The 71,046-nt window shown below is 44.7% G+C and overlaps 4 protein-coding genes across 4 annotated transcripts in view; 1 reads left to right on the forward strand and 3 right to left on the reverse strand.

Annotated features, from left to right (window-relative positions):
* Positions 1-2,917, reverse strand: part of SVOPL (SVOP-like) — a 17,576-nt gene extending 14,659 nt beyond the window's left edge. The window contains exons 1-4 of the mRNA XM_009887433.1: positions 2,839-2,917; positions 1,631-1,722; positions 513-611; positions 1-57 (exon numbers count right to left, since the gene is read on the reverse strand). The exon at positions 1-57 is cut by the window's left edge and continues 15 nt beyond it. Coding sequence (XP_009885735.1) covers positions 1-57; positions 513-611; positions 1,631-1,722; positions 2,839-2,917 — 327 coding nt within the window. The remainder of the gene's footprint in view (positions 58-512; positions 612-1,630; positions 1,723-2,838) is intronic.
* Positions 2,918-9,874: 6,957 nt separating this feature from the next.
* ATP6V0A4 (ATPase, H+ transporting, lysosomal V0 subunit a4) lies at positions 9,875-35,322 on the reverse strand. The gene is made up of 20 exons (XM_009887403.1): positions 35,118-35,322; positions 34,541-34,619; positions 33,603-33,697; positions 32,455-32,580; positions 31,965-32,059; positions 30,811-30,937; positions 30,191-30,273; positions 25,190-25,283; positions 23,516-23,728; positions 22,937-23,087; positions 22,038-22,177; positions 21,571-21,728; positions 20,994-21,087; positions 19,133-19,251; positions 17,995-18,211; positions 16,255-16,362; positions 14,275-14,409; positions 13,195-13,312; positions 11,061-11,232; positions 9,875-9,968 (listed from the first exon to the last, which is right to left on the reverse strand). Exons 1-20 carry the CDS (start codon positions 35,232-35,234, stop codon positions 9,875-9,877), a joined length of 2,535 nt encoding a protein of 844 aa, XP_009885705.1. The 5' UTR covers positions 35,235-35,322.
* An 8,088-nt stretch (positions 35,323-43,410) lies between these two features.
* On the forward strand, positions 43,411-47,127 carry TMEM213 (transmembrane protein 213). The gene is made up of 3 exons (XM_009887404.1): positions 43,411-43,492; positions 45,672-45,740; positions 46,958-47,127. The coding sequence occupies exons 1-3, from the start codon at positions 43,411-43,413 to the stop codon at positions 47,125-47,127; spliced, it is 321 nt and encodes a 106-aa protein (XP_009885706.1).
* Positions 47,128-61,098: 13,971 nt separating this feature from the next.
* KIAA1549 (KIAA1549 ortholog) overlaps positions 61,099-71,046 on the reverse strand; it is a 76,929-nt gene continuing 66,981 nt past the window's right edge. The window contains exons 17-19 of the mRNA XM_009887406.1: positions 68,798-68,943; positions 66,790-66,944; positions 61,099-61,671 (exon numbers count right to left, since the gene is read on the reverse strand). Coding sequence (XP_009885708.1) covers positions 61,417-61,671; positions 66,790-66,944; positions 68,798-68,943 — 556 coding nt within the window. The 3' untranslated portion in view covers positions 61,099-61,416. The remainder of the gene's footprint in view (positions 61,672-66,789; positions 66,945-68,797; positions 68,944-71,046) is intronic.

A 71,046-nucleotide genomic window follows, 5' to 3' on the forward strand; every position in this document is an offset into this window, starting at 1 on the left:
CCTGTCAGCCAGAAGCCCAAGCACTATGCTGAAGACCATGTAGCCAAAAAACACCATCTAAGGAGAATTGAAACACAGCTGTGGAGGTCCCGCTCCCAGCAGCGCCAGGCAGCTCCATTCTTTGAATTGTGGAAGAGTTGAGGGCCTTCCAAACAGCAGGATGAACAGCAGTGCCCAGAACCATGAGCAGGAAGTGGCTTTCAGGGGTTGATTTCCTCCATGTAGGAACTCATTGATTCAACTCTCAAAGCTGAGAGTTGAATGGCAAGGACTTCAAAATAAGAATACAGAAGTGGGGACTAGTTTTGGCATTACAGCTTTTGGCACAGATGTGTGCTCATGTCTGCTTGCTTTCTAGTTTTGTACAGTTGTGGTACTGCTCTTGTCCCTGGGAGGAGGCCCTAGGAATTTATTTGGTCCACTGGGAAACGTACTTTACAAAGCTTGTGGTGGTGCCTTGGGTAATGCCCACATAGTGGATGACCTGGACGTGGGGAACACAAGTCACTCACCGTTGTCACTAAAGCCACCTGCCAGTCTTGAAGCTGCCACTCACATCGGATGAGAGGGGACACAACAGCTATTAGCATGATCTCCATGGCTTCAGCCACCTTCAGGAATGAGCGTACACATTAGCAAGAAGGGAAGCCACAAGTAGCCCACAGAGGAAAGTCCCTCAGTCCTACCAGCCCCAGAGCCATTCACCATATCAAAACAGCCCTGCGAAGCCATGGTGCCTCCCTAGTGGTCTGAACCCTGTGCCTGATCTGGAAGACACGAGCACTTGGAAACAAGGAGAGGAGGGGAGAAAGGTGCAGATAGAAAGCAGGTCTCTATGTACACTATACATCTAGGAAGGCTGGAAAAACTTATCCTTTGCAGAGGAGACTCTTACCCAGCTGTGCTAGTGGAAGGTCCTCAACCACCTCTGGAAACCAAGCTGCTTGGGTAAGTACCTGGCTGTGAATTTGGGTATCTAACACAAAGATGACCTCTTAAACCTGTTTTTGATTAAAAACTTCACTGTTCCATTGGCTGTTTTCCCCAGCAGCTGGCTTCAGTTAAGAAACAAGCCTATCGTTTACACATAGCTAGAGGCTTTTGCATCTCAGCTGCAGTGATCCTCATGGATACGTCCCCATTGCATCTTTACCCTGGCCTGGCCTCAGGCTTTTGCCCCAGTTCCCAGACCAGATACACTGTTAACCCAAGAGCCTGGCAGTTAGGAAATTTTTCAGGTAGCCAAGGGTAAGAGGAGGCCAGCCCTCCCACGCTAGCTGGAATAGGGTTTGGGTGCCCTGGGGATGGAGTGAAAAATGCAGTCGGGAGGCTGAACTTAACCTTCAGGCACTATTGAAGACATGCTCCATCAGTGCACCAGGGTAGAGGCCAGGCCAGGATGGTCTGGGCCAACCTGCTCAGCTTTGCTCTGAAATAAAACTGATATCAATTTTAGACAATATTGATTTTGGCCAAAGATGATGACAGCAGAAATCCTGTTTGAGAAGGTACACGTGAAAAAAACAGCCTTCAGTATGTGCCCGTGATGCTTATGGTTGTTATTGCACAGTAATAGGGAAAATGAGAAGAGTGGGTTTTTTGGCCAGCGCGGACAGCTGCAGTCACCTACCCCAGTGCTGCCCATGATCAGGAAAAGCATGATGTGGAACCTCCCAAACCCAATGGTTTCCACAGCTTCTTCCACTGTGAACGTTTTCTGCCCTGAACACCAACGGGAAAGAAACACAGAGACAAAAAACTACGTCAGCAGTCAAATTGTACCTCCTTTAAATGAAATTTGAATGTTTTTCATGCTACTGCAGGACTGCACCAGGAAAAAGGCTGGAAACATCTACCAGTTGTGTATCCACTGAGCAGCCCCTGGGCACTCTGGTGGCCATGCACATTAGGGGTTGCTGAAACAGCAGACAGTGGGGGACAGGGCAAGTTGGACATGGAGGAAGGACAGCCTTGTATTGAGTTACCCCAGGTCCTTCAGCAACACACGGCTGGTGCTGTGTCTGGGCAATGGTTTATTCCCTTCCCCTGCCCAAACTGCTGTGACAGCGAGCCCCTCTGAGCCCCTGGGGTACGGGCCCGCTCCCAGCATGGGCAGTGTAAGCTGGGGGCTGCTCCAGGTGTGAGCCCTGCAAGACAAGCACAACCAGGGACTCTGGGCTCAGTATCATCTCCTAAGCCTTTATTCCTGACTTTTCCACCCCATTTCAGGAGCAAATGAAGCATCTCTAGACCAGGACTGGGACAACTTTATAAACAGACCTGGCAGAAAGCTTTTAGTATATATATATACTTTTAAGCTCTTACTTAGGTAAAGTCATAGCTGCATAAATTTTTCTGTCAGGCCATTTATCTCCCAACTAAGTAATCTCAAACCCATTGACGTTACCTCTGAAATGGAATAGAACTTACCGCAGAATTTCAGGAGAAAATTCTTTTTTTTTTTTTTTTCAGATGCAGAACTTTCTTGTTATGCTTTTCTACATTTTCTTTCACTTTACAATGCTTTTGAAATAGAATACATTTTTCTTTTCAAAAATAAATTATCAAAAAAAAAAAAAAGAATCCTTGAATTACAGGTATAAGAAAATGTTTAAACAAAACAGAGGCCTGAGAAAAAACAAGCCAGCCAGGTCTTTCCGCCACTGTAGGAGTAACCACTAGACTGGTAGCAGTGGTGGGAGAGGAGCAGTGTGAAGCTGATGCTTGTGGCTCCATGTACAGAGGTTTTAGGTAGGTGGAGTGCCAGGACTGGGGACCCTCCCTCTGCCGTAGCTAAATGAGGACCTGAAATTTCTAGTCCTGCCAATACAAACCCACCTTTTGGGGGTTCTTGTCTCTCCATGTCGATTTCCTCCAAGCCAATAGTATTTTCTGCCTCTTTTGGTGCAGTGGCCATCTCAGCTCCTGCTGGGGTCTACCGTCACTGTCAGGCAAGGCTGGGATTTAACTGTGAAACCTGTGGACAGTCACAAAGCCATCTGAGCAATAAGCCAGCAAAGCAGCATCCCACGTTGGAGTGAAAACATTCAGATATGCTCAAACATAGGTTTGTTCCAGGCAGCTATCAGGACATGTCCCTTCCCATACTGTTTTTTTGTGAAAAATACATAGAAACATCAGAAGGCAAGTTAGTTGAGCTGGCAGAGATCAGACATTGCATTGCACTGGCTGTTTTCATGGAAAGTCCAGGGACTGCCTTTGGGAAGACTGGAGACACGCTAACACAAGAGCATGTGTGACAACTTTCCCAGCCCAGAGGTGAGTGACATGCAGAGGCAGCCAAAAGATGCTGCATCTCCAAGAGCCGAGACACGACACGACCAGCAGCAGGTTACCCTGTTGGAGACAGAAACAGTTACCCCTGGGGAGCTGGGGTTGAGCGGGCAGTAGAGTTGCTTCTCTCTGTAATTGCTCAGCCTTTTGGGAGCACCCACTGAGGCAGAGCCGGTAAGTAGGAACAGCCGTGCCGAGGGTGGCCCAGTCTGCTCCCGACCCTGGCTGCCCTGGGATGGCATGGCTAGTGAGAGGCAAGCACCGAACTCACCTTCACCCAGCCTGCACCTTGCCAGCATAGTATATATCACCTTTGCCACTGCAAACTTGATCCTCTGCCTCACTTCCCCCGCTGCGCTAATCCCCATCCTCTCAGCTCAGCCGCGAGTTCTGGATTGCAACAGGGCAGAGTTGGCTTCCTCCACCAGTGTTTCTGGTTTCCAGCGCTAGATCCTTTGGCCTGATCGCAGCTGCTTTTCCTGGTCAGAAAAACTCATCTTAATCCCACGGCAGGGATTAAGCACACCCCTTGCTTTAACCCACAAGCTTTCCTTCTGAGTGCGTCCTCAGACACTGGGGTGGGAGGGCTCAACCTGTCTTCAGTTTGACGACACCCTCTCCTTTGATTACCTCCCTTCAGGGGTGCCAGACTTGGCCCAGGCAGCATTCACGGCCACCCAGCAGTGATCGGGGAGGCTGCAGTAGGGCGAGAGCTTGAGGGAATTAATGACCGAGAGCATCTAATGAAAGATACGAAATCCCAGCTGAGATAGAGGGCAGCACGAACACGGAAAGCACAGAGTTACAGTACTCCCAGCCTGGATACCTTAGAAGCATTATACTAAGCTATAGTTATAAGGAGGTCATTAAGGGCTAATGGCAGATTAGTCGGTTGGGTCACATACCATTACAGTCCAGCATCCAAGAGGACGTGTAGAGTCTTGCTTACAACTGTCTCTCAGCAAAAGCTGACAGCAGCACAAGGTGCCACCAGCTGACCATGCTGGCCACCAGCTAGAGACCATTTCCAAGTGGAACTGGCTCAAGAGCAACCAAACAAGGGGCTTGGAAGAGCCCGCAAGAGGTGGTAAAGCTTTACTGCATGGCTGAATCGTGAAGGGCTTTGCAATAACAAAATCTGGGGACCTGTTTTTCTCCTTTTCTGTTCCTTCATGATTAGGGACCTGCAAACGCTTTCTGCCCTAAGCTGCCACATCACACTTGCATCTGGTTAAACAGACACTCTCCGCAGAAGCCTGCGGCAGGCACAGTCCAAGGCACTGACAGGTCAGGCCGGGGCAGGCCTAGGACAAGGATGAAGCCCTGGGCCCTTGCCCACCCATCCTGATGCTGGGATACTCTGCTAATTTTTGCTGAGAGGCGCTGGAGCACTTCACTGGTGCTCACCTGCTCTGGGCCACGTACCACTGTTCTGGGAAATGCTGCAGCTCTTCCAGAAAAAGGGACGAAACCCTAAGCCCTGGTGTTGCCGTGCAGGACATCTGGTGAGGTTCAGGTGCTCGAGCAGAAGGGTGCAGTGCCACCTCCAACACCTCACAGGAGCCAAGAAAGCCCCAGAAGCATCAGGACAGAGGATAAGACCTATAGGAGACCCACACTGCTCTCAAATAGCAGCGGGTGAGCAGATGGAATACCTGCTCTAACACTTCAAATAACACCAGAAATCTGTGCAGGCACCTGCATTCCCCTCTCTGCAGAGTACTGGGGCAGCTGGAGCAAGATTTACTCATCCATAAGCAGAATAGAAGCCACTGTTCACCTAAGTCCCTGGCGCAGTACACTCTGCTCTAGCATTTATGTCCAAAAGACAGAGATTTAGATGCAGCACTTCAGTAAATTTAATAGTTCCTACCTAACCCACAGTTTGCTCATCCCAAACATTTGCAGCTCTGTTTGCCCTGCTGGAGCAGCTACTGTCCATCGCGTCTCTTTAGGGAGTCACAGGTTTCCCGCTATTTGTAAACCTCACTGAAAACACTAAATACCAATTACATGAGCCAAAAGAACCACAGTGACAGAGCTGCTGTTGGCAGGAAAAATAGTGATTCAAAGGGAGCAACCAAGAGCGCAGTGAAACTCCTGCTGGGACCTGACAGAGGGCTGCTGTGACCCCACACCGGAGGGCTGCGACGCAGCAAAGGGTACACAATGTGCAACACTACTTGTGAGACCAGCCGAATTTTGTCAGTAAAATCAGAGAGCTTCTGTATGTGACATATGAATGATCAGATACCCCCACTCCTAAGACATGGTTTGATTAGATATTTTTTCTCTTTTTTTTTTTTGAAAGAGAGTGAAGCTTTCTTACCTCTGTAGTGCCTCAGGCACGGAGGAGCAGACCTTTCCTCTTTTCTGACTGTTTCTTTCACTTCTGTTATTTTCTTTTTACAGTGTTGGCGGTGCTGTGGGTTTGGGATCCAGCTCCCAGGAGTCAGGTTTCCTCCTTGCTGGGGACAGGCAGGTCTCTCTCCACCTGCCTCCACCCCCGAGAAGTAGATGCTGCAGGCGGGGTGCCCCAGTGCCGGACCTGTGCCAGTCCCGTGGCACCTACAGGTCCTCCACCAGGGTTGCCCACCACAGGTGATGGTGCTTGCATTTTTTTGGCGACAACCCCAGGGAGATGGAGGAAGAGTGCTTGGGAGACATCCTCACTGCAACAACAGCAAGATTTTAGCAGACAGGTTGCGGGGGCAGGTCCTGCACCACCAGTGCCCATGGAAGTCTTCTTTGCCATCCCTTGCAAAGCCATGAGCAGTGCTTGAGCGCTGCAACTACCAGCTCACCTTAGGCAAGGTGAAGCCAACTCAGGTGCCATCACCATGACAAAAATGAGGCCTGTTCATCTGCTTCATCCTTCTAAATTTCCTGACCAAGTACCAAACTGCAGGGAGCATTTGTAACTTAAACCACTGCAGTGATCCTGACCTTACAGTGCAGCAAATCTCTGTGCCATAGGTTTTGTTGGCCAGTGAATCTGAGCTATGATAGGTATGTGCTCTTGACTATAAGTGTATACATCAACTTTTACTACTCAAGTGTGTTGGTGTTGGTGAAGGTCAGTGAAGATGCTGGGATGTTTTTGTCCCCCTCTCCTAAGAGTTTCCAAACTCCTATTTTGAAATACTTACATTGATCTGGCAGCAATGCTGCAATAGCGTGTAACTCCCATGCCGAATCTCATGCTTCCAAGCATCAGGAAGACATTTGCTATCAGCCAACATATGCTATTTCACAGCCTTATTTTATATCTTCTTCTTAATAATATGTAATATTCAACTACAGCCGTTACTGGCATCTGCTGAACAAGAAGCACGATCCAGGCTGCCAGATCCATATCATCATGTTTTCATTGTAAAAACTCAGACAGCGTGTGTGCAATCACAGGAGGGTGCAGATGTTTCAGCATTCCAGCTTTCTAACACAGAAAGGAAAAAAAAAAGATCAAAATACCAGTGAAATTCTCAGCTGCAGAGATGTGCTTTCAGACCCAGGTGTTTGGGATTGAACAAAGGGATACTATGTCTATTTTTTTAACCGTCTCACGATATTTTAGTTATTTGCCACAAAATTGCAAAGACTGGTCGGAGTGAAGCATGAATGGAAATATCTACCTGTGTGAAAGCTCCAAAAGAAACAAAAGATTGAAGGTGAGAAGAAAGTTCTCCATGCTGGTCAAGGGCATGATGTCGACCCATCATATGGATGGGTAAACACTGAAGAAAGTGCTGTTTGTTGCAGGAGCCAGAGGACGGGCTCCAACCAGCTGTTGACTTCTGAAGTTTATGAAAGCTCAATCCAAAAACCAGTTCATCATCACCAGTCCAGAGGACCTAAAAGACTGGGCAAGAACTTGATACCCAGCTTTCCTCATCCTCTGCATCACCAAAGTCATCCTGGTGGGAGGGCCTGGCCACACACAGCAATGGGTCTCATGAAAAGGAATAAAAAAATCCAGAAGAGAATGAGTATGAATGACTGAAACCAGTTTGATTGACTTTGTTATCCCTTTCCCTTCCTACATGGTCACTCACTGAGTTTTTTTATAATAATTTCCTACAAAATTATATAACTCATGTCACCAGCTCTCAGAAACAAACACCTTTCTAGCAATGGGATGAGCTTTAGATCCAGAAGCACCCATTCCTCCTTAGGCACCGATCCTGAGTCTGCCCTGGAGGTACATGGTGAGGTCCTGACTTAGGAAGAGTTCCCAGTCAGGTAATTACAAGTCATACCTCCTCCAGCAATGGCTAAAGTCCAGATAAATACACTGGCTTGTTGTACCAAGGTCTACTGGTCTGTAACAGTAGTCTCTGCTGGATCTGACCATATCTGGTGGCCACATTCACAGCACCAGCTAGAAAACACAGTCCCATTCAGCTCAGCAGCTGTGCAGGGGAATGGATGGTCACTGCTCTACTCAAAAATCCCACTCATCTTCTGCAGGCAAACCTTCTAAAAACAAGGCACTCTGGAATATTTCTGGGTTTTTTAAAAAGTCTTAAAAACAACCCAGATGAAAGCCAGGGCTCTCCTCAAAGTGTATAAGAACAACTCTGCCTCTCAGCAGTATTTCCTCTGAACGCCCCCTGATTATAAGTGGGATTGGTCCTCATGTGGAGTGGGGAAGTGCCGTCCCCATATCCCAAATGCACAAGTGAGCCACAGGCTCTGCTGCGTTATTCAGTCATGCACAGCAAGGGAGAGCTGAATACAGAATTAAGCCAAATGTTTGAATCGCTGTTTGGTACAGTAAACAACAGCCCATCTTGTCACCTGCAGTATTCACAGGATAACTTGTTTTTCTTGCTTAAAATGTAAACCTCGGACATAAAAGCAAAACACCAAGAAGCTCCAAAAGGAACAGATATTCCATTTCAGGTAATCACCTTCTCAGTTACATTGCAATCACGTGGAAAGGCACAATAAAGATAAAATACATGTTTGTGTAGAAAATCCGCCTGCTGTTTCATAAAGCAAATTGTTTTCTCTGCATTTGGTAATGCATAAAACTAGTTGGTGCTTTCTTGCTTCAAGACAGGGTTTCTCCTGAATGGGAATAAATGAAATAGGCCTGAAGGAGGAAACAAATGTGATGTGCCTACACTGAGCAACTGTGACGCCAGCTGCATTCATGTCCATGTGGTTTTTGGCTGTACCATAGGTTACCCATGCCCGAAAGACTGGTGGCACGAGGCCATGACTGGGTGATGGACACACTCCTGTGCCCACCTCTTCTCAGCTCCAGCTGCTGCTTCAAACTCAAGCTGTTGTTAAAAGGAAAAAAAGATTCCTGACTCTGATGGCAATCGGTGCCCAACGCCGGTATGGCTTCTTGACACCACAAGGGAAAAAGCGGAACAATTGCTTTGCCTGGGGCTGTATTTTCTCCCAGGGCACTGTAGCAGGAAGGTGGCTTTCAAGCCTGACCACTGCAGACTTGCAGCCCATGATGACAATTCCACTGTGTGTCCTGCTAGGAACACTCCCATGTGGGTTTCTTTGGTGAACTGGATATCAGGGGTGCGAGGTTTGAAAATGGGACTTGTTTGGTCACACCCCATGGAAGGGAGCACTGTCATCCCCAAATCCATTGGTGTGCTGTGTTGGATTTTACATCCTCTCTAGTTAACAATAATAGTCTGTTATGGTTAACCCTGTTCCATTTGAAAGATTAGTAATTCATGAATATTTAGGAAAGATCACAGTACATCAATACTTCAAATTCAACTCAACTGTTTCAATTCCTCTCTTCTTTCTGTTCATTATGTATCAGCATTTCTACTCAGTCTGCTTTAACAACCCATCTTGAAAAATACAGCACAGGGGAAGTCATCTTAAGTCTCCAGTGAGAAACGAGTCAATAGAGAGAAATAAATTGGCTGCCAATGTGGAAACTGGTGCACTCCTTTGTTTACACAGCTCAAAACTAACACTTTTGTTAAGTGATGACGTGTGCAAACATCTACAATCCAGTGCTGTCAAGCCCTGGAGCAAATCAGATAAAAAGAGGGTTCTTGTAGTAAAGCATGTAGAAAATTGCAAGCCTGCAATATGACCTGTCTTTGAGCTGGTTTGCATTGTGTGCTAAATGAAGGGCTGCAATCTTATAAGGGACTTAATAGTTGTCATATGATCAACCACAGCTTGAAACAACAGCCGGAACATATTTTCCTCAGAAAGAAATATGCCACAAAGACAAGGCAGTAAATGGAGCAAAACACATGCCAGTTGATTATTAATAACCAATTTAATTCAAAAGCTGCGTCTCCTCTTTTCAACCAAGCAGTAGGCAGCGCTGACCCAATCAAACACTGAGGACCAGTACTTGGCGAAGACAAGATACTCAGCCAAGGGTCCAGCCAGCCCGGCCGATGTAGTTCAGCTCACAGCTGATACAGCAGTATATGTGAATGCAGCTAGGACATTTTCATCTACAGCTGCTTTTCTTTCAATGGCCACATCCCGTTCAGTTTCATCCCACATACTCTACTTTGTGGGTGAGCGACCACAAGGACATAGAGCCTGGTCTGAGGAGCAAAGCAGCAATGCACTGGCTTCACTCTTCTGCGGTGCCGTCGAAGATGTGCTTGAAGGAGAAAGGAGAAAATTTGTAGCCGGCTCCCACGTAGAACTTGTTCTGGAACTCCACCCTGAGGAGGAGCAGAGAGGGGCATCAGTGCTGCCTGCGGGCAGGACCTATGGCAAGCCAAGAGGCCGAAAAGTGGCACCCGTGGGAAAAGGGAGGCCATGAGAGTTGGTGGCCTCTGAGCTGAGAGCATAGGTTTCTTCTGGAGCCCACAGTGAGACACATGCAGCCCAGAGAGTGACCTGGCACACGTCAGCTTTGACTTTCCATCAATCAACCTGGAAATGCTCCTCATGAGTCCAGTCAGCAGGACCTTGCCTGTCTGCTAAACTGCTTCCAGCAGCTCTGAGAGCTGGGATAACCGCCTGATGGCTGCACACTCAGGTGGGAGACAGACATCTTCCCCTCCCTGCACAATGACAAGCAACTGTACCACGGTTTGCCTTGGCAGTGTTTGTGGTGGGATGTTACGTGGTGAAAAAGGCCACAGCTTGGGTGCTCAGGCAGGACGCCAAATTATGGTGGCGGTGAGGGGTGATTTGTTACCTTGGTCTTGCCTTACCTATTAGCCTGATGGTGTGTCCGCACTGCTGTCCTTGCCTGAACTGACCTCTAGTTAAGGCAGGCACGAGCTAACTTGAAACTGGTTATGCACAAAGAGCCTGGAGCTCAACCTGGGCTAATGGCACAAGCGCTGACCCAGGTTTTCATCAGGTTTTGCAGCCCCAGCTGAACTCCTGCTGCTGTAGGTACCCCCCATCTGTCTTGTTTGATGGTAACCCTGGGTGGGATACACAACCAGTGGTGTGGCTGTGGTGCCTTCGGGCCTTATCATGCAGGTCAAGGTGGCCTTGGTGGCTCTGTGTGTTTACCAGGGCAGAACTGCAGGTTGCCATCTGCCACACGTGCCCGCAGTCACCACAGGTTCAAGAGGACAGGCAGGTTGCTGCAGCAAGCAGCTCAGAGATGGAGCTGGGAGCTCTGACCTCCCTTTGGAGGAGTCTCCCTCACTTCCCTTGCCAAGGGGGACTCATGTCCTAATGCACAGGTACTAGTGCAGCATGTCTAATGTCAGCTTTTGTGGCCACCTGTTTCCACAGCCTGATGCCTCCCAAAGACTGCTCTGGGCAAAGCTCCAAAAGACCGCACTACCTACCAGTGCAGGCGTAAAGCGTGCAGAAAGGCTGAGAGCCCCTCCATGACAAGCAAGATGGCTACCGTCAGCACTGCAAATGCTGCGAAGATGATGAAGATGATGATGAGGCCTGCCCAGCCACTGCTGTTGAACCCGTTGTGCATCACCATGGTCCAAAGGACCTCTGACAGTTCTGCAAAAAGGAAATAAAGGAAAAGAGTGCTGAGCAACAGCTGTGGACAGACACAGTGGGCATTCTGGCAGCTCACCCATTTTTCCCAGTCAGATGAGTTGGCCTAAAATAAAATGTACATGACAGTAATCATGTACATGTCAGTAAAATGTACGTGACAGTAATCATGTGTGGCCACCCTGCCTCTCCACGATCAATAGGGAAGGAAAGTGGATGCAGATTGTTTTCCATTGCTCCTCTTCACTTTGTTAGAAGTGGGTGGTGCTGTTTTGGCTTGGCTTTGCACCACAACTCCCTACAAGCACACTACCAAGACTGCTGTTACCCTGGCATGATACAGTCAGCAGTTTAATTTGCATCTCTTTAACATGGCACATAGGCAGTATCTGGAGCCTTCTAGGACTGCCTGCTGCTAAATCCCAGTGAACATGATCGATTGACAGAGTCGATACATGTGTAGATTAGGTTACAAGCTGTAGTGATTGATGCTAGCTAAGACCCACAGGAGACATGTAATTCCCATTTGTTCTTCCAAATCACTTCTCTTAGGGTGTCATGGAGAAGTTGTGGTGGGAAAAAAAAAGACAACTGGTCGGTCCCACCCAAGGCAGGCTGTATTGGTGTTTATGTTGCTTGCATGCTCTTAAAGATCTCTTTTCCTGCACAGATTTATATCAACATTCACAGCACTGGTATATCTGACGTGTCCTGTCAGGTCAATAACATATTCCTAATTTAACTACCCCAGTCACACAGGATAGATTCAGGACTGAGCAATTTTCCTCTTGTGATATGGGAAAAGCAAAGACTAAGCCCAGCTCTTCTCCATCCAGATGCTCTAGCCACCAGTTCAGACTTCCATTTTGCCCATCACTGGTCCTTGAGCCATATCGAGATTCAATGATCTGTTACTTTAGGTGACAACAGATGCAAGGGATCCCTTGAAACTGCTGCTCTTGGGGAAAAATGCTCCTGTCAATGCCAGTTTGTAAGGCTGCAAAGGAATATGGTGGTTTTCCAGGCAGAATTATGACATAACACATAGGACTGCCCTTAACTAAGCTTTTTAGTTGGTTTATTTTATTTAGACACTTGTCCTCCATGTAAAGCTAATGCATATTAGCTTCCACTTGACTCCTACTACGCTCATTTCTGTGCCAAAAAGTACAGCTCTCCCCTGTCAATCCATGGCATCCCCCCCATTTTGTTTTCCTTTTTGCGTGCCCAATTCTTTAGGGCAGGCACAAGTCCTAGCCAGAGGCAGTACAGCAATATTAATAAAAAACATTTCACAAAAATTAGAGTGGTTGAAAATCTGAAGTTCCAGCCTGAGGCAATTTCTAGTATTTGAGCATTTGTTTTTATCTTAAATTAAGACAAAAGACATTGAAATGCTGTACATTTCTCATGGAATGTGAGATTCCACTAACCGTTGCTGGGGAAAACCCCAGTGAAAATGACAAATGCCAGGAGTTCTTGAGCCAAAACTTTTCTTTCTAGTTTTCTGAACCAAATCAAAATAACTGTTTCAAGTAATTTTGACATTCATCTGCATAGCCTGAGGCTATAGAAAGCGTCTCTTGGGAAATGAAGCTATGGTTTCTATACTGCCTTTACTTCTATGGACTGGACTACTCATTTAAACTGCATCTCCCACCATGCCACACACCACGAGGACTATTCTAGAGGGGTGGCTACAGAGCAGTGGGGGAAAGGGGCCCCAACCAGTAAGTGCAGTCAGGAGCTGCCTGATATATAGCTGCCAGGGTTTACCACTGAAAACTGAGATGGCCACAAATGTTTGGATTGTTCTGACTTGAAGCAAAACATTCTGAGACACAGACATCCACAAGGAGAACTTTGATTTCATGGAGAAATTCACAGCAATAAGCGAACACTGGCAGAAGCAGTGATCATCATGGAATTGCTGGTGAGGTAACCAACAGGTAGTCAATCACTCACGTGCATGGGCTAAGCTCAGCGCCCAGAGTCGCAAGTAGGATGCTGTGTTGGAGATGCAGCCAAGGCAGTATTCAATGGTGTGGATAGCTTGGTGGACAAACATGTCTCCAAAATTGAACTGAAACAATATAAAACCAAATGCATTTTATTAGTTCTTAGCTCAGGGCTTTGTGGTTAACAGAGCAACATTTTGCTAGGCTCTTCCTCTCTTCTCCTCCCTTTTCCTTGATATGTTCTGAGCAACACACAGATCGTTCCCAGATAAAAAGTCTGCTTTGAAAAGTGTCAATTCTCTATGATCTTCCCATACATGCTCCCTGGAGAAATACAATTCCAGTGAAAAGCAAATGTTCAGGAACTAGCTCATAGTCCAGTCTTAACAATTTCAAATCTGGAATACAATGGCAATCCAACTGCTATCAACACTTGTGATTTCTTGTAGAGACAGGAATTCTTATATAAAATAGGATTTTTCCTACTATCTGCCTATTGGCATACATGTTTTTCGAGACATCACTGAATAAGGATATCTTCTAAGACTGCCAAGGTGCCCTGTTACTGAGAGGAGTCAGCCATACCCACACTCATTATTGCTGGTACTCCCAACTGCTACAAACGCTTTTTTAGCTGAGTTGCTGCATAGTGCAGAAGCCCTTGACAATATCTGCCAAAGAAAGACTTTTTTCCCCTCTCCAACCCTGCAGGCTGCCAACTTCTCAATGTTCCTCTGCAGTTTAAAGGAAGGGAAACTCACTGACTCTTGGGGAAAGCTTGACCTTCTCTGGGTGCAATGTGGAAGTGAAACCCCCACCCTGGGGAAATAAAAGCTTAAGGTTTGTAAAAGCTTGAGGTTTGCAAGAATGCCTGCTCTCACCAGGCAAAACTAAAGGAAAAATTTAGAGGAATTCACTCTATTAAAATTCAAAGCTTACTCTGTTTGGAAACACAAACTGTTGCAACAGTGTCTCTTGGTTTCTTGTTTAAAAAAAAGGGCTGGCAACTCTGCATAAGTCTTCTGCTTCACTTTCTGTCTTCTGCTATTGTGTCTGTCTGAGTAATTTTCTGCCCACATTTTCTTACCTCTTCATCGTCATCCTCATGTCCTCCATGGCCACCACTGTGGTCTCCCTGGGAAGGTTTCTTGGAGTGATTGGTCTCTGGAACATCTACCTCATTTTCACCTCCAGGGTTTCCTGAGATGGCTTGAGACCGAATCTTTCAGAAACAAAATGTAATATGTCTTTTGTGTCATGCTACAGGTTGATACCAAAATGAGGCAGACCATGGCACAAAACTTTATCAATAACCTCATGATGAGTAACATATGAAGGACTATATCATGAACATGAGGACAATTTCAAGAAAAGTCATCATGGACCACAGAAACTGAGTACTCCAGCTGGATGGCTAATAATACTTAAATATTTTCCATCCTAGAGCATTTTCCAGTGATTCCAACTGATTTGGAGCTAGTTTTTAGTCTCACAAGGCAACCTTTATACCAACCATGAGAAGATTCTTCACTTTTGGCAAATGAGAAAACTGAGGCAGATTAAAGCTGATGATCTCAACTAGATGGGTGCAAATCAAAGGAACTAGCATCAAGTGAAAGGGAAAGGAACCTGAAAGGATCAGGTGACTTAATGAAGATTACACCGTTCCTGGGATACAGACAGAAATAAAATGAATCAAAAGATCTGAATTACAAAATGACAAAAAACTCATGACAACCCATCTTTTCTCCATAATCATTCTTTACAGAGCTTTTCTAGAGGCCTGAACAACCTGATCTGAGCCTCGCTCCAGAAACGGCAGCACAGTGTAAGAATAGCCCTACATTATACGTGTATAGCAGTCCTATTATACAGCATAACCAAATATGGACATCACAGCTTCTGTCAGGTTCTGTCCTGTCACTCTTTATAGCTTCCAGCAGGTTTCATGGGCAAGGTCTCATGATAACATATTGTTCCCTATTGCAGCAGTAATCATTGTCACACCCGCTTTGTCTTTGCTTTACCTGAATGTCAGCATAGAGAACAGACTTTGTAGCAAACATATAAATCTGGGTAAGTGTAAGATGTGATCAGACAGCTAACATATGAAAATTAGGAACGGAAATACAGGGGCATAATAGGAAGTGGGGAAAAGCTGTCAGATGTTGCTAGCATAAAAGCAGGAGATGGAGACAGCCATGTCAAGATTTCATCCAAATCCCAGAAGAATGACAAAATAAGAAATTACAGCACAGAGGCAAGGCTGCAAAGGTCTCCCAGGGATCTGGCTTTCAGTTATAGGTCAGAAGTGACTGGGTTGGAAAAGGTCACACAGTGCAACCAGCATCTCCTTCTTCAAATGGAAACATCTGTGCCCTAATAAAAGGTACTCCAGGCACTAACTCTGACTATAAAGAGAAGTAAATCCTGACAGACAAGTGAAGTCCTATTAATGTAATAAAGAACAGAATTAATGAACAACTGGGAAACTGCAGCTGCCACTGTTACGTGTTGAAGAGCTGGGCAAAGCTCAGAGCCCATGGGAAGGAGGTCTCCGTTAATGTGAAGGCAATCACTTCGGAAGCACCCCTAGAAAGCAGGCAACAGCTTTTAAATCAAGCCTCTCCTCCAAGCACTGTTGATCTCTCGAGGGCCAGGAGTATTGCAGACGGCCCATTCCTAAAGAGCAGCCAACCAGTGGTGGTTGTGGACTGGGAAGTGAGGTCTTTGCCGTCTGTTGGCTTTACCAGCGCTTAAGTCTTTCTAAACCTTCTCTGGTTTTGTATACAACACTTGAAAGAGCTCAGTGTCAGACTAACTCCTCTCCCAATGAATAGGGTATGCTCTTGTGAGCAAAGCTCCTGCTTCCCATCCAGATGGCTCAGCCAAATGTCCATACACATGCTCTTGGTGCCTGTGCCGTAAAGCACAGCTTGAAATCACTGGAGAGATTCTGAGATCAGAGAAAAACAGAATTAAATTGTGGCAAACTGTTTTTGGGGTCTGTCTCATCAGCTTTGCCTGTGCTGTACTGAATCCCCCTTGCCTGATCCACATCCCTTACCATGCGCTGTGCTTTCTGGTGGTTGGCTCGGAGGATGAAAGGTTTAATTAGGAGCATCCAGGGAACAGCAATCAGAGCAAATATGACCAAGAAACTCTGCACTTCTTTCTAAAAGACAAAACATCAAGAGCAAAAAGTTACTTTACTTCCTTTAGCCAACTACATTTATGGTTAGAAACCTGATTCTATAAAATGGTATTGTTCTATACAAGACATATATTCCCCGTATCGGTTGAGTCTCCTCTGCTTGTAAGGACACAAAAATAAATGTATACTGCTTAAGGCTCCAGAAAGCGCTGCCAGCTTGGTTGGAGACTTAGGGATGAAAGGCTTTCATGTTGGAAAGGGTTAATTTGGCAAACCCCAATGTTACTGACTTGAACCTGGCTCTATAGTGTCCCAAGTGAATGTCTTAACTGCTGAGTGAGCCAGTCAGTCTGCTTTGCTTTGATCAAAGTAGAAATGCTGCAGTAAGAGCCAAGTCATTCACGTCTTCCCCTGGAAAGCAGGGAATCCAGGATTTGCTCTACATTTGCAATTCCAGAAGGGATTTGAATCCCCATAGCTTAAGTTTGATAACACATTCCCCGGCCACCAATATAAGGTGTTCTTGTTGCAGTATGCGACCCATATAGCTGTCCTAACATAACTGTTTGTACTCTAAGAAAAAAAAAAAGAAAACACCACACACACAAAAGAAACCAACTCAAAGAAAATCCCAAAGTTGCATTTTTTTAAAGCTGGCTCAGATCTCCGATCACCTTATGGTTGGTCCATACAATCTTTGCATTCAGACTATGCAGGTGTCGTGGATAGCACAGACTGGTGGGGTAAGGGGATAGGAATATGAGAAAAAAATTACCATCTTGGAAAGGCTTTGGGTGGTTACAGATTAAAATGTTATCTAATGACTTTTTGATGGCTGGGAAAAGTGTGTTTTCCTAAACTCCCCCGCAGCCTTAACACAGTTACTTGGAACTGATCAGGGTTCTCTGCTAACTCTGTCTCACCAGCAGCACTAAAACTGAGCTCATGCTGAAGTGCCAGAGTGTGCAACTGTATAGATATAGATGCATACACGTGGCTGGAGGTAGCATTTACTTGCAGGTTCTTCATTGATGTTGCTGATGTAAAATCAAGCAAGAAAAAGAATAATCCCTGTTCTGAGCAAATAAATAGAGATTACTTTGAAAGAAGTTTTCTCTTAGGGGAGATTTTTTGCCTTTGCCTTTGTTTTGGTTTTGGGTTTTTTTAAGTAAACTCCCCAAAAGAGATATTTCTGACAAAAAGCTGCCAGAAAATCCTTTAGCTACTTCTATTTTTAGCTGAAAATATAAAGTTTTCAGGTTTTCTAGAGAAGAAATAAGAAATTAGCAAGGAAAGGAGAGGCTTGCTTTGTCTCTAGCATCATGCCAAGACTTCAGGACAGCACATCTGCAATACTCAGTTTTGCATCTCTACTGACCTTTCTTTCCTTTTTTCCCCAAAAAGTATCTTAAATTGCATCATCATTCTTGTAAGGACACTAAGAATGAGGTTTTCTCTACATCACTGATTGATACCTTCTCTGTCCTACCTGTCTACAAGGCCAACATGACTACCAGAAGAACAAACTTCTTTTATGTGACTGGCACTTGTGACTGAGCTTCTGAGCCTGTTTCCATCTTTATGCCCACTCTTCACAACACCCACTGCAAATCCAAATCCAGCTACAGTGGATTTGAGATGCTTGATCCATACCTGATGCAGATATAATGGAGCATTTGAAGTGTCACTGTAATTGAACAGAAACATATTGATGAAGTGGATGAGGATGCTTGGTGCACTCTGCGATGAGTGGACATCAAAATGGCACCATTTGAAAATAATCATGAAGACCAGGTAGCCAAAAAGCGAGATAATAAAAATCATCTCTGGAATGAACTGAAGGATAATGTTTATGTATTTCTTGAAGTAGCTGGAAAGAATCAGAAAAGATAACTGCAGTACTTAATAATACAGTAGGTATTAATACAATGTTGTGCCCGAGTATGGCAGTACTGTCACTAGTGTTCGGAAAATAACATAAGAAACATGCAAGTATCACTACCCAAGAAAGAAGTCTGTAATTGCAATCCTTATGAAGGAAAGCGTTTATTTACAAAAGCTTTGTCATACAGATTGTCTTCAGTTTTTTGTGCTTGACCCACCAGTATCTCAGCGCCTAAAAGATTAATACATTGAAATAAAAGCAAAAGAAAAAAAAAGGCTAATTTACAAAGTTAATCATTATATGCTGAGGAAGGTCAGAACCAGGTGCAGAATTAGTTCTGTAGGAGAAGTCCTCCTCTCTGTCATCTGCAAACACTTTCCATTCTTGAAGGTCACTACACACCTTCCAGCTTTGGAGAGTCTCTCAAGATAGTAGTGTCAGCCCCTCCACTCCCTCACCATTTCTTATTTTTTGTTGCAAAATACAGAGGCAGATGTACAGACATGCACACCTACCGGCATTGTGCAAAATTTCAGTGTGCTTAGGATTAGACCGAAAGAGTTTGTCTTTCAAGACAACAGTTATCAATAGTGGGAGGTGCTATATATTTATTGTACCTCAGTATTTCTGCAGAATCAAGAATATAGGAGAGAAAGCAAAAAAAAAAAAAGTTTATCCAAAAGAATCTCTGCAATGCCGATGGCCATCCTTCAGGCCTTTGGGCTCAGCACTCTGCACCAACAGCGGTGTGAGTCAGTCAGTGTAAAAGGCACTTCTACTTGCACTAGAAAAAGCGCAAAATTCAAGTCATCGGTCTGAGATACGAGGCTTTCCCTGAACAAAGGACACTATTTTTGAGATGAGGACTTGCGTGCTGCAGCAACAGGCTTGATGAAACAAACTTACATGTGGTTGAAGAGACTGAGTATCACCCCAAAAATCATGTGCACAATCCCTATGACAACTGACATCTTCATTTTGTAGGAGTTCAGGAAAGTCAGCTTGTTTGCTGCAACATTCCAGATCTTTGGGGAAAGGAGCAGAGAGAGACAGAACAAGGTTTTCAGGTGTTTGCTCAATAACAGATTTGTGGAAGTTGTTTTGATGCCATCAATTTACTCCTCCCAGTTCTAGTAAGAAGAAAACAAGTGACAGAAATCTAGATGCTCCTTATTCTTGTAACGCTCTGCCAAGCTTCTCATCTAAAAGGTATAAAGTATTATCATTGTTTAACAGAGGAAATAACAAGGATTTAAAATGATGTAGTCCTTCAGTCCTTCAGAAACCGATAAAAGGCTGGTAGCAGAACCTAGATCTTTTCAGTGTCATTCCTTGCCCTTAGGCTGAGTCATCTCCTTTATCAGAGGTGGAAAGGCATGAGAAAATCCCTCCTGCTGCTACGGAAATTTGTTCCACCTTCACCAGAGAAGTACTGAGGGCTGAGCATGTTCAAACTTGTTTGAACAAAAAAACCAGCTCATTCCAGCTCTTTGGCCATGGAGATCAGATGCCTCTCTGCAGTAACTTTCAGCTGTGTTAGGACAGTAACTATGTGCCTCTTCTCAGTCCTGCTTTTATTACATTGCAGAGCTCCAGGGTTCCTTCTCCTTTCTTCTAAACTTCCTAGATCCCAAATTCTTCTGCCCCCAAAGATGGTAGGTAGATACCTCTTTTCAGACACTAAGTATACTACCTGAACAGAAGGGAGGGAAGACAGGATTATTTGGAAGGCAAAACATTAGCTGATGTGCCTTTGCCTGGCATGCTTTGCCTCTTCTATGGCTATGGAAGAGACAGCCTGGCCTCCTCAGCTCAGGGTGACTCTTTCTTTTCCAAGGTATACCTCAGCCATTCTGCCAGGACTTGCAAAATGCAAAGAGCCGTCCATCCTTCTGGGCAGATGACACGGATAATTTCCGCAGAGAGCGCCATGCAAGCACTGGTGCTTTCCACCAGCTGTTCCTCCCTCCCAGTCAGGGCTCCCAGCCTCTCCAGCAGGCAGCAGCCAGGGTGGAAGAGGGGCTAACCTGGGTTGACTTCAGTTGTGTCGGGGCAATGTACAGAAAATTCAGCTTCCTCTGTTGCAACTTCCTGAACTGGACTCTATGTCCTGGGCAGAGCTTTAGAGGTGGGTTTGTGAAAATCTTACTACAAGGCCAATCTCTGCAAACCAGGGGGAGCCAGTGTTTCTTTGTGCGACTAACCGAAAAGAGAGCCCACCCAGCAGAAGAGAGGTTAACTGGCTGATGTGAAGATTGAAACAGGAAAGCCTGATATCAACAACTACATTTCCATATGTGATAAAGAGACAACAGCAAGAAAAGAGAAATAGAACACAGAAAAGAAAATGTGGGTAAGTTAACTAATAATGGCTATTACTTCGTACTTCATATGATAAATAGACTGCATGGAAATCAGGACTTTGCCTTCAAACTTGTAAGTTAGCTCTGGAATGGGTTAAGTACTCAAGTAAGGAAACTGAGTCCAGCAGACTGGTGACAGAGCAGAGACTGCAGCACAAGATCACTCTCCAGCAAAATCAAAGTTCCTTCCCAATTACCATTTTGCTGCTGACTGTGCAAAACTGTCAGCAATACATATTCTTGATTGCTAAAGAAAAGCATCACAACAACTATGTAAAGAACAGGCAAAGAGCAAGAAGTGAAGAGCACGGCTTCAGGAGAGAGAGCAGGGAGCTACTGAAGTACCTGATACATAGAAACGGGATTGCAATACAAATTATCTTAGAGCAATTTAATTTAATTACCGGATCTATTCCAAATGGGTATGGATTTCCAGAGTAGACTCCTGGGACTGCCGGATCCAACTGCAGCACTGTATTGTCCAGAAGCACATCCTTACTACAAGAGAAAGGGGAAATGACCTTTGCAACTTAATCTCACTGTATAAGCCTACGGTATATTTATATGAGATGTGCGGAGGACTACCACACAGTATCTGTCACCAACTCCAGCCTTTCTGTGAACTGTTATCCTGGGCTTGTGTGCACACGCATGCGTGTGTGTGTGTGTGTGTGTAAATGGGTCCTACACAATGACAGTTTCCATCACAATGGTAATTCTCTATACATCAGTCCTGGACACCTGCAGATTTTTATGCACATCAGTGCCTGAACAAACAGGCGTGTTCCTGGCGACTCTACATTTCCATTTCAACAGTGAGTTCATCTGTGTGTGTCAGACAAAACCTCTGATTCATTCATGACTGCATTCACAGCAGGGAGTTCTTCCCTTCCCCGCACAGGCAGTCACTGTGTCTTTCTTTCAAAGCCTACGTGCTCCATTTGGTGTGTCTTCAGTTGTTTCCCACATTTAGCCACTTACTTCCAAGTGCTATTTTTAAACATGGGGATGATATGCCAAGAAGAGCCAAAGATGTTGAATGATTTGGAGAAGCAGTCATTGTAGATGAAGCCAGTGTACATGGAGAATATGCCCATGAGCAGGATCAGGTAGCGCCCGCTGAAAAAGGTGTTCCAGATCTGCAGGGAGAGAAGGCAGTGCCAGTGACCAAAGTACCTGCAATCCCATCAAATGGTGGGCCTCAGCCAACAGGAGACATGATTGTACTAATCTATGTATATGCAATTATTCATAGGAAACTCCGGGTTCCTTGGGCCCATCCAGGTCTCTGTGTAGAAGTAGACAGCATTACTTGCCAAATCTCTCCCTCATGAGCATTTTTGAAGGATCTCCACCCAGCTTTTGGGAGGCTGGATGCCCCCTTTATAAAATGGGGATGATGAGACTTTTCCTATGCTGATAGAGTGCATGAGCTCCCTGGTACTCACCTCATTAGTGCTTTTCTGGGCCAGAAGGCTCTTCTCATTAATGACCATCCAGAGTGCAAAGCCCAGCATGACAGCACCATGGCCACAATCCCCAAACATCACCGCAAATAAGAAAGGGAAAGTAATGATAGTGTATGGAGCTGCAGGAAGAAGAGGACAAGAAGTTCAGCTCCTCCTAGACAAAAAGGCCTCAGCAGAAAAGCAGTCCATCTCACTGGACCATTCCTCACAGCTGCTGCCCTTAACTGTCTCCACGATCCCTCCCATACTCATGATGCTGTCAGATCTAGTACAGAACTGGCTTTATCATCAGAAAGATTGTCCAATTGTATGACCTGCATCTTCCTTGCAATTTTAGCCTTTCTTGTGTCACCATAATAAATACCATACATAGAAAATTGCATTCTGGTTTGCAACAGAATAATGTACTTGAAGTTTACTATCATGTTTCTCAGTCTTCTCAGCCTAAGTTCATACGATCCTTTCCCATGGGCCCTCATTTCTAGGTTTCTGTTCATTCTCAGTGGGCTCTTGGAGATTCTCTATCATTGTTTCACACTTTTCTCAGGTCCTTTTGGCCTTTTTTTTTTGCCTCAGGACAATGAGCTCAACTTATATTTGCCTTGTGAGCTTAGGTCTTTTCCTCAGAGCTGCTACCTCGCCATTTGTTCCCCATCCTGTATTTGTGTAGTTCATTATTCCTGCCATAATCAATCACTGAAGACTGACAGCCAAATTCTTTGCCTGAGAAAATCCATGCCTACACACCAAACAGTATCAATTTTTACCAGCAGAAAATACGGTTCAGATTCTCACTCAGCAATGAGTGCATGTTTTAGGATGGTGATGGAGTTCCAAGGCTCTAGAAAGCCAGGTGCAGGTAGCTGAGTGCTTCTTACCTGGGTTCATCTCCCTGTAGTTGCCCACACCATATGCATCCACGATGTTCTGAAATCCAGCTGTGAACTTGTTGGTCCTGTTGAAGGTGGGTGGTGCCATCCTGGTGTGTATGGCAGTAAGAATAGGGGCGATAGTAGAGCCACTGCGCTCCTGCAATCCAGGTGACAAGGACAGATACAGACAGGGTGGCTGGCAGAGAAGAATCGGTCCCACAGCACCACGGTCTGTGTCCAAACACAGACAGCATACACACAGGCAGCAGCATGAAAGCTGGGCTCAAGAGAGTTATATTTCAAGCCTTTTTCTAATATCCAAATTTTTCCATTTTCTGTGCTATTGATTTGTTCAGGGAAAGCTGCCAGCACTGCTGACTCGTGGGTCGATCACAAACCTGCTAAAATTTAATGCTGACCTTAAACTCCCCAAGGCCAAGCGATCATGCGACAACCTCAACTTTAATTAAAACAGAAAACGCAGCCCAAAATTATGGTAACAGGCAGAAGTCTGAACATATGCTCAACATATAAACATTGCAGTTTGGGTGAGAGCTTCAGGGACCCAAAACATTGGTCTCTTACCATTCCCTGATGAAGAGCTCTTTTTATCCGGCCGGCATCTGCCACTGGGAACCAGATCTCTGCAATGACGCACTGCTGAGTGACGTCGATGTTACAGCAGTTCAGGATGTGGTAGATGGCCTTGATTTTCTTCACCTTAATCCCCCAGGACCACAAGTTGGCTGCTGCCTCACGCAGCAGTCGCTGGCGGTGGGACTCAGTTTGGGTTATCACCTGCAAATACAACACAGGCAGCGCTTGAGATAGGAAGGCATAGGCGGCATGACCTACTCAGCAGTTATTTGGGGATGGCAGGTGGAAGAGGGTTGTGGAAAGGGATTGATTCGTATGAATGTGTGGGGTATCCGGGAGGGCAGTGTGTGCAGGTCTGGACACAGGAGCACTGACACCAGGTCTACAGTGCTGTTCACCAAGGACTCTCCCTGCATGGCCCTGAGCCTCTGTAAGTTTAGAGGACACCATCAGGAGTTACTGAGCTGTGGGATTGGCTCCTTACCCAGTTGCTTTCAGACTGGCCACATTTCATCGTGCACTTCCCACTCTGCCATCTCCTGTAGGCAGCTCTGTGCCACGAACTTGGGGCACATCACATCCACAAGCATGCCTGCACTGCTAGAGCTACAGCTCATGGCCCTGGTGGGACCTCCATGCATCATGTGGCCACCACAGTGCTGCTGCATAAATAAGCGATGGAGATAACATGTTAGGAAGGTAACCTGTGTGGTCTATGAGTGCTGAAGAAGTCTTGCTGCCCACAATGCTCAGGAATGAAAGTCAGTTTGTAAGCAGACTTGCGTGCAGGCTTGGCAGTCACAGACATCCACAGAGAGGGTGACAGCAGGATGTTAACTGCCAGATGGGCCATCTCAGGCAAACAGGGTATCCATTCCCTCCTGCCTCGGGACCCACTGACTGTTATGTGTGACAATACAAAGGTCACAGGCAGGAGTCCCTCCAAAAGGTGTGAAGTCCTGATACAGTATGTGGATGTACAAGCTACTGAGCATCCATAGCAAGTGAACGTGTAATTTTCAGCCCTGTACTAAATGTATGAGTAAAAAGTTTGGAGGCTTGTACCGCTACAACAGCAGTCTTGGCTTTCCATTGCTAGTGTGACAAGCGCCCCAAGATTTCCTTGGTAAAGAAAACCTAATTTAAATATAAAAGACATATTTAGAGTCCTCTCTTACCCTAGTATAGTTGTACTACAGTTGTGACTGAACAACTTTGCAAGCTGCTGAGGGAAACCATGCTGTAAGAGCTAGCTAGACAAAACTATTTGGGACAATGTGCAATTTGGTTACAATAGCTAATAGCCTGCTGATGACCTTAGATCCCACCCTGTAGCCCCATATCATAAGGTCTAAATCTCTGACCTGTGCATACCCAACAGCAGCAAGTAGTTTTTGAGACGCTCACAAGGGGGGCTGTCCCCCAGCAGCTCCTGGGGGAGGTGTAAATGGGCAGAGCAGAGCACAAACACTGGGCCTCTGCAGCCGGCAGGGGCACCACTCCTGGGCTGGTGGCTTCATCCCCAGCCCCTGACCAGCTCTGCGCACCAGCTTCCAAAACTAGCCTGGGATCTGGCCATAGCCACAGGGTTTCAGACAAGACAAGTATCTGGGCAGGTACCACTTGCAGGGTTCAGACCTCAGTAAAGTCACTGTCACTTACTGTGTTTAAATCCTCGATCCTTGTGTTGACTCCATCAAGCATTTCTCGGCGCTCAGTGGCAGACTCCGGACAGGGATAGACTGTGGCACGAAATCTAGCCTCAGTAAGACAGAAGTGAGAAACACCATTTATTTGACTGACTTTTTCTCCCTCTGGACTCTTCTCAGCTGGAAGGTGGGGAAATCGGACTTTATTCCTCACCCGGTGGTATACTTTTCTTGCATACTACAAAGTTGTCCCTGGTCTCCCAGAAAGGTCCATAAAGGTACATTTATCTCTTCATGAGAAAAAGAATCCTTTCACCTGTTCTAGCTGAAAAAACACTCCCTGTCTCAGGTGCTACAAGGTACGTGATACTATACAGTGGTCAGCACTAATACGTAGGCACCTCCCTTAGGCCCACAAGCTGCTTGAACTGCAGAAAACCACACCAAAATACCCTCCCCTGGCAAAGGTAGCCCCTTCAACACGGTAGCCAACAGATGTCCCTCTTGCACTGAGGCTGGAAAAATACCATGTCCCTGTCCCTGCACTACCCTCTCGCAGGCACTGGGGGTAGGCATCAGCTGAGCTACTGCTGCACAGCGAGCAAACACCCTTCGCCTGTGCAGGCTGTGTAAGAAAATTACCCTGTAAAAAAAAAAAAAAAAAGCCACAAACAAAAACAAACAAAAAAACCCGACAACGGACCGTATTTCCAGGATAAAACAAAAGGAGGATGACCATACAGCCAGCTTCTTGGCTTCTGGTCCATCTTTTTGGTTAGACAGCTTGGGAGCAAGGGAAGGATGAGGGAAGTTTTTTAAACACCTGAGAGTGGTATCTGTTACATCAGCTTACATATGGCCGGGTCAGTATACACGCTTTTATAAGCTTACCCCCAAGGCTGTATTTGGGAAGTTCAGCTGGTTTGTTTAATGTGGTATAATAAGGACTAACGTGGGCTTCTAATATGTGAGTGATGGTCTTATCTCCATGCAGGTGTTGTATACTGCTTCATCTATAGGATGCGACATGACCTTCTCCACTATGGTGTTGTAAAACCACTATATAGAATCATAGAATCGTAGAGTGGTTTAGGATGGAAAGGACCTTGAAGATCATTGAGTTCCAACTCCCCTGCCATAGACAGAGACACCTCCGACTAGACCAGGTTGCCCAAGGCCACGTCCAGTCCGGCCTTGAGCACCTCCAGGGATGGGGCCTCAACAACCTCTCTGGGCAACCTGTTCCAGTGCCTTACAACCCTCAAAGTGAAAAACTTCTTCCTAAGGTTTAATCTAAACCTTCCCGCTTCCAGTTTAAAGCCATTCCCCCTCGTCCTATCACTACATGCCCTAGTAAAAAGTCTTTCCCCAGCTCTCCTGTAGGCCCCCTTTAGGTACTTGAAGGCCACAATAAGGTCTCCCCGGAGCCTTCTCTTCTCCAGGCTGAACAGCCTCAGCTCTCTCAGCCTCTCCTCATAGGAGAGGTGCTCCAGCCCTCGGATCATCCTCGGGGCTCTCCTCTGGACGTGCTCCAGCAGGTCCGTGTCCTTTTTATTTTGGGGACTCCAGAGCTTGATGCAGTACTCCAAGTGGGGTCTCAAGAGAGTGGAGAGCCCAGTACAGCCAATTAGAAATAGATAAGTTGCATGTCTCTCTGAAAAGTGTACAGCTGCCTGTCCTGCCTGCAAAACAAGTCCCAGAGTATACTTCATGTACGAAGAGCAGGTACAAGGAGTTCCCACCAGGACCTCACAGATCACAAGGTGTGCTGCTGCAAGGCTCTGTGCCTACAAGCTCTAACCGAGCTGAGGTGCTGCAGCAAATAAAATAGCAGACATCCCTCCATTTTTTCCTACTCGGTTTGTTCAGCGATATTTAGTGCTTGTGCCAGCCCTGCCACTTCAAGGGCATTATAAATGTTGTCCTTCAATATTGCTCCACCAGGTCTGTGGGAAGAGATCACTTGTCTTTACAGAGTGGAGATCTTCTGACTGCCACCTAAGGCAGCACACTTCCACCATCCGGCAGTGGTGTTACGCTGAGTTAGGGTTGCTGAAGGGCTGCCTTTCTGCATGCGAGATGAATTAAAAGAAGATGTAACAGGGTCATAGGGGTCTATCCCTTTTTAAGAGACAAAAACGTGCATGCTCTGTGTACAGATAAGCATCATGTTCTGGCTTTGTCTGAGCGCAGAATATATCACCACCTGCTCTCCAAAAATCAGTTCCAGCACACACACAAGTGAGGACAATTGCAAATTGAACCAAACACGCAGCAGTTTCCTAGAGATCAGCCCAGAGCTGTGTGTAATGACAGCACGCGCTCTTCAGCTAAACGTCCCTTTCCAGAATTGAATCTCTCCTCGCTCAACACCTGGTATTCGTTTCCAAAGGTTATTCACCCTACCTAATTATTTCCATCTTCTTATTCTTCACAGCTCTTAGTTCATCTTTAATAAGGATTTTTAATCAAACTTGAAAGCTTTTTCCTCCATGCTGTACAGTTCCCCCGTTTCCAATAACGTTATTGCAGCAGTGCTGCTTTGATCTTTTAACAGCCATTTTGCATACTGAGTATCAGCTTTGCCCTAATGGCACAGACATCTCTGAAAGCTCCAGGAGAATTCAGCAGGGAATCCTTACATTGATAAACCCAGTTTAGTATTCACATTAGCACTGAGGCAGCCGCAAGAAAAGGAGGAAAAGAAAAATTCTTCCATTTTCCTCCTCCCTGCTCCCTCTACACCTTTCGCTAATAAATTTGTGCACGGACTTAATGCTCATGAAATTGGCAGACTAATGTTACCAATTAGAGTCAAGCAGGGACTACAAGCGTAACCTGAGGCACACTGCTCTGCAAACAAATCTTAGCCTGCCTTGCAGGAGACTGGCTTATACCAGTCCCATGATTTTTTCGCAGGATATTTACTTGTCATGAATGATGACTTAGTGCTAAGCAGATATGTCCTGCTGGGGCTGGAGTGATGCTGCCATCTGCTTCAGGTATAGTTAACACTGCCTCAAAGGTGGGCTGGAACAAAACATCTTGACCTGTGTACCAGGGACGGTTGATGGCCCACAGAGCACAAAAGGAGAGTCATGGGATTACTACATTTAAAAAACCACCACTCAGCAAAACATCCATATATATGTGCATATTAACAGGCAAAAAATTTGAAAGGGAGGAAGAAAAGATATAAAGGACAATTTCAAGCATAGCCTGCAATGAGCTGCCAATAGGCAAAAAACACCGCGCTCGCACCGCAAAGGAGGTCCTGTGACCATGTCTTAGGTAGGTACGTTTTCCTTCCGTTACAAGAGGCTGAGCGAAACCAGAGTTCCTTTTTATGAACCTACCACCAAATACACGCCTCCAGCTCATAACAACTTTGCACACCACGGCCCACCCTGCAGGGATGGCCTCACGCTTCCAGTGCTGCCCCACTGGCCCCACGGACGGCATCGGCTCCCGGCACATTCCTGGATGCACGTCACTGCAGAAGGTCGTGCCTCCAGTTTGGAAGATTCAATCAATAACCAAAACGCTGACAGATATTGCGTTGCCTGTTCTTTTAGTCCCACCCCAGAAAAAAAAAATAAAAATTATTGGGCTTTTGATTGCAGGGAATTTAAAATGCTGCAGGAAAAAAAAATATAAAATAAAATCCTCCAAAATGAAGTACCTGCAGCACTCTGTGGGCAGCCCCAGCCACCTCCGAATGTATGGCCTGGCAACCTGCGCGGCCATGAGCGCAGAGGGGCAAATACAATGGAAAGCGTTCAACACCACCAGCAACTGCCCGTGAGCGCAGAAGGGGAGGAGGACACTGAACAGCAGCTAAAAAGCAGGCAAAGAAATGAGACGTAGGCAGGAAATTGTAATCCAGAAAGAGGAGAGTCACCAAAAGCTCAAAGACCACTGGCAGCAGCAGACTGATCCTGTGTGGCAGAGATGGCAGAACTCCCTCTGTGTCTGAGGTTCAGGATCAGAAATCGGTGACTGATACCTGGGAGTCTTCCCCTAGCTGTCCACGCTCCCGGGGATGCTTTACAGAGAGAGATGCCCACCTCAGGAGGGCTGAATTGCTCTCAGGATGAGCTTCACCCTCCACTGCCTATAGAAGGCATCTCAGAGGGTCCCATTTCTAGCACAGGAATTGCTAATTGTCCCCAGGGGTCTATCCCATCACGGGACTGAAGTCAATTATCCCAGCTGGATGAACTGACCTTCCTGCTTTTAGTCTGATTAAAGGCGGGATGTAAGGGAAGACCTGCCCTGAGTGCACGTCTTGAGTAAGAGCAATGGCTCACCCCCTCCTTGCGACCTTCCGCAGCCTGCGGGCACTTGGCTGGCCCTGCTCGGCCGGGGGGACATACCTGAAATGGATGCAACGACAGCAGACAGATCCCCTCATCAAATCTGATTTACACTGCAACAAAGCCCATCGCTCATCAGTGTTATGAAAGAGTAACAAAATATTCGACCCGAATTATCTTTTCAAGATGCTTAACAGGGTGGAAACAAGTCAGGCTGTATGAAGCTTTCATTTCTCTTCTGGGCTCTGCCTCTGATTACACAGATATTGCCCAAAGGCCTTGGGAAAGAGCTGAATAAATTACGGCATCATATTTTTACACTGAAATGCAGGAAGGCTTGAGAGCAGTTCAGGGATTACCATGTTGTGAGTGCCTAAGTTAGGCCCCCTGGTTTTCAGGGGAAATGCTCAGTATTTCTTAAAAACCAGTCCCCTTTAAGATGTCTCAAGTTAAAATCCGACCAACTGAAGCTCCCAAGACCTTTAAGTCACTTTGGAAGATTTAGGAGCTCAATTTCCAAGTGCCAAGGTGACGGATATCTTTCATGACTAGGAGCAGCAGAGCTAAGAAGTGGAAGGGAATTTGGTGGCAGAGCTGAGAGCCCGGGTATGATTTCCAGCTCCAAATTCAGCCAGACCAGGCTGACAGCCAAACACCTCCATGGGAGTCACTGTGACTTGCCCACTAGCCTGCCTTACCCGTCACAAATCTTCTTGATTTTTTGTTTAAGCTGCTCTCCTTGATAGAAGATAATGAACACGTTCTTCTTCATTTCTTCTCTCTGCAACGCAATTCAACAAGAATTTAAAGCACCCAGAGGAAAGACTTCAGTGTGGAACAGGTGGTGGGTTTTTTTCAGCAGCCTCTTCACTGAGTTGTTCTTTTTCTCCAGCCCCAGTTTTGCAGCAGCAGTGTTTTCCCTAGATGCTGCTTCAGGGACCAGGCACAGGCAGCAGCTCTGGGTTACGGTGGAGGGAGCAATGTGGAGCAGAGAGGTAGGGGACGGGAGATCCACTGGGGCACTGGGCTTACCCCAGAGGCACCCAGGGGAATTAACCCTCCATGGCCAGCCCCAGGTGAAGACAGCCACAGCCCACCTCCCCGGTGGTCCCTGTAACACAGCAGCCCTGCTAGGACTCACATGCACCTTATCCAGGGAGGACAAAGAAGCCACCTTGATAATGGCAAAAAGGGAAAGTAATGTAAAAAAAACTTCTCCCATCCTCAGACTTTCACATGGCCAGGGCACCAGTTCAGTTTCTGCATGTCACAGGCATGCACAAGGAGCAGCACGAAGCAAAACCAGGTCGGTACCTACCGTCACAGGATCCTCCAGGGGGGTGTCCATCTCGGTGTACCTCAGGTAGATGTTTCCCCTGCAGGCTCGCCACAGTAAACGCTCAAAGGGTATCATCCTTTCTCTCTTTATTACCCCTGCTGTGAATCTAAGCAGAGTTAAAAGATAAATAAACTACAAGCCCATTCTAAGTCTTTTAGGACCTGTAACACACATGATTCTACAATCTCTTGTTTTCTAGTCCATGACAGCCAGAGCTCTGCTGCTGCTGTAGGCACTTCTAGGGAAGACCTCCTTGGTCAAGCCTCAATCTACTGACTTTATCCTGTTGTTCTTTCTTTAAAACATTGTAAGTCCTCCCCAGATCAATAGAAAAAGGAGAAGAGACAATTCTGGCTAGAAATGGAGGAATGGAGAGAAGCTTAAAGTCACGTGAACAGATTGCGCCTGAATGACAGAAGTAGGAGGTAGCTTTCCTTTCGCCAGAAAGCACCAGATGGCACCTTTGAAGTGCACCATGACATGCTGGTATAGACACACCAAGGCAAGCCCTCTGCAGGCAGATGCTTTGCTCGTACAAGAGTTGAGCAGGACTTCAGAAATACCAGCACAAGCAGCTAAAAACACCAGTCTGGGAGAACACCGTCAGTGAGTTTAACCACACTTAGCTGATGCAAACACAACGGAAAGCTGTTTGAGTCCATGTTAGCTGCTGAATTACCATCAGCATTGTGCTTAGTGCTGTTTCCACCCTCCTAACTCTCAACTTTACTGCACCCTTCTATTGCAGACAAAGCCCAGTGCAAGAAATCCCATGGCTTTTTGCTGTGCTTAGACATCCGTCCCTGAGGACCAAGCTGGTTGCCAGCTGCCTGCATCCACAAGCCTCAGGTAAGACGTTGTAAAATAACAATTTTCAATCAGTACCAACTAAAAAGGCTCACTGGAATTGGTGGACTGAAGTGAAAGTCCATTTGTCCCACTCACCCATAACCTGACCATAGTTTTGATGATAACTTCAGAGGACAGTCCCTCTTTTCACCTTCATTAAATGGCTATACTGAATAGGCTGGTGAGCAACCTCTGCTGAGAAGCTGAAGGAAATGTACCAGTGCCACAGCAATGCAGTGCAGGTGGGAAGCCTGGACAAGCTGGGGGCCACCACCAATACACACCCCAGCTTGGCAGCTGCAGCGGCAGGAGTGCTTCTCAGCTCCAGCAGTCCAGATGTGTCTTCACTGAAGAAATCATCTGGCAGATTGGTTTCTGCCTGGAAAACATTAGTTTTAAAAACTGTTCAGCATTGCCAGTTTGAAAACTATTTTCACATTTTTTCTCCTGATATTTTTTCCCCAAAAGGTAGCTTTTCACAGACATTTAGACCAAAAGGGGGGAGAAAAAAGGTAAACTATATCTTAGCAAATGAAAAGCATAAATGCCATTTACAAAGAGATCTGGGAACCAAGTTATTGAGACCCACTGACTCACGGAGTGACGCAGGCTCCAAAGTGACTGAGGTGCTTTTGCAAACGTATCTTACTGGCTTGTGGTAAAGACCACTGGGTTTTGATTAAAAATCAGTAACAGCAACACACACCAAATGAAAATGTTGGTATTTTTAGGAACCTTCCACATCTCTGTTGGAAGAGCAAAGAGGCCTCTCACCTCAAAGAAGTCCTGGGTTTTCTTCAGCAGATGTTTGAGCTCTGTCAGCTCGAGGAAGTTCTGCTTCAATGTTTGCTGGTTCTGGTTGGCTTCCAGCAACTCAGCTTCAAGCTTCTCCAGCACCGTCTGTTTAGAGTCCAAGCACATCCAGAAAAACTCTGAAGCAGACCAATGGCCCTTTACCAAGTTGATAGCAAATCTCAAACAATAGATGGCTGGTTTGTTTTTTCAAGGGGGAATACAGAAATATTCAATGAGCATTTCGATAAACACTGAGTTTGTAGGAAGATATTCATCAATGCCAATGTCTCATTGTCCCATTACCACATCCCCTACTGGGTGCTTTGTCATCTTCTGGCATTAGAGTTCTGACACACCTGACTGAAGCTCAGGCAGGTAAGTGGGTGCCTGGTGTAGGTGTCTCAGCCTGTCTTGGCACCTCTGTGATTTCCCACAGGATGTCTCAGGCCCCAGGTGGACTGGCTGTCAGTCTACTGACTACAAAAGCAACCTACAATGAGGCCATCAGCTTAAGTTCATCAGATATAGGCCAAAAATTAGGTGAGGATGTGGGTCCAGGAACACACCAAGCAACCACCCTGCTCATGAAGCTGAAGCCCCTGGAAAGCACGATTTTTCTTCTGAGTCATCTACATGTGTAGCACTCTAAAAATTACCCCGTCTGTCACCTTCACTTCCAGCTGGGCTGGAATAAAGCAATCTCTGCACATCCAAAAGCAAGGCACAAATACTTGTGTCAGGCCACAATATTACTGTATCACAACCACACTCCCACCAGGGCAAACAGCCCTGGAGTTTTCATGCAGTGAAGCTGATTCCAACATCAGCTCTCCTGGTTCTCACTTACAGGATGATGATGAGAGGGGTCTGTGGGAGTGATATGTTGGACTAGAACTTTCACAGGAGATGGTAAAAAGACTGGGCTCCTTCAGAAACATGCAACAAGAGCAGCCTTAACCTAACTGCTGAGACAGCAACTTGGGGAGCACCTCCGCAGGCAGGGAGAGCTGTGGCAGCCTCAGTTAATGGTTCCTTCTTTGCAGGGGAGGGCTGTATCGAGCAAGTTACCCAGATACGACATTGCATGTCCCCTTCCTTCTCTCCTTGATCTGCTCCAAATTCTGTACCTCCATATCAATCATTTCCCGAGGCAGGGGGGTCTCTGGGTACTTTTCTAGTTTGACTATCTCAACGTTGTCTTCCATCTCATTTTCCAGAAAACCTGCAGGGAAAGGACACAGACGTCTTGATACAGGGTCATCCCTGCTGCATCCTCCTGGTCACCAGCTGCTGGTAAAACCCCTGCCAGGGCATCTGACGCTGAGGTGTGACAAGGGGCAGTGATATACAAGAGCCGTCATCCCAGCACATATACATAACCATCAAGAACTGAACACCTAGCAGCCTCCCTTCTCAGTGAGGATGTTGTTTGTCCTGAAGCCATGGTGGTCCCTCCCACCACCATGCTCTGGACAACCCTCAGCCCTCACACAAATAGCCGGCACGGCACCTCCTTGCTTGGGCCAGTGAACAAGGCACATGGCAAGCTCAGGCTTCACACCTCCACTCTAGCAACGGCAAGTTCTGTCACAGCGGCTATGGTTGGCACTGATGTCATGGTGGGGGGAATGCAGAGCTCACAGAACCCACATCCATGGGACAGCAGGCGTCACGAGCTCTGCTGCTCGGGTTTTAGGGATTTGTCCCCAGCCTGAAGCCCTCAGCCACAGGAAGCGTATGCCAAAGGCTGGTGCATGGGGGTAAGAGCCAGGTTACCTGGATTAGCCTCCTGCCCAGCCCCAGATTTATCTTGTGGTTTTAGATAAGCTAATTAGCCTCCTTTCAGTTCAGTTAACCCTTTTCAAAACAGGAGCAACAATTTATTGCCCATATGGGAGAAAGCGGTAATTAGCTGATACATGCAAAACATTCCCAGGGGCTCCGATGAAAACATCACCATTTTGCCACTAATTCTGCTCCACAGTGTGAGAGCACTTAACAAAGAAATAAATCCCACACCACCAGTTGGAGGGAAGCCGATTGCATTTGACAAGTGTTTACTTACGCAGGATCCTCTCCAAGGATTCACACCTTCTCACTTCATTCACAAACTTCCTCTGGAAGCTGTTCACATTCACATTCAGCTAAAAACAGGAGGGAAAACAAGCCTGGGGCTGGAGGCTGCATGCTGCCGCGCTCATTTTTAGCATCAGCAGAGAACGAACGCCTTCGGTGCAAACAGCCAACACTGCTGCATCTTACAGACTCTTAGGGGCAAGGCAATGCAGTGGGTTTCTTTAGGGCTAAGGACATCAGGGCCTGACCAGGCTCATTTCCACCCAGCCTTGCTGTGACAGCAGGAGTCATAGATGGACTCTCATGGAGAGACACCCCCCCATTTTCTAGTGGTGGAGGGAATTGTCCTAAGGTTGTGCACAGAGTGTGCAGAGCACTGGATGGGGACTCCGAAACAGGTTGGGTCTCAGCGTGGCTTTCAGACGATTTTTGGGGAAGTCCCGCTCTCTCCATGGGCTTTTTTGGCCACCCTGCAGGTAGACCTTCCCCAGGTGCTTTGGGGGAAGGACAAGCACATCCCAGGGTGCATCTCCTGCCCCTCAGCATGCTAGCAGGGTACTACTCACATCTCTGAACTGGACCAGACCCAGCTCCCCGAGCTCAGCCACACAGCAGTAGGCAGCCTCCACCTGCAGGAAGAGTTGCATCAGGCTCATCTCCTCACTCCGGAAGACCGAGGCCATTTTGCCTGCCCTCCTCCAACCTGGGTGTCCGTGGAGGCCTTGGTAGCAGCGGCACAGTCTTCTTTACCCAGGGAGGTGCCAGAAGGTGTCAAGCACTGTGGGAACATTGGGATCACTGAGTCAAGACGCTGGAAACTAACCTGATGCTGCCCATCATGTCCTTCAAAAGGGTTTCTTCACCTCCTAAAAGCCTCCTCAGACCCACATGAGGTTGTATCCCACCAGCACGGTGATGGATTCTAAGGTATGTGTGTGACACAGGGAAAAAGAAGAGCCACTGGGCCTCTAGGACAGATGATGAGCAACTACCCTGCTCTGTCCTCTGCTGGGCCAAAGATGCTTCAGATGCTTTATTTGGGTTTTGGATGCTGAGCCCATGAAGGACTCAATTTCTCTTTGTCTTCCACAAGACAGAGAAGAAAAATCATTAATTTTGATTTGCAATTAGATGAGTGAAAGAGGTCTGACTGGTTTTTATCATTTTCATTGGTAGCGTGAACACAACATCTCAAGCACATCTGGAGCGTGTTATATGGGGATGGGGAGAAGAGGACTATTTTATTTGAATTAAAACAAACTTTAAGATTTAAAAAGCATTTTCTCCCCATAAACTACTGTTCCTGAAACAAGATACATGAAATGTCATGCATTTCATAGAAGTTCCTTCTGTCTATATGCTGCTTATTATTTACGTTGAGTAACACCTGAACATACAAATTACCTTTAGTTGTTCTTGCACAAACTTAACTGACTTGCATGCACAAACACAGTAATTAGTATTTCCCAGAGAAAAACAGGCAAGTAGATACACTTCTTGCATGCATTTAATTTTGCAGCAAACCTACATTTTACAAATAGCAAAACAAAATCCCTTTATATCCTCACTTCTACTTGCTAACAGGGATGGAAAGTCAATTGTCCTTAATCCTCTCTCTCTCTCTGAATCTTGTCTTGCAAGACTTTTTTTTTTTTTTAATGTGGATTCTAGTAATTTTGTTTATAACATATGCAAGATTTTTCTTAAATGTGAGAGAAACACTTTACAAAATACTAAACGTTTGTTTAACAGGAGCACTGTAGTCACTTGTTTGTATTTGCTCAATTGTCCAGTGAGTTCTCCTTGTCTTACTCTCTGTACCCTTTCACTGAATGATTTAAGGTGTTGAAAATATATTCTGTGATACCTAATAGCTTGTTAAAATAAAGCATACCATGTGCTAGCTCCACTGGGTTAAGTAAGGATATAATCTTTAAAGTTGGTTCGACAATTTTCAGCAAACTGTATTTTTCACAGGAAAAAGACACAGAAGCTGGAAGAGTCCCCCACTACTCATGCAAGAAGTAAAATTTCTCTAGCTCAGATTTTCAAAAACTTTAAAAGATTTGCAAAAGGTTTAAAAGATCAAAGTGTCCCATCTTAACTTCTTTAGATTGAAAAGTGTGAAGAGACTGTAATATAAAGCAGTTTGCATTTCTAAACCTGCAGTTCACTTCCATTAGAATCTTAAAACCTTAGAATTAAAAGAACAAAACTCAAATGAAATATTTGGAAATATCTTAGTTAAACTGCTTCAAACCACCCAAACCCAGGGCTCTACTTTTCCTCGACGATCAGCCAGCGAGAAACACCAGAGGCTCACTTTCATCTTGATTTGGAATGAGAGAAAAACCAAAAACAAAAAGAGAAACTTCTTCCCAGCCAGGGAACCCTGCCCAGCCCTACTCCGAGGAAAGCAGAGCGTTCGCCCTTCATCCATTCCCGCAGATAGATACAGGAGGTTTGCCCAAAGGCACCTGCCACCAGCCGTGCCTCTACCAACACACCTTCCCCCCAATTTTTTGCTTTGGCAAAAGAATAGTTAACTGAGAAACCACCCACACTATCCCCGTTCCCAGCAGCATTGCACCGCGCTAAAACGCACCGTGTTTCGGGCAGGGTAAATCCCGCTGCGGTATGTTGCTTCAGGGAAGGTGTTACTTGGGTTTACCTCTCGGCTGCCGCACTCCTCCCTGGTGGAGCCCTCTCCCCGGGGAAGGGGCAAGCTCTCCCCTCGTCGGGCCGGCAGTCCCGTCAGGCGATGACGACGGCAGCCAAGCTGTGCTTTGGCATGGCCGCAGGCACCACGCCGGGCAAGGAGGGTGGCCGCGGTCTGCGCCAGAGAAAAGAAACCCTTTCTGTCCCGAAACAAGCCCTGGGTAGGTCTGGACCCAGTGCTTTCTGGCTCGGTCACAACTTCGGCGTCAGTTCTGTGACAAGGGCGAGCCGTGTTGTGGCAGCACACGGCTTGTTGAGACTAATAACAGATGGGGCATGCAGGCTCACACTGCCCTAGCCACCCAAAAATGAGCGAGAACTTTTGAAACCGGCTGTACCCGGAGAGCTATAAACCCATAAAAACTCATTTGCAAGCCCTGGATGGAGGAGCAGTCACCAGGGAGGTGGGAAACTTCTCTGCTGGTTTTTCCTCACCGAAGGCAGCCGGGGAAAAGACAGGGGAACAATGGGAGATTAATGATTTTCCTGCAGCCGGGGGATGGGCAGAGGTCTACAGTGAAAAGAGGGGCAGGGAGGGCAAGGACTGGTCAGAAGTGCTGTGCTTGCCCGGGGGAACGCAGAGACACGGGGGAACTTGATTCTCACCCCTTGAAACAACAAACGCTGGGAGGAAAAGTGGCTTTATAGACTTTCTCCCACTTCAGCTGCTGAAGCAAGGGCTCCGGAGAGAAATTCATCCCCCTCCTAAAACCAATGGCTTAGCTCCCACTGAGGTCAGAGGAGGCAGTGTTTCATCCTCATAAATAAGGCTGGCTGGGTCACTATTAAATCTAGCGTCCGTAAGAAGTTTTAGCTCAAAAGAAGAGCTCACGAAAATGCACGGCTGTATATAAATTGCAAAGTACCCCCTTAATGATTTGCTTTCTCAGACCTGGTTTTTTGGAGGTACCCAGTAGCCCTGAGCCGACAAGCCGGAGGGTATAGCCTGTCCAAGGGAACAATGCCGAAAGGTGAGCAAACAGCAGAGAGTTTCCTAGCACAGAGGTTTTCTATTCAAAAGCAACGAAGAGTGGCCCCACTTTGCGATGTCAGCTTCCTGCGAGAGGGCTCCTACCGCTTTCTGAGATCCAGCTGCCTCAAGCTGCGTGACCCAAAAAGGAGGTATTAAAAATTATAAGGCAATTCTGGCGGATGGACCTAAAACTTCCATTTTGCTCAGCTGGGCTGGCCGTGGGGCTCCCTGGTCTCCCACCCTCTTTGGCTGCCATGGGCCAGCTCTGATTTCTCCATCAGCGCTACCAAGGAAAGAGAGCAAAGGCTGACGAAATTCAGCACTTTCTGTTGGGAATTGGGAACTTCTCTCGGTAAGGCAGAAGTGAAATCGTTGCTGTCGGCCGCTTGTCACATGCAAAAGCAGCACGTCCCCTACTTAGGGCTGAGAAGAAGCTGGTGTGGGAAAGGAAGGGCACTGCCTTCCAACCCATGCTATAATGTTAAATAACAGGAGTCGTCATTCACTTCTGGACCAAGGCATATTGACACAACAAAATAAAACAGCTTCTCAGGCTACTCCCCCCACCTCTGAATCCCCAGCATATCTTCCCCCCAGCAAAACTGCTGTGTCCATTTGATGATAACCAGGGTTTGCTTCTGGTTTGCACCTACGCTGCTCTTTTTCAGCCCCGCGGTTACATTCACCTAACTCTCTTACAAGCTGTCAGGGCAGGGGGAGCAGAAGGAGCCCCCAACACACACTTCTTCACCAAAACAAGCCGTGCTGTGCCGGCCGCCCCTTCCCGTTAGCTGGGGAGAGAGCAAACACAGAGCGCAGGGATAAAGCCATCTCTCTTGCCCTTCCCTCCCCCTCTTCCCGAGCAGAGGAAAGAAGCAGAAAGCATATCCTATTTCATGCCTCTGGCATGTGGAAGAAAGAAAATTGTTTTGTAATAATCTTATTATTAAAGACCAGATGATGTTGGCTGATGAAGAGGCGCCATTCGGAGGAGCCCCGTCAGTGGGCTCATTGTCGGCGCAGGCAGCTCTGACAGCACAAGCTGAAGGCAGCCCTTCTCCGGCAGCCCAGCGCTAGCCGGGCTCAGGATCCCTCATTGGGGTCTCCGGAGGGACAGCATGGGGTGACAGCGGGGCCACAGGCTCAACACTTGTCCAACAGCAACCCCAGCCTGGACTGGAAAACACAAAGGGCACTGTTGTGGAGTTATTCAAAATGTTAGAGCTGCTTTCCTCCCTGTGCGGCAGAAAGCAGATCCCGTCTCTCCTTCTTTCATTTAAGGAGTAAAACCTTTGTGGGTTTGATTTTTTTCCCTTCGTTTGCCTAGTTTCAAAAATCAAATCCCCTGTTCACAGGTAGCTTTATCTCAGATGGTGATTCTTCACATCAGTGAAGATACCGAACAAAACAGCCCCCTGCCCAATGCACACATTATTGGCATCAGGCTTAAGGTTTTCAGCTTTTTAAAGCCATTTTGAGAGCTTTATAAAGGCCCTTAATCTTTTTTTGAGCTTTACAGAGGCCACCTGGGAGGGAGCTAACCCTGCAATACAAAGACAGTGGGTTGCTAACAGACAGATCTGCCCTCCCAGGAGACACGTTTTCTGGAGCTGCTCTTGGAGATTTTGCTACCTACAAAGCAAGCGTAGGAGAAGATCTCACCTGTGGTCTCACTGATAGCACAGACCACCCAGCACCCTCCTTGGCGTTTAGGACCATGACCTCAAAGGCTGCACAGAGCCCTTGTGAATAGTAACTGGGAATACTCAACTAATCACCGACTTGGGGTGCAGGGACGTCCCAAACATACAACCCCCCCAGCCGGGCTGTCATCACTTTCAGCAGCACGGGGAAGTTTCATACAGCTCTGTGATCAGCATCTCAGCCATAATCACTCCATCCTTAGCTCCAGGGTGCAGAAGGTTTTTTGTGGCTGCATGTGATGTTAATGTGTGAGCTCTCTTTTACCAAAGCTCCCTCCTGTCACAGCAGCTAAATAGAGCAGCACCTCAGGTATGCTGAAACAAGAGCAGGGGTGTAGTTAAACCGCCCTCAAGTGCCATACGGAAAAAAGGGATATCACTAATATGCCCAGAGATGATGTACCTGCTCTGCTGTGCTCTCATGGGCCATGTGTTTTGCCCTGATTTAAATACCATGCTACAGCTCGATTGCCATCGTTATGGTCACTGATGGAGCAGGATCGCAGTAGCAATCAGCTTTCGTTTGGAATTAAAAATATAAACATGTTGCCTACGTAAACAGAAAATATGTGTATATATAGACAGAGTGAGTGTGTATGCATGTGATAAAGGCAATAACTTTCTGAGAGCCACACCTGGTGGTGATGTGTCAAGGGTAATACCTTGAACTTTAACTGCGAAGCTCTCTCTGTGGCACAAAATATACCAAGTGGTAGGTATTGTCTCCTTCGTCATCATGAGGAAAAGTTGACCAACAGCCCCACGCGCTGTGGAACAGTCTCCAAGAAGAGGGGTGGGGAAGTACCGAATTTTAGAGTAAACGGAGTCCTGCCTTGAAAACTGCATGGAAACTGGAGCCGGAGGAAAAGAAGACCCTGTCTCTGCTGGTGTTGCAGTTACACCTCGCGTGCCATGGCACCCCCGTGGAGACAGGCGTCCACATGGCGCGTAGAAACCAAGCTAGGGGAAGGCTTTGGAGAGCCTTATCGCTCTTTGGGCAGTCGCAGCACTGAAATATGGATGTGTTACTCAGAAGAAATGAAACAAATCCAAATCTTTGTCAGGAGATGATTTTATAGGGCTCCCATTGTGTCTGAACTTACCGGGCAAAGCCTTCATTTCCAATCCGATCCAAAAATCACTGAGGCAAAGCACAGTCTATTCACTGCTTCAGGAGACTTTGGAGCAGGCCCTTTCTGAACCACCGAGGGAACACATTTTGGAAAGGAAAAGAAATACATTACGTTAATTGTGCAAAACATTTTCAGCATCCTTTAGAAATGGGCACATTTACCTGCAAGCTGACAAAGAGCGTTTAGGTACTAGTTAAAATTCAAAAGACATTTCATTACAAATCAAATCATTCATGCAGTAGCAGAGCAGTTTTGTCTTTTCATTTCCCCTCAAACATTTCGTACTGCACAGAACACTTTTGTACTCATTATATTTGCAAAATAAATGGCCAGGTCATCAAATTAAGCAGGAATCACAGGTGAGAAATTCAGGAGGGACAGGTGAAGCTGGAAGAAAGTGGAGGGCCTTTCCCCAGTGAAGAGTTGAGTTTTAATTTTGATGTAACAGACCGCTCAGGAAAAAACCCACAAATTAAAGACAACGAGCATGAAAGGACTTTTAACCACTGAAATGAAGCAGAGATGAAGATTATCCTACGGGCTAATTTCAACCAGCTCCGAGCAGTCGGAGCATTTTTACAGCATCTCTCCTGCTGTGACCCATGTTTACCAAGGCCAAGAGCGATGGTCACTGGGGTCACGCACTCAGCCCAGCTGAGCATGACTCACCTTGGGCCACCCCTCGGGTGCCACCCCAAGGACAGGGCCGCGCACACCCCACCAGCAGCAGGAGGTGGCTGTCGCAGACCAGTCGGCACAGCCCTAACTCCGCCAGCCCCAGCAACCTGTCGACAGGTTGAGATGGGAGGATGAAACAGGGAGACAAGGCGGGTAAACATGCCTGTTTCTGCTGGCCTGCCTTCACCTGAAGCTCGGCGTGCCCGTTTTCCGGGGGAAACCTCCACCTGCCTATGTCCTGCTGTATTGTGGAGATATTAACAGCTGGAGGGGAAGCAGAGTGTTTTCGGTGGCGGAGGGTGGACAGCGGGGATGACAAGTGGGTTCACCCCACAGAAACGCCAGGCAGGGCTAAGGCTGCGTGGGTTTTGCTCTCAAGCTTTCTCTGAAACAAAGGGGGACCAAAACAACCTCACAGTGTTGCACAGCAGCACCCCGTTGTCTGTAGATCACCGCAGTTCCTGTGGGAAGTCTATTACGCCCGTCCCTGTGGGTTTCAGCAGCATGGAGGGAAAAAAAGAGAAAATTTTTAGGTAGTACCCATCCTATCAGGATTGCTGCCCCAGGCATCTGCCTCCTGGCCTCCCATGGGATGGCTGCACATCCCAAACAGGCCCCAGACAGCTTCGTTGTCACATGAACACCTGAAGCCATACGTGACCACCACACCAGCAACCCGCTCCCTGTTGAGCCAACCTCTCCCAGTGCCTTCCTGCCTGATTTAATGCCTGAAGTTTTCTCTAACAAGGACATTGTGGTGGGTCAAAGATAGCAGCACGCAGAGCCAACAGCCTGGGAGGCACAGCAGCAACGTGCAGTGGTCATCAGACCAGGACAACACCACAAGCACTTCAACAGTGTGGCTTTTCCAGCCAGGACTGTAGAAAAAATCTTGCCCTCCAGTCAGTATCATTTTGCCGGCAACCCTCCCAGTCTGCAGATAGAGCTGTGCTGGTGGGAGGGAGCAGCTCTTGGCTTTGACTGTGTCATGGAGAAGATGGCATAACCACAAGAGGAGAAAAAAGATGCTCTTTCAGCACTACATTGCACATGGGTGATGGAGGCAGTGACACAGCTGTGCTCACAGGTAGAGAAGGGCAGAAGCTTCTCCTGTGCAGAGAGGCCCCAAGCTTGAACTGATCCCAACCCATAACCCAACACAGGTCCTTAGGAAAAGGCCAGGGGGAGGTTCAAGCCAATAAACATGCAAAATCAAAGACAAACAGGGAATCAGATTCTCTACCCTGATCCTCCGCTCCTTTGCAACTCTATTAGACCACCTTCGTAGGACCAGAAGGAGACTCAGAAGACAGAAGCTGCCCAGGACCCTGTGGGGAAGGGGCTGGCTCCAACAGCCTGTCCTCTCTCTGGCTGCAGCAGATCCTGGGGAGAAACCTTCAGGCTTGACCTTCAGGGGCTCTCCACCTGCTGTGGCATTGGTATCCACCTCCTGCTGGAGCTGTTTTGGTCGGAGCCCTTCTCTTTCCTCACCCTGTTGTGGCAGGAAAGTTCAAGGTGTCCTGGCAGCAGGAAGCTCCTTTGCTCCACCCTCTGCCCTGCACACCGGCTCTCTGAGCTTATCTAGGGTTTGCTGAAACAGAGCTGCTGGCGACCTGATCTGTGTGGCTGCTCGGGTGGGAGCTGGACCCCCGGCATGAAGCACTTCTCCTGCAAGCCCTGGGCAGCCTTCGCTCTGCTTTTCTTCTCCACCACGCTCCGATATTCCTGCTTAGCAGGTATTTCTCCTTTATACTCCAGTTTCTATACTCTGCCTTTTCCCCCACTCCTCTCAATACCTAAATATATTGCCCACTGACAGTAACTTGTTCTTTAAAAACAGGGTGGGCTCCCTTGTCTCGTCTAAAAAGTGTAAAGAGCTGGAATTGATTAATGGTAATGAGAACTACTTGGCATGATTGATTACAACATCTTTCTGAAGAGATGTGCTTTTGCCAGCTATTTACAGATCCACTCTAAATGCGACAGAGCTGCAGGTTGCTCCACTGAATGGCAAGGAGAGAGGGGACCACAGTTACTTGGTCTTCCCGTGTTTGGTGAAGCAAGGGACCATTTGAAATACCACCCAAGAGGCTCACTGTAGTCCGGTTCAGCTCTTATGGGGTGCTTTTTGCAGGAAAACTGGCTTTGGTGCCCCCTTAATTGTAGAAGCTGCCTGAAACCAAAATGTAAATGAGACCTGTGAGCTGCTCCTTTCCTATCAGGCTACTGCCTGCATTTGTATATCAGGACCAGCTGAGACCTGCCAGATATTTAAAGATGGGTTAGCTTTGACAGCCTGTCCTTTGGGCTGCGAAGTCTATAAACATGAACTAACTCTCTGTATTTTGCAGCACTTTCTTCCACAGGTCATACACAGTATTAAATGATTCTTCCTAGTGCTCCTGTGAGGTACTTATTAACCGAGAAAACAAATTATGGGTTTGGCCAAGGTCATTCAGCAAGTCCTAGCAGAGTCAGAAAGAGGACTGGGGAGTACTCAGACCCTTCCGTGGAGTGGGCTGCCTGGGGACCCTCTCCCAGTGTTGCAGCATCCATAAGGAAAGCTCTGGTCTTGCTGATGGCCAGTCAGCTCAAAATGCAAAGCTGGGCAACAGCAGGTGACCCCAAGGGGGACATCTCCTGCAGGACAACCTCGCTTTATTTGCTGGAAAATACCAAGCTCAAACCTTTGCTCAAAGGTCTTGGTCTGTTTTGTTTTCCTGAGCTGAAACTAAATCTGAGCCATTATTTTTAAGTCTTCAGTGAAATCAAGCTTGAACTGATTTTCTCTATCACGATCCAAACTATCAGCTTAGAGCGATGGTTTGACTGGGAATAGTTCTCTCGTAGCCTCTGCCTGGTCTATGGACACGCAGCTGGAGCCCTTACTCCTGTAGCCTCTCCAGGCTGCTTTCCATGTATCTCTGCAGGGGACCATTTCAGCATGGGATACCTCATCTGGTTGAACTGTACTGCTCATAGCAGCACAGGAGGAGATATTTCTTTGACTCCCTTCCTTCTGCAACAGGGGACAGGCTGGTGTCAATGCGCAGAGATCACAGCAGCCTGTGGTTTTTCCACACGGGCGTCCTCCAGCTGTCCTTGCATCTGATCCTGCAGCGCTGCAGGGTGCAACGCTGAAGCTGAGGGGGGAGAGGGGTATTAGGAGGTCCTGGCCTGCGATACCATGTACAGATTTGGAGGCCTGGAGACCAGTCAGCACTGTGCTAGAGTGCAAACGTGCTCCGATTCTGGGCAGGAAGCAGGATAAAGAGGCAAAACCTTCACTGAAGCCCCTGTCCCCCTCCCTCACTTAATTCTGTGCGTTGTATTTTCCAGTCTGAGCTGGTTAATGAGTTTCAGACACAGCTGCACCTGAACTGCAGCAAAGCCAGAGCTTCCCGCTGAGGCTGTGGTGGATCTGCTGAGGCTCTGCGCTGATGGGCTCAGCCGTCGGCTTGGCCAGATTCCTTCACACCTCACAGAGCCACTGGCATTTTTCTAAGGGCAAAAGGAGGCAGATGTATAGCTCGCCAGCCATGGATCTTCCCCTGCCACTGAAAGCTCTCACTTACTTCAGTCCTTGCTCATTCTGCCCACGTGGCTTGGGAAAGGACAGTGGTTAATTTGAGCTCTAAGTGAATGGCTCACACCAGGGTCGTACTCGCATAGACGCACAGTGATCCAGCTGCTCCGTACGGCTGGCGCTACAGCAGGTCTCTCTGTGTTGACAGTGGTGGAGTGAGGTAGCATACCCTGAGACAGGAAAGTTTAGGGGCAGGAACTTACTTTCTCCAAGTTGTTTCCATCCCACAGACCTCTGCAAGGCCAATGGCTTTCAGATTTTCGTGCTCGATGCCCGGTATTGCTTTTCTAATTCAACTTGCCTTTTCCACTGTGCTTTCCTCCTGGCAGCAGCTGAAGACATCTCCAATGTTTCAACAGGCTCCATGCTTACAGCTGAGTACGAAGCACCATGTCTTAGTAAGTCTTCATAAATCGTTACTACCATAATAAAGGCAGGTGATGAGACTACACAGGTGACAGAGAGTTTGTCCTGGAAAACGATTTATCTGTTGCCAAGGCTTTTGTTGCAGGTGAAACTCTAGGATGCATTTCTAAGACTCTTCCATTGGCATGCCCTGTGTATCTTAGGTACATTCGGATGGATTCATAGCTTTGAACAGACTTAAGCATATAGCTAATTCAATTTGTGTGTCCTAAAGATCTCTGCCAGACTGCCTGCCTGTAGGCACAATGTGGACTCCCGGGAGTGCCTCTTTCCCCCACCCCATCAGGTCCTCCCCAAACAGGCAGTCCCAGGCAACCCGAGATCCCACCAGCCCTCCCAGAGTCATCCTCCATCCCAAATATCCAACATCCCCACAGCCCTGTGCTTCACAAAATATAGTATGTGTACCAGTAGATGCTATGGTCCTCCAGGCTCCCTTTGATACTTCCATGTTACTACCCAGGATGCAGACACAGAGCTGGGTATCTTCACTGTGCCCTCCTGATGGCAAAAGTACGGCAGATACTTTAAATAACAGCATAAATGAAACAGCTAATGACATATTCCTTAACTGATTAAAAAAAAAATATGCAAAAGGAGCAAGAAAAAAAAAAGATAGAATTGTTAAAAATTATTTCATTTTTAAACATTTAAAATAGGTATCCCCCAATGGTGGTGTGTTTTGCAGTTGTTACACACAAGTCACAGTTAACTGCCCAGCCGAGAGCAGCCACTGCTTCTGCTGCCAGCAGAGGTATTGGGTACCGTAACTATTGGAGATTCTGCTGAAGGTGTCTCTGCTAGGGATCCTCTTACTGTCTCACAGGAAGTTTTCTCTACTATGGGTTTATTTTCAATTTTAACTAGTTACTTTTACCGTACTCCATTCCTAAAACTGACTGAGCAGATGCTATGTAGGTGTTTGAAGATTTCCATTGTGGTGGGCACAGTGGTAAGAGGAGCAGCTCAGGTGTTTGGCCAGACAGGCATGACCGAGTCTTGAAGACATACAGATGAAACTGGATATTGCCATCCCCCAGGCTAAGACCCAGGCTTAGGAGAAGGATGCCAAGGCAGACTGACAGGCCACAGGGCAGACAGTGAAGGCACTGTCTCATCTGCCTTCTGGCAAAGGAAACCTGTTACGTACTTGGCGTCCCATGAACTCACTTCATTTCTTTGCCACCAGACGTGAACTTCTGCACGCAAGCGGCCATGTGCTGCCCGACTGGTATGGATGATTATGGATGGATTGCAGCAGCCGTTGGCTGGAGCCTCTGGTTTCTGACTCTCATCCTGCTCTGCGTGGACAAGATCATGAAACTTCGGCCTGATGAACCCAAATATTTGGTGGCCTGAAGCAGGGCAAGACAGCAAGGAGCAGCACCGGGGAGCAGTGAGGTGCAGGCTGACAGAGCATTTCAATCACTTCCTAAGAAACAAAAAAGAAAGGGAACGTACCTTCATCCAAAAAAGGCCAGATCGAAGTGGGGCACCTGCTGGGGCTTCATCCTTCCTGGCAGGTTAAAGAGCTGCCAGCCCAGGTGTGGGGCAGGCAAGTCCCTGCAAGCCACCACGTATGTCCCACAGTGCACAAAAATCCTTTCATGCTTGCTGCAAGTGTGCCAGCAGCAATGGGATGCTGAAGGACCTGATACCAGTCTATAGCATATTGCCTTAAGACAGCCCAGTACATAACCTTTGACCTTGAAACACAAAGTGGGCAAATAAAGCTATTTTCTGGAGGATCGGTGTTATCAGTTCCGTTATTAAGCTGTGGGCCAGGTTACGCCAGTACATCAGGTGTAACTCACTGATTATACTCAGTCCTTTTCACTCACTGACCTGCAGTGTTTTAAAGTCTATTAACTGAGACCAGTGAAAACTCTGTTATGGAAACTTAAGGATTGTTTCGGCTGGTTTGAAATTAAGACTAGTTTTTTCAGTGCAGTCTACATGTGAACTGTTTTGTAGGAATTCAACGTTGGTTGTATTTATTCAGCTCGCACCTGCCCACGTAACTAACCTAAGCTGAACTGTGGCAAGCAGCAGATCCAATTCATGCACAAAACTGATCCTATTTATGCAAGACGATAATTAATGCTCTTACTGATGGAAAGATTCTCACTGACTGGTTTATATTGATAAAGATTATATTGGCAAGGAATTACCCAACCCAAATTGTTAGAAACATGATTCTAAGAAGAAATATTCATGCAGGAGGGTTTGCCTCACCACAGTCAAACTGGTTTGGGGCAGTTGCACCAGTTTGATTTCCATCCATTACTAAAATAATAAATCAGTGTTAAACCCACCTACACATACACAGGATTAGCAAACCTGCTAGAGACCAACTGAAATGAAACATAAAAAGTTACTCTTCAACCAAAAAAAGCTCTATTGGAGATTTTTATCTATTAAATAACATTAAAGCCTCCCTTCAGCTTATCAATGCATATTTTTTCCAGTTAGAAAAGACACAAATCAGTTTAAGACTCTTCATATTGATTCGGCCACAACTAGACACTTCGATCGGGACAACGCTGTGCCATTTCAGAGCAATGGGCACTCACCCCTTATCAACTATCCACCAGCAACAGGAAAAGGTACACGTTAGACGCTGAGGAAAAGACATCCTGCCCTATCATTAGTATCACTTAATACAAAAATTCTTCCAGAGCGAAATGCTGAGCAGAGACACAAGCTTCAGGAAAGAAAGTTTTGAAAGGGAAGGCCTTAATTCTTTTCTGGCTTTTTTATTGTCTGCGTTTTGTTTGGTTGTTTTGGTGTTTGGTTGGGGGTGTTTTTTTGTTTTTTTTTTGGGGGGGGGACAGATGCTCCCCTCTACCCCTCTTCAAAGAGAGGGGCAGAGGAGGGAAAAAGAGACTTATGAGTTTACAAGAAACTAAACTACTTTAATGCAATATTAATAATAAAATAATAATAAATAATGAAATATATACAAAACCATATCAAGCTCCCAGGGTGACAATCATGACACCGTCTGGCACTGGGGCAGTCCCAGGCTGGACTCAGTGACAGACGGGAACTGGATTCCGGATCTGCATTCAGGGTCAGGATCACAGGCAGATGAACAGAGTCCTCCTCAGACATCGGCCATTGAAGAAAGAGAGAGCTGACCCTTTGATCCCTCAGCCTTTATACTGAGCATGAGGCAGATGCGATGGAATACTCTGTTGGTCAGTTTTGGGTCACCTGTCCTGTCCGCTCCTCCTCGCAGGTGGGACGCCACTGCGCTTTTCCGCTTCTGACCCTCCAACGGGGCAAATAACAAAGTTGGTTGGCCTTGGGTGCTGTAGCAGTAAGTATAAGCAAGGTCCTCTCTGCATACCATGCCTGGGCATCAGCTATAAACATTGGTCTTATCACTCTGAGAGAGTGAACAGTGTCTGCACAATATGCTGTTCACTTCAGTAGTTAGAAGAGGCCCAGCTAAGAAGTAAAGCTACTGAACAAAATTGGTTCTGTTTTACCTCAAACCAGGACATTAATAAATCTCAACATTTCAACTACAACAATTAAAAATAGTTTTCAGAAGAAAAATCTCCATGTTGGACCAGTCTACCACTTCTTTCCACAAAAAAAGCCCAAAAAACTTGTATATATGAACTTACAGAAACAAAGGACTCTACATCTTATTGTTGGTGGTGACTGAAAGAATGCTGAGTTGACAGTTAATAACCACTGCAATCACTGACTGGCAATAAATCTCATAGCTACATACGTTATTTTTTTTTTCCTGATTTATTAGTTTTAATAGCAGAAAATGCGTTTTGGCCTGAAAGCAATGTGACACATACTTTGAATAAATCTCCACATGTTGCCTTAGTGTCTACCTTCTACAGACCACTTCCTACAGTTCTCCAGTCTCATGGAGACTGTTCTCCTGGTCAGGAACACACACGTGCTGGATATGGCACTGTTTTTCATCTTTGAGGGGATATGTGTCATAGCTTTCCCATTTCCTTGGCTAAGGCTATGAGTGCATGGGTGCAGCCGGTCACGGAAGTAAATCTATTCCAGTCTCAAGAGTTGTAAGCACATGCCATAAGCTTTAGATGTCCTATAGACCAGCACGACGCCTGCAAACCAACTGCATAACAACTGGGCAATTCTGGGGGGCTTCCTAAAGCCTGCATTTAGAAGCACAGCTTGTTTGGTTTCCACACAATCCGAAATAGTCTGCCCGTGTGCAGCTACCTTCAAAGAATGAAGTAGACTTAAACCTCGTTTTGCTTCTCACAGCTTGAGGGTTCACAGCTCAACCGAACTAGGGAAAAAAGGAAAAAAAACCATAGTTTTCCATATAATGTAATGTCCCCAGGATTTTGTATACCTGTGTTCAAGTGCAACACCCAAGTCTCAACAAAATCAGGTATACAAACGGAATATCTTACAGATAATTTCTGCTGTGAAATGTATACTTTTTTCTAGACCAGTCTCTAAATGTCTGATCTAATATAACAGTTTTGTTTCCTTAGTGCGCCACTTGCTTTGACATCTGACATTGCCAGGTTTGATCTATAGCCTCTTCTTTTCAAGTCATTTGTCTTCTTATGAAGTGGATTGGGTCACTTAGAAAAACGTAGTCCTGTAATGAATTTCATGAACATACTACTACTCCCAGTGTGTTCTGGGATCCCTAAACAAAGTAGTGGTATCCCAAAAATTCAAAGGCTACCGACTTAAGCATCTTCTCTGTTCCTATGCCAGATAGTACAAAACAAGACAATATTATTTTAAAGAGACTCTCTAAGGTACTTATTGCACTGATCCTAGGAATGGCAGGCAATCAGAAATACAATGAATCATAGAATGGTTTGGGTTGGAAGGGGCCTTTAAAGATCATCTAGTCCAACCCCCCTGCAATGAGCAGGAACATCTTCAACTCGATCAGGTTGCTCAGAGCCCCGTCCAACCTGACCTTGAATGTTTCCAGGGATGGGGCATCTGCCACCTCTCTGGGCAACCTGTGCCAGTGTTCCATGTTGGACCATGTTGGACTTCCTTTTATCTAGTCTAAATCTACCCTCTTTTAGTTTAAAGCCATTACCCCCTGTCCTATCACAACAGGCCCTGCTAAAAAGTTTGTCCCCATCTTTCCTGCAGGCCCCCTTTCAAGTACTAGAAGGCCGCAATAAGGTCTCCCCAGAGCCTTCTCTCCTCCAGGCTGAACAACCCCAACTCTCTCAACCTGTCTTCATAGGAGAGGTGCTCCAGCCCTCTGATCACTTTTGTGGCCCTCCTCTGGACCCACTCCAACAGGTCCATGTCTTTCCTGTGCTACACTGTGCAAAAGGAGGAAAAAAGCCCAAACAGCACTGTCAGTGTTGCATGGGCTTGTCAATAGTTAGAGAAAACGCAGAATAAAAAAGTTGCATCCAAAAGACTTGAGAAATTGATATAAAGGCAAATATTAGTACGCAGAAATGGATTACACCTGCTTAATTTACAGTAAATATAATCTAATTATTATCTGTGGTCTGCTGCTACATTTCCTGGAATATTTTTAGCTTGGGAAAACACAGTAGCACAGCTTGTGGGTTATAACCCCTATTTTAAGACCAATCAGGTGACAGTAGAAGGCTGTGGTCTGGTTTTGATGCACTAATTAAAGGTGACTCTACAGAACAATGACTTATAAACGTGGTCCAGGAGCAATGTGATAAACTGGTGTACTCATTTATTTTGTGTTATCTCATGTTCCTAATAATATCACTGGCATTATAGTGCCTCTAACAGTAGATCCTCAACTACTGTTGGGGAAGTCCTCTTGACTTCAAGGGAGCGACACACGCATCCAGCACATGCCTTGTTCTGTTGTTTGGGTTTTTTTCATTGTAATTCAGAATCCTGTCATTTTTTATTCCCACAGGAAATCTTGGAAGCAAAACACAACTCCTGATTTATCAAGCGTGGGTAAATCATTTCACCTGTGTCAAACCTCAGGGCCCCTTCAGACTGCTACATACGATGTCATGCTGTAGCACTGAGCTGGTTTAGGCTTTTGTACATCTCAAAGCATGTAAAAAGTAAGGTGATAGCTCATATCACCTGTGAAGCTTCAAACTACCCTCTCAAAAGGATGATGGAAATGTTAATGCTCCAGTCATTTATAGTACATTGTCCAGTCAAATCTTATGTTCTTCGACCAAAAAGTTCCTCGCTGGAATGAGATGGAGAAGAAATCAATTCCAGCTCATATGATTTAGTATAAAGAAAAGCTGGATGGCCGAATAAAATAAGTGTGACTGAAAAACAGGAGTTTGAACTCTAACGTTGCGGATAAAGCCAGAACAGTTCTTCATATTTTCTGGACAAAGTTTCTGAATTTCAGACATGAAGGTATGTAGTGCCTGGAAAGGAAAGAGAGACGCAGATGGCCCCTGGGAAAGCTGCTGGTCTACAAGTGTCGCAGATGGACAAACAGAGCAGTAGGGACACGTAACTGATCAGCACTTTGAATACCAAAGGAGAAAAACATTAGCAGCAGCACAGCATTCCAGGGTAACTACTTTAATTTGCCTGGAGATAATATCAATCACATCTGACTTGTGATTTTTTAAATTCTTAATTCAAGACTAAATGGATTGGTTCTCGACGCATGACTCTTCATCTTTTTAGATGCCATTGCTCTGGTAATGACTCACATTACTCACTGCCTTTATCCTTGGGGTTTTAGTGAATGAGCTACATATTAAGCAATTGTACTTTACAATGATTACACTTTGCAAAATCACCAGAGGGATGAAAACTGGCAACCGTCAGAGCTTCCTACTTGTATGAAACACACACAGAAAAGACAGAGGTTAAATTCATAAGAAAAGGTGCTCTGTACTGGGACTCTGCAGGAATTTTGATAAAGCCATTATAAAAACTAGGATTTCAGAAAATTATTGTAATTAATTACAGCCAAAGAATTAAGTTCAGGCATTCTTGGAAGCAACCACCCTCTCTCATCCTTACAGTCCTGATCCCACTTATTTTATGGTATCAGTGGTACCAGCATCTATTGTGGAACTCAAACCTCACTGCACATTTCTGTCCCAGAATCAAACATGCACTTTTCAAAGAGCTTATTTTCAACTCCTATTTCATAATAACCTTCCAGAAATAAACACAGAGTAAACAATGCAGTATTGTCTCCCAAGTCTAAAAACAGCTTTGAAAAAAAATACAGCTCTGAGACATGCAAACTTTTCATGTCCAATTCGATGGTATGAAATCTTGTGGCACATTAACAGTTTTGCTCACCTACCAGAAATAATGGTTTATGCGCCCCTATGTCTTCCTGATGTAAAACTATCCCCAGAATTGACTTCTCCCTCCAAAAAGAAAGCCTCTCTGCATTCACAGAAGAAAAGTGTCAAGTCTCAGTGACCAGCAAATGGAGCTCTGTTCCAAACCCCACACCGTGCTTGTCATGGTGCCCTTCGCTCCAAGACCTAAATAACTAAACTAATTGTAAAAGTCGACATTTTCTCCCTCTGCCACAACGTGTGGTAAAGTCATGTCTTCTGTCTGTAAACCTGCCAGACGTGTATTTTGGGGACAGCATGAACTAAACACCACTCATGTTGCATCAGTCCCAAATCCCTCCATTTCTCTGTCTCTCCAAAGGCTCCCACCAGAATTTGGTTTGCCACTTGAGGGAACCAAAAGAGCCTGGAGCAATTTATAACCTAATTTAGACCAAGTTGCCATATGCCATACAGACTTCTCGCATGCTGTTTCAACAGCAAAGTGGGATCAGAGGTCCATCTAGTCCAGTTCTGTCTCCCACCAGCAGGTATTTGGGGAAGAAGCTAAAAGCACACTGCATACAGCGATCCTCTCTTCCCTTCCCCTGCCCTCCTCTGCCTAGCTCACAGGTGAAATACAGGACCTTTCTGATACAGAACTGGGCTCTCTTGTAGCAGTTCTTGCCCCCAACATTTTGAAATTAATCCTGTGAGAACTGTAGTTTCATGCAATAATACCTTTCTATTACTTTTTCCTTTCAACTTTTCTCTTGTCATTACAGTCACTGTGGTTTCCCCCATCCTTCTCTCTCCCATTGATCTCATTTTCCATAAACTTCACGTATTCACTATTGAGTTTCTGCACCAACTTAAACAGTGTGTCACCCTTCAACTACTTCATATGAGTAGCTTTATTTTGTAAAACAAGCATTTAGAAGACATTTCTCTAATCGCTGAGTCCTAGTTAAACTTTTTGCTGCCTCTGTGCTATTTGGTGGCCCTATCTTCCAAACTACGTACCCATTTCAGCTTTATTATTCACAATTTACTCAATACATGAGGTTTCTTCCCTTCATTCCATGCCCACAGCTGCCCCCAATGTTGGTTGCAACAACCCAAAAGACCTGCCTTGTCCTTTCCAGTGGGGAACTGCAAAACAAATCTACCCCCAACTATATTCCTGTAAGGTCTGCCTCTTTTCTCATGGCTTCTCTTCACTAATTTCTTTTTATTAATATCCTTTCCATCAGTGGCTTTTCCAATCTCTTTGATTTATCTTAATCACAAAGATAAAACAAGTGGTACCAACGTAGAGCACTGCGGTTGGCCAGTCACCAGGAGAACCAGAACTACCATTCCCAGCTTGTAGCTTCCAGATCACACAATTAAATGTGCAGCCAAATTCATTTTTCAGTGTGACTTTCTGGAGCAAAAGTTGCAGTACTTCTTCAGGTCCTCTACAGCTCTGTCTGCTTTGTCTAAATGGGGGAAGGGAGATATCTGCAAAGCAATCTCTGCTATCCATTTCCCCTTCGTGGCGTTTCAACATGCCGCACACTTAAACCAGATCAGTCCAACAACATTCTGTTCTAACGTGGCAACTATCTGGGCTCAAATACATGAAGAAATCACCACGCTTTAGCTGAGCTATACTGACCTCTTTTACAAACCTTGTGTCATAATGTTAGGTAAGAGATGTTAGTTCATCCTTAAATACAGAGGGCTAAATAATGCTCACTGGCACTAGTGTCGAGTGCTTCTTAAGTGCAAAGCTGCAGCAAACAGTGCTCTGCTCCCAGGCAGAAGTGAGGTGGTTGTAGGTAATATTGTGTCAGTGATGCTGTCTGCTAGAAGCGACAAACAACTTCTCTTAACTGCTTTGCAGTTCTGCTCTGCAAAAGCAAGAGTGTGGTTTCCAGCGTCTTAGCAGCTTTTCTTCCACACAGCAGTGAAGCACAGGAGGATGCAGCCGTAATGTAAATACTTGATTGCACATCTACAAATCCTCCAAGTGGGAGATTCCTCACCTCTAATCATGACTTTTTAAAGTGTTCTTGTTTAACGCTGCCATCATCAAATCTGAAGACAGAAACTATCGTAAGGATCAAACTCATCCATGGACAAGTGAGACAAGAAGTGGTCCATGCAAAATGCATGGCAACTTACCTGAAACCATTTTATCCAGGACTGGATGGACTAACAAATCTGGGAATAAGTTCATGAGTTTGTGGATGTCCAAATCACCTGTATTGCATCAAATCTGAACAATTTCATGTTTGGCAACTATGTTGAAGTCCTACTGACAGTGCATAATCCACAATTCTTTCTCCTGTTTCCTTAAGTCCAAGGATAAAAGCTTCCTGAATTTTTATTATTGCAGTATTTTTTAAATTCCTATTTCTTTAGTCGAGTTTCTTTCAGATGTGCATTTCAGGACCCAAGGAGCGCAGTGCATTGCCAAATATAACACTGTATTAATTCTCCTTGAACATGAAGAAGTTTTTCCTGAAACACAAACAATATCCAGCTACTGCTTTTAAATCATGCACAGCACTAAAATGTTCAAACAGCCTGGATGAGAAAACCAACTTCCAAGAAGCGTTGGGACAGAAATCTGCGAGAAGTTTTCATGGGGACACGACAGAGCTCTTAAGAAGTGTGTTACATTAGAATATAATTGAAAATGCAAAACAGTGATTTTCATTTTTCAGTCTCTTTTCTACTCTTAACTCTTATTTCACTCCACCATACAACCGCCATGTCAGGGTTCCACAGAGCTTTAGCATTCATTTCAAAAGAATCTTCAGAGCATTTGTTCAAATGTGCCAACATTTTATTCCGATTAAGGCAAGATGTAACAGCCTAAACATAAACTTCCACTTATGGAGTAAGAACTACTCAAAACTAAACAAGAGTGGCCATTACAAAGGAAAACACATACTTTAAATGTAAAGAGTAACAAGAAAAAGTAACACGAAATAAAACCAAAACATTCCAGCTTTACAAACTATGAAGTGCAAAAAAATGTTTATTTTTCTAGTACTAATGCAACTTTTTTTTCATCTGTCAGTCTTCAGTGGGATTCACAGGACTGCAGCTCTGCTCTGGAAAAGTCTCTTTAAAAAGGCAGTGCAACTCCACAGGATTTTTGCTTCTCAAGTTTCTTACTCTCAGGGTGAGTAAACTCATCCTGGGACTTGTAGATCAAAGCTAGACACGTCTTGCCAAGTGCACCCCAAACTGTACGAAAGAATTTGTAGGATCACTTCTCCTTCCAAAGCATACATGCAACTAAACGGTTTTCAGTGGAAGTCATGCAGATGAGACCAGGGACAATATGCAGACCAACACTTGGATCTGAACTACCAATTCTACTGGTATGAGCTGCCAAAAGCTGAGCTTATTCTGCCCTCATTGAGCTAGCGTCAGAGATACAGAAGAAAATTTTTACAGTCCTCCTTCTGACATAAGCTGCATTTCAAGGGACACTCGCTATGAGAGAGATACCAGACTTTTCAAGCACTCAAGTGCACTCACACCAAAATCCTGCATAACTACAGTGAATCTTCATCAGCATTGCCAAGAATTTTCATTCCCAATTTCTGCTTCCTCAGTATTCAGGACCTAGAGATACTGCAATACATCAATGACGGCAGCCTGGTGACAGTAGAGTACATCCTCAGGGTTTCTCTCCCATTTTTAAATAAAATGTAACAGGGAGAGAGAAAAGATGCCCCCTGAAAAGAGAACTGGATTCCACCACCCCACCCCCCCCCCCCCATTTAAGCACTTTAAAGCTGCTACTTTTCTCTAGGCACATCTAAACAGTCCTGGAGAAACTCTATAGCCATGATGAACTGCTTTGTGGGTCTCATTGATGAGAGATGCTCCCCATACAGACCAGCACTGCAAGTGGCGAAGGGCTGCACAGAAGTGCAGCTTGAGTGGGAGCAGGTGGAGCCTCCAAGATTTTCTCTCCCTCTTTTTAGTGCACTGTCACAGGTGGTCCTGGAGACCTGGTTGCTGTCCTTTGCCTTCTGACAATCAGATGTCATCCTTTTTCTTTTAATCCCTTTTCAGCTTTATGTCCATATTCAGAAAACACCAGACAGGTGTTATTTTTTAAAAAAATCCATTAATTTCTTTGCTGCTGCAAAAATATGGCCCACACGTTCCCACCTCAAAGTCACAAATGTTCTTTATCCTGCCACTTCAAAGCTCTTGGCCAAGACACATTTTTTTTCAAGGACTGGCACCTGTTAACAAAGAACTGCTAGATAAGGCATGGAATAGGAAATGCGCATTTCTTCCTCGAGCTGAAAAATTGTTAAAGCTGGAAAAGGGGAGAATGTAGTGAGGGCAAGAGTTAAAAAAATGAGTTCAACTGCCTACTGCCATCCACATCACACAACTGGTGACTTCACTTGGGGTGGAATACATATTAGCTTCCTTGTGTCATCCATCTGATGTGTTTTCAAGACATGAGTTAACAGACAACAGCATCAGCCGTTTTTGTTCTTGGGAAATTATGATCCCTGTAAACAGCCTCTTTCTAAGATAATGCTGTAACCCTGTTGTCAGTGGTCTAATTTAAAGGCACTGGCTTCAGCACATAGTAGGAACATGAACTTTTGGGTGATTTTGGTGATTTATGTCTTTACCTATGTGTATAAAGGTGCATGATACTGGGGTAGCCAACATCACAACCTTGCAAGATGCTGCTGCTCTCCAACCACTATGTGTGAAGCCTGCTCCAAACCACTGCAAGTACAGTACATTGCAAAGGGTCGCTGAAATTCCATTTACTGCTCCCAAGTGCACATATTTAACATTGTGAGTCCACACCTATGCAATTCGCTCCTCCAAAAAGCAAGGTTTTCTCTCCCGAGTCACATGCTCATAGTCACTGACAGCCAATGTGTTACATCCTGGTAGAGAATATTTTACAGTACTGAAGCGTGCCCCACCTTTCAAACTCAGTGTATGAAAAATAATTGTAAAGTTTCACTGAGCTCCAAAGATAATCAAGAAGCAGGCTACAGGTCAACATTTTGGCCATGGAAAGGAAAAGCAAACCAAGCAAGCTAAATTACGTAGCTCTCATCTTGCCAAGTTCTTCCATATGCCAAACTAAACACAGACTAAACACAAATGTCAAGGAAAATTGTGAAGAAAGAGAAAAGCCTGAGGATTCCATGAACCAGATGGTTTAGTCATGGAAATCGACGTAACTGTTGGTAACAGCTTTCTGTGCCTGTACCAACTTCTCATCTGATCAGTGTTTTCAGAAACTGGTAGATTATTAACAGATACTTGAGTTCAGTATACCTTAAGTTTCCAAAAAAATAAGGTTTGGTATTTTTTACCTCCGTTTTAATATGGCAATAAAAAAAATTGGCAAAAGAGCTCAAGCACATGGGGATGCAGAAACTTACAGGTTTTTTCTCCCTGAATACCCAAGTGGAAACATACATTTTGGCACATGCATTCCATAGAGTCCTTCTGTAGCACATGAAAAACCCAGCTTTCCCTGTAGATGTAGAAAGTAAAGTGTGGGTCTCTCTTGTTGAGACCATCCTTGGAACTGGTGCCTTATGTGTTACTTTTCTTAGTATATGAAGACATATATGCCATACCATTTTTTGCTGAAGTGTGGATCAGGTCTCCAGTCAGTTTGGGAACATAACTTCCAAACGCAGTTTTCTGACTTCTTATATTTTACTGTCCTTCCATGTGAGCTTTTAAGTTTTAAAGTGGATTGTGCATCAGAAAGCCTTTTATTTACCAATACGTATCTGTCCTGTACACATTCTTCATAAGATTTGGGACTGAAAAGAAAAAGGATATTCTTCCAAACATAAAAAGATGGAATATCATAACAGCATCAACATAACTAGCAAAAACAAATGAGAAATGGTTTAAGTACCTCTAACTTTCAAAGCTCCTATTTCATATTCCTTCTTAAATAGCTGGAACCAGTAGCCAAACAACAAACTTACTTTCTAGAAGCCCACATTTTCTTGAAATGAAGTTACAGTAACGTGCTAATATTACAAGCACTGGGCTCTGACCTCAGTGCAGAATTAAGCTGGAGAAGGATGTGGGCTATGAAAGAGATGGTTTAATGGGAGCACTTAGGAACAGTCAGTCTTCAGCATTGTCAAAAAGACTAAATGAACGTTGCCCGATACACGCTTCATTCTGCAAACCCTGACATTTTGCAGAAGTATTGGCAATATTCATGTTTACAAACTTGGCAGAAAATAAATGTTTCTGTATTTTTATCCTAGAAGTGATTATCACACAAAAAGCTTAAAAAATTCAAAACATAATAACCTGTTGGTACTGCTGTTCACAACCATGCTGGTGTTCTGAACCCATTCAAACCTCAACCAGTGCCCTTGAGGGCTTTAACTATTGGCCAGGGAACTGGAAATTAATTTAGACCGCTTCGCTACAGTAAGTCCCTCAAAACAACTTCATACAGCCTTTTGACGATCACGAGTAAACAGAAAAATAACTGAGCTTGCTAATAAAGAGGGGAAACATACCACCTTTTTTTCCACATCAGTGAGTAGTCAGTCGCTTTGCAGTTTTGGCTTTCGCAATGAGTATTATGTACATACTTCATGAATAAGTTACGCGGGTTTCTTCCATGGTGCCCTTCTACCTGTTTTCATTCAGTCTGAGTTAGTCCTGTCACAGTTATTGACCGGTGCACTGGAAACAGGAACAGATTTGGTAGCCAAAGACCACCATGCCATGCAAGTGCTATACACCTGTATTTTACCAATGCCATTTCTAACCCAGTGAGTGAGGCAAAGACAGCCCTACCCTGACCAAGTGCCCACAGACTTCTTTGACAGACTACTGTTCCTTAGACCTTTCATGACTACCATCTGCCAGTGCTTGAAATACTCACGCTGCAGCACCAAATAGCTTTGCTTTTCACTTTTCTAGGGCAAAGCTCCCAAGCCTCCTCACAAACACTGAGCTTACCCTCTACTCTGTGCCAGTTTGTTAGCTTTAGTTCAGTCTGATCAGAAAATAAAAACACTCCAACAAATCATGACTTAAGTAAAATTTCTGTATGTATTATGTCAGTTACAGTTAAGCAATGGCCAAATATTAGTAAATTCGTAACTAATATTAAATTAAAACTCTGGATAAAACAGCAACAAACAGTTCCATGGCACGTACCATTCTTACCATGGGGATAATGCTTACCCTTTGTCCAAAGGGACAGAGGAAACAAGTATAAATATAGAAACTGTCTCAAAACTGCAAATCTAAGCCTATGTTAATGCTCTAAACTGTCACCGACTCTCACTAAAATTATTCAGATCCAAACATAAGCAATGATTTAGGACATCAATTTATAACGTAATGCTGGTGACCCTGTACCAGTCAGGCTGGATCGGCTTCTGTCCACAAAGCAAACTACAGACTGGCAATATTTTACTGCTGGTCTTGCAAGAGCGTATAGTATGCAAATAAATTTTTTAAAGATATACATACACATTTCCCCAAATTCAACTGTGGCTGAGTATTCCTCGCCTAGTTTTCAATATTTTTTAAGCAAAATAAATACCAAGCCCTTTCTGTTTGGATGCTTTGCTTTGTTTTTCCAGCCTGAATGAGTCTACAGATATTTTCTTAGTTATACAAGGCCAATGTTTCACTTTGCAAACATTGAAGATGAAGGAACACTTGACGCTTCAGCACCAGAAGGAAAACAAGGAAGAGTGCAGAGGGTAGCTCCATTCGGAAGCACAGAGCTATAAGAATTATTGTTCCAGTTTGTTACTAGTAACTCATAAAGACTTTTATTCTAAGTAGTCGCATTGTTCCTGACAACCAAAGTGATTCCTATGTGGGATCACACTTTCAACACCATTGAGCTGATACAGTTTGTAATCTTGCCGAACAGCAACACAAACCAGTTCTCCACAAGCACTGGAGAGATCAGAATACTGGTAATCTCTTGTAAAATGTCATCTCAGTTTATTCAAACCTTTGCCTACTTCCTTAGAAAAAGGAGTCTATCATACTTGGAGTTTGTTCCTGTGATTTTTTTGTTGCCGGAGTGTTCACTTCTTGACCTAAGGTTTTATTGATTTGTTAGGCTGAATGAGGGTAGGGAGAGAAGAGGAGCACCGTAATATTAGCAGATTAATTAATATTACTTGTGATGACACTGATGATTTTCCCTGTTTGTCCCCCATCTCTCCTTACTATCCTCGTTTTGCTGCCTTTTTCATTTTTTCCAGAGTGTTGTCAACAGAGCTGTGAAACTTCATTCTTTTGAGAGAACATTGCTGATTTCCTCTAAGTCTTTGCTTCCATAGGAAGCGGATACCTGGCAGATTTGCAAGGGAATGCTAAATCAACTATGGAAGTTCTGCACTGTTGTCTGTTTCTGAGAAAGTCGCAGAAGTTCTTCTCTAATTGCTTTGATAAGAGAGGCTGAAGAGTGACCTGGCTGGAGGTCCTCAGTGGAACTGGTGGTGTAGCAATGGCCCTGGCCCTGAAGGCTGTTGTGTGGAAGCTGAGCAGGAGGTGCCGAAGGCTGCCTGGCTGAAGTCCTCGGCATCTGGAATACTGGTGAGGAGGAATATTCTTGGTGTCCATGCATATGCGTCTGGAAAAAGGTAGAAAGCATTATTGTACCTTCTGAACAAACATGATAATGCCAGAAAAGACAAGAAAGCAAAAAGGCAAAGAACAGAGGGAAAGCAGCATGGAGATGCTTCTATCTTCTGCCACTGTTCTTCTGTTGTATGAATGAGTGATTCCTCTTATGGAGCACAAAACAACAAGTGTACACAAAATTGCTGCACTGCCTTCGGGGTTTTTTAAAATCTCTTTGAGCATCCATTAAAAAGTCCGACCCCCTTTCTAATCTATGGTATGTTTAGAAACTGAAGTGGAAGGAGGCGGGAAGAAAAACCACAGTACTGGAAGACAACATAATTGGCTTCTCTTTCCTTGCCTTTCCATCAACTTCCTAAAAGACAACAGGCAAATCACTCTGTTCCCAACTGTCATTTCTCCATACTATTTATAAATAGAGATGCTACTACTTAGCATTCCCGTTCTCTGCCTGGCTTGCCTGTTCAAACTGTACACTTTTGTGAGGAGCCTGTGACTGACCAGTGCCCAGGAAAGCAGTCCACAGAAGAAGCAGCAGGAGAAAATTATTCAAATTGGAAAGATTAGATTTCTCTATACTCAACAGCTGTTCTACATATCTGAGAAACACCACCACACTTTAGGGACAATCGTTGTTTCCGGGTAGAAAGCAGTTAATTCTGCATTTGTTCAGTAACATACATTTTCTAACAAAACAAGAGAGAAACAAAACAGAAGTCTGAGTTTATGGGATTGTCCATCTGGAAAAAAATCTGCTTACACTAAAACAAAGCATGAATTTACAGTACACTAGGTGACTGCACTTACTTCCCAGTATGGACACAAATGAGGAACGTTTCGAAAATCTAAATTCCAGCTGACAACCCTAAAGCAAGCGTTTCCTCTTGCCTCATATTGCTGAAGGCTGAGACACAGCCAGAAGAAAACACTGGACACAAAGAGACTTGAACACACCCTGCTGAACCCCCAACTGGGAGCAAAGCAGCGTAATCCCCTTTCAAAGGGTCTGCACTGGGGCTGAGGAGCAGCCAGCTGCAGCAAGTTCAGATCACGGTTATCACGATTTAGTGAGCATGATCTTTCTCTGTGGGCAAGCCTTAAGTAGTAGCAGAGAGAACAATCTGATAAAGCAAGAAAAGACAGCAAGGTCAGCTAGAAGAGGATTTGGGGGCGAGGGGAATGAAGGGATTACAAAGCAGAGCCTGGGAAGGACATAGGGGACCTAGAGTGACTGGGGCAACAGTGTGCAGGGAACACAAAAATGCACAAGAGTATATTCCTTAACATCTCTCATAATATAAATGAATAAAATCTAAGCCATTTTGTGTAAAGTAGAACTAATCATAAATTGACTCTCTTGTACAGCTCATGTACAGCACCGATCATTTACACAGTTAATTTCGAGAGAGATTAAGAGGAAAAGAGGCTTTAATTGAAGAATTATAGGTAAAGGTTTTCCAAGTAACATCCTGTCTTACTTCTTATAAAAGGAAGGCGATTTTAGTATCAGAAAGGAATGAATGAGTCTTTGATTGTTCAGAGTTGTTCATCTGGCAGTGAAACCTGAAACTAATTCATATGTGCAGTCTAGAGTTAGCAAACCTGACAATTACTCTGTGGGTTTATAAAAAAAAAGAAAGACATTAAAAATATTAAAAGCAAACATTACTTGACACATGAGTCTTAACAGCAACCTAAATTATGTTCAGGTTACTTTCACATTAAAATGCATTACGTGATTCAGCTCCTATCTCATACTGCACTGAATCAGCACCGTAAGAATGGTTTAAGGGAAGTTAGGAAGAACATCTGATGACCACAGTAGCTGGTTTTTAACATTAAGGCTACCAAAATTTTCTTAAATATCTCAGAAAAACAAAAGTGTGTATTTCTGCGATCTCATATATAACATCAGAATTAAACAGGTCTGAGAACTTTCAGAACCAGATTGGCTTGAAAACCTAACCTATACTAAACTACAACACCAACATAAGGAGAGTAAAAAGGCTGGAAGAATTTTCGCTGTTTTTTTTTTAAACTTTTATGTGTCTTTGCTAACAGAAATACACACCAATATATTATATAATTTGTATATGTAACAATATATAAGTTTATATAGTAAACTATATATTTATACAGTAAATTACATATTTTTGCATAGAAACTTCTGTATAATTAACAGTAGTACAAAATAATTAACAAAAATACCTTTATTAAATCTTCCTTCTTAAGGAATGAAGATTTATGAGATTACATTGTGAATGTGTTAATCTCCACTTAATAGCCGTTGAACTCTGTGAGCAATTTCAACTGAACTGGATGTATAAATATATATACACATGTATATGTACATGTATGAACACATATATATTATAAAATTCACAAAAAAAGGCAGCTAATTCGGCATAAGCTGATTTGTGCTATCATTGAATCTGCTTCTGAGTAGCAGAAAGGCCAGGTTAGGCTGTGCTCAGCTGGACCTATCAGCCAGCATGTATCTCACAGGGGATAAGCTAGGAGACATGAAGTACGGCGAGATGGTTTAGAGGCACTATGGTGGGCAGCTGCAGCATAGAGTAAAAGGATAAGGGTGACTTGGGAGAAACACTGGAAACCTGGAGAAGACTTGGGAGAACAGTGGAGAGCTATAGGGGACCGTAGATGGATAGGAGATAATGCCAGGTGGTGTTAGGGAGGTAGAGATATGCAAGACCCTACACATATCTGTAAGAAACCAGGCTTGCTTTGTTCTGCTGCTCAAACGATCACTTGCTTGGTATTGTATTTTGTGTCAGTTAAGGAAATGATGTAATTATACTCGTTGCCAAAGCCTTCTTGATGGAGAATTAAGGTGAATTGATGGTAACCTGCACACTGGCTTTGGGTCAGGAGATACAAGTGAGAGGTGGAAAATCAGGTGTTGACCGCAGGAATAATAGGTGAGGATACTGTGAGGAAAAGAGCCACTGTAGGAACACAAATGCAGATCTCTCTCGAATTTGCAGGTCACAAGAACACTCTAGATCTAATGTTGCTAAATGCAGAGTTTAACTTTAGAAACTTGTTCGTGTGCAAAGGATCAGTTGAATATTGCACTATAAGGAACATGACCGCCATTAAGTAAATCCTCCTTTCCAAAAGGAGGAAAGACAAATTTAAAGCTCTGTCCTAGTGAAGGAATCCAAACTCTGAAGGTAATTATTTAACTACAGAAATTTATAAGACTAGGGCTCATCTAATAATGCTTTTTTTTTTTTTCAATGAGGATAATCCTTTAAAAAAAAAAAAAGAAAGAAAGAATTTCTCCTAGGCAAAGGAAAGTGCAGGCACTACGTGAGCTCCTACAACTAAATGCCATCATACTCAGGTATACTCAGGTAGTGTTGGTCCATGATATCCTCATTTGCCTTTTTTTTTTTTTTTAAAAAAAAAAAGCAAATTGAGGTTAGGGTTTACATTGCAGGAATATATGAACTGGAGCAACCAGTGAGCAAAAAGTTCTGTCAAAACCAAGGAGGTGTTTAAATTCTGATTAATTACAACAAAGTCAACCTGGATTGAGGTGACATGTACCCATCTGTGACTGAAAGTGCAAACCGCAACCAAATCATATTGTAGTGGGCCATGAATCTTTGCAAGTTGTGCAGGTAACTGATGTCAAAAATAACTGTTTGCATAGCATCTCAAATAATGGGTCTCTAACTGAATTTTCAGTAACATGTTAGTAATTCAAGTAATAAGATATTAAGAAAGTAATGGCTGAACAGGCACATGGGAGGCAGAAGGGAAAGGCCCAGAGAGCTAGAAAAGTAATTTTCAGAAAAGACAGACAAACAATAAGAAGGGGCAATGAGATGCCTCTGAAAGTGTAACAGGAGAGACACTAAGATCTCTTGTGCAAGTGCTCTTCTAGATGTCAACTGAAATGATGATGTTCTTGCACTCAAATACCACAGTTCCAAGCACAGATAGCAAATTAAATGAGGTAAATACGTCCTTCAGCTTTGACACGTAAAGCTTTTGAATAGTATCAGTAGAGTTTGCTTCTACTGTGCCCAGTTCTCAAAGCTTTATGCTGCTCCTCTCAAGTTAACCTGGAGTGCTGGCAGCTCAGTTTCACCAAAATCTAAAGATGAGGCCCATCCTGTCCCATTCCTTTCTGCAAAGCCATTTCGAGATCATGCAATACTGCAAAGCAACTTCAAATAGCGTAAACACACACTACCCTAAAGTGTGCAAAAGGAGGAGATCTTTACTTTCTCACTCAAGGAAGAAACCAGAAAAATGATAGTTTAAGCAAAGAAGCAAAAGGAGCATAAGGTTGTCGCTCTCAAGAGTACTACAATAAAGCTGTCACAGGTCAGTCTGCTTCAGGACACGAGTACATCAAACACAGACTGGTAGCAGGCAACTGGAGCTTTCCTGAAAAGGCCATATTCTGTCTTCAACCTCACACATCTGGTTGGATCGGGAATGTCAAGCTCTAGAAGCACCACTGCAAGAACATGAAATCACGATGGCTGCCTAGGCAACACTGGTAAATGAATACATGTTAATTTACCACATCCTGCTGACTGAGGCTAGGAAAATAACTTGTTTAGAAACAACTCTACTGTTATGTGCAAGTATGTACCTTATTCCGTTGCCCTGACTCCTGCTGTTGCACACTGATACAGAAGACAAAAGAACTATACCAATACAAAGTGGGATGGTAGTTTGGGACAAGTTAATTCAATGTTTTCTACTTACAATGATCTCAAAATACAGAGGCATATTTCAAAGAAGAAAATGGAAAGCAGTATCCACCTCTGCTGGAGCTCAGAAGCAGAACTGGGTGAACTGCAATTAATGGGTGAAGGCCTCAAGTGAGAAAAAAAAAAAAGGTTAGGGTAAAGTGAAAGAAAGCAGTTAGAGAGAAGCAAAGGTGAAAGAAGAGCAAGCAAAAGTTAGAAGAGCTAACGAGGGTTTGAAGAGCAAAGCAAAGAATGTCAGAGAAGCAACTGAAAGTATTCCAGGGGGAAAAAGTTCCAAACAGTAATGCAGGAAAAAAAATACCCGAACATATCACTACTTCGGAAACTATGCAAATGTGTAACACAGTACTCACTGCATCTCGCCTAGCATATTCATCCTCTCCACGGTACTGGGGCCACCCTGGCCCCCCCGGCTGGCCATGCCCTGCTCTGCCTGAGGGGATCTCCACTTGTTGACCTCCGATCCTGCTAGCAATTCCCACCTGAGTGAGGTGCTGTATCTGAGAACCTTAAAAGCAAATATTGTTTTTTCATCTTTATACACAGTCAAGTTTGTAGGGCAGACAAATGACAACATAAAACTTTGTTGGAAGCAGGAGACAAGAAGGAAGCAGAGCTCTGTTTCTGTGCAAATAATAAAAAATCAGCAGAAAGAAGGCTGTCAGTGTAGAATAAAGAGGGAAAAGTTATGTGCATTTTGTGCAGTTCATTCGAGTGAGATGCTTTTCATTGCCACTGCACTGAAAGAAGAGATTGAGATACATGCATCTCAGACATGGACCACACTTCATTCCAAAAATATGCCAGCCCTTTCCAAACAGCATTTACCGAAAGCCCTGGCAATGCTTTCATGTAAATTACTTAGCAGCAAAGAGAAGACATTTACTCCTGTGGTACCCCTTATTTGCATCACACTGGCAAGACCCTAACTCTTCAGACTGCTTTCTATTCCATCTCTCAGAAGAATAAAATACTTGACTACATAAGAGCATGGTTCTTGCAGCTTTACTTTGCGGTTAAACATTAAACGATGCTGTCGCTGTCGTTGAAAAACGAGAAGGTCAGAACACACTGTATCTCCTTTCAGCCTGAAAGCTAACCTCCTCCTTTCCCTCCCCTTCCCCTGCTTTCAAACACATGCAAGGATAGCCACCACCATTAATTGCAAGAGACATGTAACAACATGCCAGCTTTTCTTTTTCATTAATTTCCTCCCACACAGAAACAAAATTTATTTTATTCTTTTTATCTTTTATTATTCATTAGAAATGAAACACATTTAATAAACCCATAGATATGTAAGAGAAAATGGTGTCTCTGTGCATGTAACAAAAAGGGAGGAAAAGACAAAAACAAGTGTGATGTGATGGACAGTTAGGTCACTTCCATATTTTCCTCTCAAAAACCCCACAATATTTGAGAAGTTTGATATTTGCATGTAATTATCCTGAAGGACAGGAACTAATAATATGAATTGCCTCCAAACTTTAAAGCAGAGTACAGATGAACATTTAGAAAAGTGTGAATCAGACAATAAAATAATCATCATTAAACTGTAACAGTCACTACATCCCCATCATTCTCATTCATTTAAAATTTACAGGGAGAAGATAGCAGCTATCAAAACTAGGACCCTGACATGAGTATGTGACCGTATTTCCAGGCTTTCTCAACTCCCCAGGAAGAAAACATTTCTCTGGGAGAAAATCAACTGTTGCATTTGCATAAGAATAGAATCTTTTATTTTTAGAACCAATGTTTGCTGCTTAATTGCCATGTGATGTTAGAACCTTATTCATGATAGCATTGATGAGTGCTATGGAAATTATCTCACAACCAAATCAGGGAAGATGATTTCATATAGGACAGCAGCAATAGATAATATCATCAGAAGCTAAAGGATCCTGCTTTTATGCATACATTTCTAGGAAGAGAAATGAGAAATAAAGATCCAGAAAAGCATTAAAAAAATTGTTATTTAGGAGGCTGATTTGGGATGCATCAGTTAGCTTATTTAGCACAAAAGAAATTGTTGGCACTGGAAAGTTAGCATACACTGTATGCTCTAAAACAATTAAGTAATTTTCCATTCTTAGAGAATGGGTTTTGAAAATACGCTGTGTGATAACCAATGCCTGCAAGACACTAAAAAGGTGGCAAAGCACTGCCTTTTTCTGCAAGATCCTATGGAGGTAAAGTTAACCTCACTTTGTGATCACTTTTTTTGGCAGCGAAGACAAGGACCACGTTTCAGGTGCAGCAGCTGAAGGAGAATGATCTCTTAATGGAGAACTCAGTGTAAGAGTACATATGGAAAAGGATCAGTTATTTCAGTGCATATTCAACTTAAGTGAAGTGTACCTGCGGTGCTTCCAACCGGTCGTGGCCGTGCCACTGATGGCATTTCCTCTGAGTATATCCCTCTGGAGGAATACTGAACCTCAGGTGGCTGCTGATCTGGGTGCATTAACTCTGCAGGTTGAAGAAAACCAGGCCCAAAGTTTTGCCTGTGGAAAAGTAAGGACTCAAGATTACAATAAGTGAATTGCCTAATTAGAAAGAGTAATGCAGGTATACCTCATACAACAACTCTTTATGATGCCTTTTAATGTACATTTTAACCTTAAATGTTAAAGAAAATAATTACATCTGAGAAACATATACCTCCTTCATGACCTGCATTGCACAGGAATAGGAGTTAGAAACTCGAACAAAATTTCACATAAGTGTTTTTCACATGTTGCAGTGTCCTCAACACAGAGAAAAAAGGCCGCAGAGCTAGTTTTCCCCTGGGGAAAAAAAGCATCTTCAATGGAAAAAAATTAGAAAAATAAGACTTCAGTAGTGATGTAGCTGCTTACCTTAGCAACAGATCTGACTCCTACTCAAGAGTTTCTGGGCACACAGTTTTGGTCTAAATCAACCCATACTGTATTACACGTGTATTTCATGAACAATTATTGTTTCATCAAGAGTGCTTATAATTTCTCAGAAAATTTTCAAAACTTTGCTCTTTCTGTCATTAGCATAAATGAAGATATGTCATGTATACAGAAATTAACGTTTCCCATAATTCAGGCTGGCGCTGGTAGTCATCCTTGTTACGCATTTACTGAAAAGAGTTAACAACAGAAGCTGTCATCAATAACTTCATTAATTGTGCCAAGGTAATGGGACTTGTAACAGAAACCCTGTAATTCATTCACAGAACAGGAGCAGAGGAGACGGCAATGCTGCTTTTCCTATACTTTCTATTAACGTATCTTAACCCTGGCATGGAGAAATCATATTTTAAAAGACTGATGGCAGCTGAGTTTTCAAGGATTCCTGTCAATATCGTGGATGTGTGGATGTCCAAACTTCAGGTGCTGAGGTTACTAGGCTAGTCTCTCTCAGACTCCAGGTATGATCAACGAACAGACACGCTCTTCAAGAGTCATTCAAAGTCAAAGATTAGGTTCACTCAATCGTTTCTGCAGGAGCCTCTCACAGGTGAGCATAAAGGAAGCAAAGTGAGACAAACATCTTAAGTCAGGCACACGAAATTACACAAAGTGAGGAGCAGGGAAGAGTTTTGTATGCCTTTTACCACAATAGCATCTAAGCCCTTCTTGGCTATGGACTGCAATCTATCCCATTCGTCAAGGCCTAAGTTTTATACCCTTTTGTTTTACAAGAAAATCCCGTGACTGCATCTAATTCAAACTATTTTTGGTTTGTGCTTTATTTGGAAAACTAACCACCTTTGTATGACAGCCAGATAGCAAAGAAAGCTGACATATTAACAAGTAGCCTAACAAAGCCAAATAAGAGCCTAATAGAGTGCAAATGAGTAATTGTAAATTAGAGTACTAGCTACTTGGCATACAGTACTAAATGTAGTAGGTATAAGGAGTTCAAGCTGCAACAATCCCATTGATGAAGTGCCAGAACTTCCCCAGCTCCCTTGCCTACAATCTCACCTGCCCACTCAGCAGACCCAGAGCAAACCACTTCCAACCAGAATTCCAAGCTAGTTAGAATAAATGCCCGAATGGGTAGGTAATGTTTAACATTGTCACTTCTGTTATGTTAATCACTGCAACCAGTAAAGGATGTGAACATCTAGCCCTTTACGCCTGCAACGCTGAGCTGGAATCTTGTAGTTGATAAATTACTACAATTTTTTTATATTTTCTAAAGAAAAATATTTTCTCAACATTACTGCAAATGTATTAATTTTGTGCCAATTTTTCAGAGCACAGGAAATATATCCTTTATTGCTGATGGGTTTGTACTTGAAAGGTGCATGTTTAAATAACCCATCATCCTCTCTTCTCAATCTTCTTTATAATAGGTAGATATAGCTACTCTTTAAGGTCAGAGATCAATAGAAGAGTATGAAAAAGGGATACAGCTCTGAATCTACATCATACAAGTTTTCTAGTGCTCCCTACTATTTCCAGACTGAGACCCAGCCTTCAATTTATCTTTCAACGTTCCAAAAAAATTATTAATCTCCAGTTACTTAATTAAGTGGGGAGAGATACCGCCCTAAAAATCAATTTTACACCACTAATCCACTATGGCTAAGTATCTCTATCTCTGTTGCGTGATGTGATATTCATTTC

This window comes from Charadrius vociferus, unplaced genomic scaffold, assembly GCF_000708025.1.
Source record: "Charadrius vociferus isolate BGI_N301 unplaced genomic scaffold, ASM70802v2 scaffold196, whole genome shotgun sequence".
Taxonomy (NCBI): Eukaryota; Metazoa; Chordata; class Aves; order Charadriiformes; family Charadriidae; genus Charadrius; species Charadrius vociferus.

Coding starts and splice junctions, on each gene's coding strand:
- ATP6V0A4 (XM_009887403.1), bottom strand. CDS start 35,234: ATGGCCTCGGTCTTCCGGAGTGAGGAGATGAGCCTGATGCAACTCTTC. Junction 32,060..32,454: donor AAACCCAGGACTTCTTTGAG/GTGAGAGGCCTC, acceptor AATGTTTTCCAG/GCAGAAACCAATCTGCCAGA. Junction 18,212..19,132: donor CTCAGTCTCTTCAACCACAT/GTAAGTTTGTTT, acceptor GATTCTTTCCAG/CTACTTCAAGAAATACATAA.
- TMEM213 (XM_009887404.1), top strand. CDS start 43,411: ATGAAGCACTTCTCCTGCAAGCCCTGGGCAGCCTTCGCTCTGCTTTTC. Junction 43,493..45,671: donor CCGATATTCCTGCTTAGCAG/GTATTTCTCCTT, acceptor TCCTCCTGGCAG/CAGCTGAAGACATCTCCAAT. Junction 45,741..46,957: donor GTACGAAGCACCATGTCTTA/GTAAGTCTTCAT, acceptor CTTTGCCACCAG/ACGTGAACTTCTGCACGCAA.